This window comes from Pseudorasbora parva, chromosome 1 (genome assembly GCF_024679245.1).
Source record: "Pseudorasbora parva isolate DD20220531a chromosome 1, ASM2467924v1, whole genome shotgun sequence".
NCBI lineage: Eukaryota > Metazoa > Chordata > Actinopteri > Cypriniformes > Gobionidae > Pseudorasbora > Pseudorasbora parva.
In genome coordinates, this window is record NC_090172.1 from 10,536,495 (window position 1) to 10,608,583 (window position 72,089).

Consider the following 72,089-nt stretch of genomic DNA (forward strand, 5'->3'; position numbering starts at 1 on the left):
AGAGGTGAGGGCTGAGATAAGGCTGGGCCCGTCTCAAAACCCCTCTATAAGATCCATCTGTGAACCCCACGACTGAAGCCGCCGCTCTGCCTCGGCAGCAGCGGGACCCGAGCAGCGGGGAACACGAGCCGAAGCACCCTCCTCGAAGAGTGCCCGGGGGGAGCGCAGCGTTCTTAACGGAAGCCGCTCACAATGCTCGCAAGCAGCCCCCTCGAGGGCTGCCTAGCGTGCTGCGCTCCCAAACAGGCCACACACAATGAGTGTGTATCCCCACCATGATGTAACTAGGGCAGGGATGAACACACTTTGTGAAATGCTGTTGACTCGCCATAATCTCCTTTTTTTATTTTATTTTTTTATGTTATAATATATATCAGATATATTTAACAAAGGTGGAAAATTCTCTCTAATAGACAGACAAAAAACACCAAATAGACAAATAGGCAATGGCAGAGAGGTTAGCAATAGCCAGTTAGATTTGAAAGCATGAGATCTCCAAAGGCAAGCCACGCCACCTTCAAAACACATGAATGCACACAGCAGAGTTTGCAAATTATCAGAAGACATGCCATTAGATTACCTCATGTCTCAAAGCACATACAATTACAATAATAACAAACATAAACATCTTACAGAACTCTTACCTGACTGACTGTTTTGGCTCAGGAGGAACTGTAAAAGGCGGCTGCTGTTTATGTTTGGTGCTCTGTTTTTGGCACTCTGTCTACAACTCTGGATATCCTTATGGAATGTACTGATGATGTGATGTTGCATATGTAACAAATACATATGTTGCCAGGCAGGTATGGCATTTTATCGAATGCAATGATTGGATGAAAATTGTTTGCGTCCTGAGACTTCCATAGAAGATGTATATATTTTAATATTTAGACCACTTCAATTATTGATGTGAAGAGAGTCAACCAGTATTTAAAAAACTGTTTATAAAACATATTGCCTACCCTACCTTAAACTTCAAACATATTAGGTTTTATGTTGTTTTTTTAGCTCCATATCAAACCCTTATAAAACATTGACTTTAATCTGGTCCCTTGCCCACCTTACTGTGCTTTATATCTTATGCATTAGACCAAATAACATCATCAGCAACCCACAGAGATATTTAAAAGTTTTTAAAGTTAATATAGAGTAAACACCCTACATGTTTCTCATATACTCATTTTTTAAAGGTGGTGATTGGCTGAATGTCTGGGGACTTGCAGCTGTTGTCCTACATGAGAAAGTAAATTTGATAGACCTCGAGACAATGGAATTGCGTGGCGCTCATAAAGCACTCTAAAAATAAACAGAAAGAGATGGAGCATGAGGCTGGGGATCAGTGTCGATGACGCCTCAAAATAACACACTGGCGAGCTCACTGGAATCCTGGAGTATCAGCTCACCACTGCTCCTTTGATGTTGTTTCATCATCATCATCATCATAACAGCTTCTGAACTCCATCCTAATAAATCTCACGGTGAATTCAGTTCATATTGCCTTATTTCTGCTGCCATTATTTGCTTTTAATGGAGTTGAAAGGAGAACATGCATTTTCAAACAACATAGATCTCGAAAAGTTTGGGGACAGTAATAGTAACAGTCCGGTATATATATATATATATATATATATACATATATATATATATATATATATATATATATATATACATATATACATATATATATATATATATATATATACATATATATATATATACATATATATATTTATATATATATATATATATATATATATATATACATATACATATATATATATATATACATATATATATATATATATATATATACATATATATATATATATACATATATATATATATATATATATATATATATATATATATATATATATATACACTCACCTAAAGGATTATTATGAACACCACACTAATACTGTGTTTGACTCTCTTTCGCCTTCAGACCTGCATTAATTGTACGTGGCATTGATTCAACAAGGAGCTGAAAGTATTCCATGTATGTTGGTCCATATTGATAGGATAGCATCTTGCAGTTGATGGAGATTTGTGGGATGCACATCCAGGGCATGAAGCTCTCGTTCCACCACATCCCAAAGATTGTGTGGGCCATTTTAGTACAGTGAACTCATTGTCATGTTCAATAAACCAATTTGAAATTATTTGAGCTTTGTGACATGGTGCATTATCCTGCTGGAAGTAGCCATTAAATGATGGGTACATGGTGGTCATAAAGGGATGGACATGGTCAGAAACAATGCTCAGGTAGGCCGTGGTATTTTAATTTTATTTTAAGGGGCCTAAGGTGTCCAAAGAAAACATCTCCCACACCATTACACCATCACCAGCAGCCTGCACAGTGGTAACAAGGCATGATGGATCCATGTTCTCATTCTGTTTACCCCACATTCTGACTCTACCATCTGAATGTCTCAAAAGAAATCAAGACTCATCACACAAGGCAACCCTTTTTCAGTCTTCAACTGTCCAATTTTGGTGAGCTTGTGCAAATTGTAGCCTCTTTTTCCTACTTACATGTAGTAGAGATGAGTGGTACCCGGCGGTGTCTTCTGCTGTTGTAGCCTATCCGCCTTAGGGTTGTGCGTGTTGTGGCTTTACAATTGCTTTGCTGCATACCTTGGTTGTAACGAGTGGTTATTTCAGTCAAAGTTGCTCTTCTATCAGCTTGAATCAGTCCGCCCATTCTCCTTTGACCTCTAGCATCAAAAAGGCATTTTCACCCACAGGACTGCTGTTACGGGTTGTGTAGATGCCAAGACGAAGAGTACAAGACTTCCAAAACTCAAGAGATCTTTATTTTCAAAAACGGGATTTCTCAAGAACATCAAACACATACTGAGACATAGACTGTCAGGGTGGTAACGTTGAGTCCGGACAAGGAAGGACTGAACATGAGGGAACTTTATAGACAGGGCTAACAAAGGGGACAGGTGGAACAGATGATTATACACAGCTGACATTACTTAACAGATGCGGGAGCTGAACTGAGGCGGGAAACTGAAACAAAGGAACATGTGACTAACACAAAACCAGGAAACACAGGGGAAAAACCACAACAGACAGACTAAACATGTGACAACTGCTGCATACTGGATGTTTTTCCCTTTTCACACCATTTTTTGTAAACCCTAGCAATGGTTGTGCGTGAAAATCCCAGTAACTGAGCAGATGAAATACTCAGACCGGCCCGTCTGGCACCAACAACCATGCCACGCTCAAAATTGCTCAAATCACCTTTCTTTCCCATTCTGACATTCAGTTTGGAGTTCAGGAGATTGTCTTGACAAGGGCCACATCCCTAAATTCATTAGAGTAACTGTCATGTGATTGGTTGATTTGATAATTGCATTAATGAGAAATTGAACAGGTGTTCCTAATAATCCTATAAACCGTTACACATAGAACAAGAATTTTCAGTGTCTTTCGGTACTGGCAAACAGAGTTCTAGCCCATTAACCATATTTAACCACCAATAATAATAAGCTCTGTGTTTTGTTACTTTCTATACGAAACAAAATGTGACAGGCTCCTCAGTTGAAGCGGCAGCATTAGTGAATGTGATCATCTCATCTTCTTTAATACTAGTTACAGAAAAAATGTGAAGGAACATTTGAAGGCATGTTGACAGATACAGTACAACTTACTGAAATGTATCATATCTTGTGTAATTGCTCAGTCAGTGTTTTAACTACAAAAAGACGTCAATAAAACAGCTTCGAAACAATCTCACTTAGCATTACATACCTCAGGCAAGTCATTCGGTGTCCACAGCTTAGCACGTTAGATAAATGAACTCTTTCACTAAATATGTCTAAGTATGTAGCTACACCAATCAGGCATTACATTATGATCACCATCATGTCGACCACCTACTGTACATGTAATATTGTGTTGGTCCCTATGTTGCTGCCAAAACAGCCCTGACCTGTCGAGGCCTCTAGACGCCTGAAGGTGTGCTGTATCTGGCACCAATATGTTAGAAGCAGATCCTTTAAGTCCTATAACTTGCGAGACGGGGCCTCCATAGATCAGACTGGTTTGTTCATCACATCCCACAGATGCTGGACTGGATTTAGATTGAGGAATTTGGAGACCAAATCAAAACCATCAAACTCATTATTGTTCTCCTCAAAATTTCCTGAATCATTTTTGCTTTGTGACAGGGCACATTATCCTGCTGAAAGAGGCCTCAGCCACCAGGGAATACCATTTCCATGAAAGGGTGTACATGGTCTGCAACAATGCTTAGGTAGGTGGTACATGTCAAAGTAACATCCACATGGATGGCAGGACCCAAGTTTTCTCAGCAGAACATTGCCCACAGTGTCAAACTGCCTCCACTGGCTTGCCTTCTTCCCATAGTGCACATTATGCTGCCATGTGTTCCCCAGGTAAGTGACACACAGGCACCCAACAATCTATGTAAAAGAAAACGTGATTCATAAGACCAGGCCACCTTCTTCCATTGCTCCGTGTTCCAGTCCTTATGATCACGTGCCCACTGTTAGGTAGGTCATAGGTCACGTGCTTATGTTTGGTCCCCTGACTTGTCTGCAGCTACACAGCCCCGTACACAACAAACTTTGATGCATTGTGTATTCTGGAACTTTTAAGAACCAGCGTTAACTTCTTCATCAATCTGAGCTATAGAAGCTCGTCTAATTGATTGGACCACACAGGCCAGCCTTCGCTCCCCACGTGCATCAACGAGCCTTGGCAGCCCATGACCCGGTCGCCAGTTCACCACTGTTCCATCCTTGGACCACTTTTGATAGATACTGACCACTGCAGACCGGGAACACTCCACAAGAGCTGCAGTTTTAGAGATGCTCTGACCCAGTCATCTAGCCATCATAATTTGGCCCTTGTCAAACTCGCTCAAATCCTTAAGTTTCCCCAGTTGTCCTGCTTCTAAAGCCTGGGATACACTGTATTATTTTTGTCTGTCTCAGACAAAAGATTGCCAATGTGAAAGAATCTAGATGGGCTTTACAAGTCAACTTTGAGGAAAAAATGTTTTAACAAGTGCCGTGATGAAGAGATAATCAGTGTTATTCACGTCACCTATTAGTGGTCATAATGTAATGCCTATATAAATGCCTATATATAAAGTGTATATATATATATATATATATATATATATATATATATATATATATATATATATATATATATATTTATATATAGCAGTCAGTACATACCTCGGTTTTGAAGTCACAGTTCGCTACAGCAGGAGGGAGAAAACAAAACAGAATTGCTTTTTTTTTTTTCTTTTTAAAAAAATAAAAAAATATTACTGAGCAAATTGTCTTTAAACAAATTCAATTATAATTCAAATTTTCTTAAGGAAAAAAAACCTTACTTACACATTAATATAATATTACATTTTACAATTAACAACCAAACTATTACATTCAGTTGCTATTTATATTTAGATATAACAATCAACACTCACAATTTTTTTTAAATTGCATATAGGACAGTTTTTGGAATAGGCTGAGTTCTAAATCTAATTATAAAATAATATTTCTACTCCAGTTCATTGTTAAAATATATTATTTTACACAGTGGCCATCATAACTTGTTTTCATGACAGATTTATTTAAACCCATTAAACATATACATTAAATAATCAAGACAGATTAAGTCAAATATAACGACTATTATATATATATATATATATATATATATATATATATATATATATATATATATATATATATATATATATATATATATATATATATAATGTTCAGTGATATATTTTAGGATAGCAGGTAGAAGACCCTCAAAAACTGCAGACATGGCCATTTTCACCAACGGCTGTGTGATATGAAAGATAAGGATGGATTGCCAGAGTAAGTACCTGTTTCACACAAAAAGACAGAGGTGAAGTGAAGCTCTTGAGCTTCCAGCTTCATTGTGTGGAAAAGGGCAAACTGCAAAAGACCTCCTGCCTGCATGATTGTGACGGCAAAATGAAAGAAGTCTCTCTTTTCTCCGAGGCTAAACTGAAGCATTAATGAAAAAGATAAATAAATAAATCCACAATTGGATCCTCTTCTTTTAAAATTTAATGTCCACTCCTGCCACATCTCTCAAAGAAAAGAGGAGGTTATTCACCTTCCCTATACTCACAGTCTGAATAATAATGATACTGTATTACGTTTCAGCTGGACAGATGTGCCATCAAGTTCTCTCTGCCCCTTTATAGGCACGCTTTCGCTCAGATGCACATGCGAAACCTGTCAAAAAGAGTTTATGGGAATTAAGAAACAAGCTCCACGGGATTATCATCAGTCATTTTCCAGGGTCGTGCAGAGTTGGCGAAAACACGAGCATCCGCCAAAAATAACTGACTCTGCAAGTGAGTCATCCCAAACAATGTGCTCTACAGCTTACAGTGAAGATACGCAGACAACAGCATCACCCGGCAGGGTTCGTATGATGTCTGCGTCAATGCGAGCAATTGCCTTAACGCTTGCTTGGAATCTTTTGAGCGACTGCTTCTAAATGTATTCAGTTTGAATGTACAAGAAAAAGGAGGAAAAGAATAAATTAGACACAATTCCCTTTATTGGCATGGTGAGGCTGATGAAAACTACACATAAAAAAGAAAATTCACAACAAAGATTGTACAATACGTACAACTACAAAGGCATTGGTTAGGACTCAGCAGAAGGCAACATGGATAGGAGACAAATAGAAGATAACACAGCCAAACACAGTCCCCTTGACCCGAAATACACACACACACTCTATCAAATCCACACACAAAAATCACACACAGCCTCATTTAGATATATCTGCTTCTTCATGGAAACACGAAAAAATCGTCCAAAGCAGTGGCAAATCCTTCAGTAGTAGTTTTTACTATGGTAAAAAGTCTGCCACTCCAAAAGATACACCCCAGGTGCTGTAACATATTGCTAGAGTAATTTACAAAGCAGATTTGCAACATACACGTTGCATTGATTAAAGCCACAGATATCGAACGCGACATGACTCCATACCCAAGCTCTGTGCAGAAAATAATGTGCGAAACATTTCCGAAACCAAGCATTTTCATTGACAGTAATGGTTTTAATCTTTTAATATGGGCTACTACAAAACCTGCAGCTAATTGACGTAAAAGGGTTACCGTAAGCGTCCGTGACAAGTGCATGTTGTATTTGGGTGATTTGAATTATTAACAGTTCCTCTGAGGTGCCTTCAAACCACAGCAAAGATAAAAAATAGCTCTTTCTTTGGAAAGAGACTCGATCTCATGGATGCAATTTTTGGCTTTTTAACCCTATAAGAAATTGCTTGTATTGAATTCTTGAATTCTCTCTCTCTCTCTCTCTCTCACACACACACACAAACACACACACGCGTGCGCACACGCACACACACACACACACACGATTTCTCTTTCCATCGATGGTCTTGCAAGCTGTGTTGAGGCACAGGAATGAATCCCCATATTTGAACAGAGTCTGGGTAATTTGTCATGTCTAAAACCATACAACAACATGAGCTTAAAATACAGCTTTGAAAAATAATTTATTGCTTTTTTATTTTATTTTTTAAATTCACATTTTCATATTCCATTATTACTTTTCATTATTTTGAGTTATTGTGAGTAATGACAAGATTAGTATCATCATATATATATTATATATTTTTTTTTCTTCTTTTTTTACATCAAATACATCTTTTTTTCTTTATTTTTTAAAAAATTCAGGAAAGAAAATTGTAAACTTTAGTTTGGCATTCACATAATCAAAAGTGTGGAGCAAAGACACAGATTTCCTGTGGTACAACAAAATACCTGCAAAATTATTTTATTGCTTCATGTAATAATAAAAGAGATGGAAAAGGTGGATGAAAGTGTTTTAGAGATAGAAAAACAAATAAATCACTTGAGTTTTGGAGCAGCAAAGTTCATCATGAGCCTAGAATATGATCATACAATATATTTTTGTTCCATCTCTGAAGGCATATAAAAACGACATTTCTTTAGAACTTATAAATTTACATCCTTTCCAGTGATTGTTGAATAACAAATAATATAAATAGCAAAATTTGTAAGGCTCATCACGTGAGATGGCTGCCATAAATATTTTGATTAGAATACTGAGATAAATACATAAATAAGCATGAGTAATTCTGTGTTAGAAGAGTAATCATCTCTGTGAAAGTGTATTATCAAACAGTAATACAATAACAATGATTCGTGTGCACAGAGAAATGAAATAAAAGCTCTTGATTCCTTCAGACATAAGGGATAAAAAAATATCTTGGGGTTTATCTTATTTTTGTTTTTCTTAATCTTTTTTTTTTTACACAGTAGTGAACATAAACTCTTGAAAATCTATCTTACACTGCATGTATGTACGGAAAACACTGAGTTATTAACTTCGAAATTGGATAAAACTGCTCATGGAGTTTTTTTCAATGAAAAAGAAAAACAAGAAAAACCAAAAGAAAAACAGAGACAAAAATTTGTTGCATGCTCCCCCAAAAAGAGCAATAAATCTCATACATATTTTTTTTTTACAATCAAATCACGTCATCTAAACTCCAGGATATACATCATCGTAATGACTACAGATCGACATTCTCCATTAAGAAAATTTCATTTTAAAAAGGCTGCATTTTACAGTGCATAGCTGTAACAAACAAAGAACGCCGATATGCACATCAAATAAAAATATTCCTTTTGTAAATAGGCGACTACATTTCCCCCCCTCAATAAATGTAGACAATGTTACCTTGAACATCCAAGAGATTTCCCCAAACCCTTCTCGATAATGTAACACCACATCCAAACACCAGATTTAAAAAAGGAACAGAAAAAGCCCACAAAAATAAACTCCAAACAATAAAAACAGACCGAACGAGCTGCACTTTTCCCCTCTCAAAGTGCCGAGGGTGATGCGGCGCGTGTGGAGCGAACTCTGATGAAGATTCGTGTCTCTTACAGAGCCTCGCGCGGCACACGGGTCTGTGTTGTCCGCTAAAGTAGTGCGTGCTACTTTACTGGTCATTCCCACGGGTAATGTCACTCCTCAGCTTTGCAGCAGCTAGGTTCATGTAAACTTTGCTTGCAGATATACATATATATATATATATATATATATATATATATATATATATATATATATATATATATATATATATATATATATATATATATATATATATATATATATATATATATATATATATATCTCATCATATATGTAGAACTTTATCATCCACATATACTCTTTCCACTTACATAAAGTGTAAAACGTCTGTAGTCTTGTATTCAAAGAACAGAAACAACAGTGAGGTATTGCAAATCCCTCTCTTTGCAGCCAGCCGGTGCAGTGGCGCTCATTACCTTCTCAGGCTATACTGGGCCTCTCGCAACAAGCTGTCGAAGTCCATGGAGTCGTACTTGCTTTTAGTGGAGGCTGGATCAAAGTCGTCAGAATGGGAATCTGGAAGGAGAGAAAACAGCACATTTGAACTTCTGTGGAAATCAGGGACGCTGGCCTCGTTTTAAAAGGTGCTAGTCATTTTGCAAGAGCTCCTTTGTATAGAAGCCTAATTCCGCCAAGTACATAAACTTTCTCAAATCATAATTATGACATACACATTTCGACTTATTTTAAAATGACTTGTGTGATCATTTTGACATAATTACGAATTTTATCCGCCTGTCTTAATTTACTTTTTATCTTCTAATTATGACTATGGCCTAATCTTCACTTTTATTTCATAATTATGACATTTCGTGCCAATTTAGAATTTTTATATCAACAATTATGACTGTCGTAATTATGAATTTTTATCTTACAATGTTGACTGTCATCATTTTGACCTTTTATGTCAATTGGAAAAAGTAATTGCACAATTTTAACTTTTGTCATAATTTCATCTTATCTCAAAAGTATGACTAATTATAATTATGACAGTATCATATATTGTGACTTTTATTTCATAATTAGGACATTTCGTGTCAATTTAGAATTTTTATAACAATTTTGACTGTGAATTTCGACTGTCATAATTATAAATTTGTATCTTATGTTGAATGTCATAACTGACTTTCAATTGTTAATGTCCTCACATAGTTTTGACTTTTTGTCATAATTTTTGAGTCATAAGTATGACTCAATTATGATCGTCCATTTCGACTGTCATAATAATGAATTTTTATCTTATAATGTTGACTGTCATCATTTTGACTTATGTCAATTGTAAAATGCATTTCCATCTCATAGTTTTCACTGTCAGAATTTCAAAATTGTATTTCATAATTGATTAGTATGTCATAATTCTGACTTAGTATTTCATAATTATTACCGATCAAATTATGTTTTTTGTTTTGTTTTGTTTTTTACACATTATTATGTGGCAGAATGGGACATCCATAGTGCTTCGCGATTGTTAGGTAATACCAAAAATACAAAGCCAGACAAATAATTTCTTAATGTTCCTTTTTTCAGTTCTATGATCAGTTTTGTATTAAAATGGATTTTTGATATTTGAAAAATTTGATGATATGAGTGAACAATATGTATTGAAAAAAAAAAAAATATGACTAACATGAAAGTTCAAAACCATTTGAAACCAACATGAACACAAAGAGTGCTTAAACTTGGCACATGTGGTTTAAACTTTAAAACGTGTATATTTTACACTAAAATGCAGGGGTTGTCCATCTGAAACGCAGCAAATCAGTCTTCCAAGCCTCCGTCTCGACTTCTCCTGTAATATACTTGTCCATTGTCTTGAACAGCCTAGTTTAATTATTAAACAGTCAGGAGCAACTTCCCGAAGATGAGATCCGGACGGCCATTAGACATACACTTTGATTTGCAGCCGGGATAACAAATACGACTGTCTTATCTCTAGTGGCAGACAGCTTCACAAATGGTGCCCTCATACGAACAGCGGCAAAGTCGAAACACGTGAGAAATGGGAATGACCGTGGCATGCAGGAGATGCCAGTCGTGATCTAATACTATGGCTAAGGGGAGAACGGCGTCGTGCAGCGCACCTTGAAAGATGAAAAATGCCCCTGCGCTCTACTTCGAACTAATGGACGGTGTCTCGGAAAACAAGGAGGAAAGAGGAAGAGGAAGGCAGAAGATTGAGAGTAAGGTTCTCAGGCTATTGTGGCGTGGCATTATTCTAGTCACTTGGCTCTTTTTTCCCCCATTCCCTCTTCATCTGAACCTGTCGCTGCGCTTCAGCCTGCATTCGCCGTAAGACCCTGTGCCTAGCGAAAGGCCTCAAGAAAATGAAGGTCAACTCATCCATCTGCCCTGAGGCGGGCTCAGATTCCCAAATACAATGACTCTGCTATATGGCCCTTAACCAAAGCTTCCACGCTCACCTTTGGAGAGCGTATTATGTCCACAATCTGAATACCTTTGGTCTTACCCTGAGCCTTTGAAATACATGGTAATGTCCTCATTATTCGAGGGAAAGTGCTCTTGTTCCTTTCCATTGACCTGCAGCACCATCAACGCCACTGAGACGGATCTTCCCAACATCCCGACCATTACACGTCCCTGACCTCACATTTTGCAGGAAGTAAATGTGGAGTGGAGCATTGACTAAATATTGAAGTGCATGCCGTTCTCCAGCCTCCCATTTTTCTTGTTATAACAGGAAGCAATGATCTCACGTTGCCTGGCTGCACAGAGCAGAATTCCCCCTTCACCAACATGTGAAGGCATTGCCCTTAGGATTCAATTCCTTTGCCTCCTACTGTATCTCATCCCATCCCCCAAAAGACACTTTCCCCTTTGGGTGGAGATGATAGCCTATTACAGCCACAGTCATATCATAGGCATCACAGGTACAAAAAAGCCCCATAACATTTTACAAAGGAATTTGTCACTCACAGATCCATAAATCTGATCTAGATTGTCACCTTGGTAATCCTGGACAGAGGGCATGCATATGAAAAGAAGGCACGCTGTCTAAAAGCCTTTGGGTATTGTTTGAGGAAGAGAGTGACGGATGAGAGAGACAGACAGAAATGCATGGGGATTGGACAGAGACAACCAGTGCTATTTTAGTATAATTTATAGACTATTACTAATATTCTGACTTTGCTTTTTTTTAGATTTTAATTTAACTTCTGTTTCATTAATTTTCCATGTGCTTTTTATCCTTTATTTAGTCAAGTCCAATTGAGATAATACAATTATTTATTCTAGCAACCTTTTGTTGCTTTTATTAGCTTAAATATTCAGATTTAGCATTATTATTATTGTTAATAAATAATATCATTATTTTTGACATCAGTTTTGGTTTTAGTCATTTTGTACTTCAAATCAAACAAAAAAAGTTAGTTGCCAAGGTAACATTTCTAAGTTTGAAGTTTCATTTTAGATTGAAAATTTTCATCTAATATATTGAATTTTATTTCAGTTAAAGGCACAATATGTGGATATTAAAATATCCAAAAACCACTAGAACAATGTTATATACACTATGTTGCCAGAAGTATTGGGACACCGATACACAAATAATTTAATTCAGGTTTTCCAATCACTTCCATGACCTCAGGTGTATAAAACGAAGCACTAGACATTCAGACGCTTCTACAAACATTTGTGAAAGGATGGGTCGCTCTCATGAGCTCAAAGAATTTAAGCGTGGTACCGTGATAGATTGCCAACTGTGCAATAAGTCCATTTGTGAAATTTCTTTACTACTAAATATTCCAGGGTACACTGTTAGTGGTATTATAACAAAGTGGAAGCATTTGGGAAAAACAGGAACTCAGCCTCTAAGTCGTAGGCTACAGAGCGGGGTCAGCGCATGCTGAGGCGCACGGTGTGCAGATGTCACCAACTTTCTAGTCAATAGTTACAGACCTCCGAACATTAGGAATGGGATGTCATTAAAGTTAATGTGCATGTAAAGGCAGACTTCCCAAAACTTTTGCCAATATAGTGTATTTGGTTGACTTGTGTACTAACATTTTCTCAAAAGATTCCAATAATGTTTAAATCCATAATTTTTAATCAGTGTAATGGTCCGTTTCATTGCGTCGCCTGTCAATGACGTCCTATCTGCCTTACTCTCGATTTCTGTTTTTACTTCCATATAAACAATGGAAACACTAAAGATGTTTTAATATTGTGTTTTATTAGACAGGTGAGCAACTCATCTGTCTAATAACACCTTAAACGTAAAAATATGAATAAATAATGAAGCGTCTGTGGTCAACTGCGGCATATATGAATAATTAAATCAGCAATGTCAAATATCCCAGGCTTTCAGCCTTGCCTGATTCATGCCAGAGTAACGATAATTTAACTTTTAATACATTGGCCTATCCATGAATATGATTTCTGCCTAAGTCCCATCGGATTGCTTTCAATCGGCTGTGGAGGCAAAGACGACGACTCCCATGATTCCATGCCATCATAAAGCTACACCTTTTGTTACTGTTTTCAATAAGCACCCTCTAGCGATGAAACTTACACCCACCTAAAGGATTAATAGGAACACCATACTAATACTGTGTTTGACCCCCTTTCGCCTTCAGAATTGCCTTAATTCTAAATGGCATTGATTCAACAAGGTGCTGAAAGCATTCTTTAGAAATGTTGGCCCATATTGATATGATAGCATCTTGCAGTTGATGGAGATTTGTTAGATGCACATCCAGGGCACGAAGCTCCCGTTCCACCATATCCCAAAGATGCTCTATTGGGTTGAGATCTGCTGACTGTGTGGGCAATTTTAGTACAGTGAACTCATTGTAATGTTCAAGAAACCAATTTCAAATGATTCAAGCTTTGTGACATGGTGCATTATCCTGCTGGAAGTAGCCATCAGAGGATGGGTACATGGTGGTCATAAAGGGATAGACATCAGAAACAATGATCAGGTAGGCCATGTCATTTAAACAATGCCCAATTGGCACTAAGGGGCCTAAAGTGTGCCAAGAAAACATCCCCCACACCATTACACCACCACCACCAGCCTGCACAGTGGTAACAAGGCATGATGGATCCATGTTCTCATTCTGTTTACCCCACATTCTGACTCTACCATCTGAATGTCTCAAAAGAAATCGAGACTCATCAAACCAGACAACATTTTCCAGTCTTCAACTGTCCAATTTTGATGAGGTCATGCAAATTGTAGCCTCTTTTTCCTATTTGTAGTGGGGATGAGTGGTACCCAGTGGGGTCTTCTGCTGTTGTAGCCCATCTGCCTCAAGGTTGTGTTGTGGCTTCATAAATGCTTTGCTGCATACCTCGGTTGTAACAAGTGGTTATTTCAGTCAAAGTTGCTCTTCTATCAGCTTGAATAAGTCAGCCCATTCTCCTCTGACCTCTAGAATCAACAAGGCATTTTTGCCCACAGGACTGCCACATACTGGATTTTTTTTTCCTTTTCACACCATTCTTTTAAACTCTTTGTGCGTGAAAATCCCAGTAACTGAGCAGATTGTGAAATACTCAGACCGGTCCATCTGGCACCAACAACCATGCCACACTCAAAATTGCTTAAATCACCTTTCTTTTCCATTCTGCCATTCAGTTTGGAGTTCAGGAGATGACCAGGACCACAACCCTAAATGCATTGAAGCAACTGCTATGTATTTGGTTGATTAGATAATTGCATTCATGAGAAATTGAACAGGTGTTCCTAATAATCCTTTAGGTGAGTGTACATATTGTTTTGACTTTAACGCTACTATTTATTTCAATTAACAGAAATTTAAATTTCACTTAACTGTGAAGACAACACAGACAAAGACATGATAAAAATAGTGTACGCAAAATTGCACGAATTGAATTCCCATGTTGGTCCAAGCTGGTCTAACTGGTGCATCTAACGAAAAAATGTCAGTCAAATAGCATGGCATAGAATATGATAAAACACAATACAGCAGATGGAGATGAAGCTGTTAATGAATCAGCCACTCGCTGACAGAGCTCTTCCTCTCATTTAATCAATTTTTTTTTTGCGGGCTTACTCCTCTGTAGGTTGAAGGAAGCCTACTTTGGAAAAGGAGGCTGACTTTACTTGTTCTCCATACTTTTTAAGCATTTCACATAAACCATCCAGGGCACTAATACATGTACATGTAAAGCATGTACACTCTTTAAAGCAGAAATGAATAGAGAATTCCTATTATGCATAGAGAGACTAAAGGCAAAAATATACATTTCTAAATCTTGGTGGATTCTCCACATTCTAAGCCATTAAGTGCAAACCTGTGGTCACAAATATAATATAATATAATATAATATAATATAATATAATATAATATAATATAATATAATATAATATAATATAATATAATATAATATAATATAATATAATATAATATAATAATACAATACAATACAATACAATATAATATAATATAATATGTAATAAAATTCTTCTTGATTGTTTCTTTTCATTCTGTATTAAGGGGGCGATTAGTTGTGTCTCCAGTCAGCTGCACACAGATGCAGCCAGGCTGTGTACTTACCTAAGTCTGTGTAATTCGATTTACTGTACTGCTTTTGTCCACCAAGGCAGAGCTCAAAGTGAGGCTCGTTCGACCTGCGCAAGGTATGTCCATTCTCAAGGGCAGCGAGCGCATCACAAGTGTAGCGGTAGGTGATGAAGCCAAAGTTGTCTCTGGGTGGAAAATAGAAAATGATGCGTCAGTCGACGAGAGCGCAGCAAATACATACTCGTCTTTCATTCCCCATTCAAAATGCAAAATTGGAATCAGTAAATATGCGGCTTCTCGCTTTTTGTTGCAGTATAATCCTATTTGTATTCAAACACGCCTGTGCTGCCTGTGACAGATGTTGCGTGCGCAATGAGAGGCAGTTAAGTCTGCTCTCCTAATCGCCGTCCAATGGCCACGAGTACATCATTAACTAGATTTAGAAGATTCCTTTTATGCTGAAGGAAAATATTGACTCTTTTTAACCATTCGAGACACATACAATCCGGAAAAACACACAGACACAGGCCCACGGTCTTACCCGTCATGTCTCAAGTTGACTGCGCACTCCTCAATCTCGCCGAAGACTTCAAAGCGGCGTTTGAGCTCCGTGCGTGTGCTGTCGGCACGGAGACGTCCCACATACACCACTCGCCTCTCCTCCTGGTCATAAAGGGAACGAGAGAGAAGAGATTAGTCTAACATAGTGCTTCTGCTTTTCTTTTTTCCTCTTCCCCCTCTCCTTGACTTTTCTCAACCTCACCCCATGACTGTAATTAACATCCACCACTGTGGGAAAGCCAAGAACCGTCTGGAGAAAATAGCTGGAGGACTCTCCTTTATCTTTTTCACTCCTGTGTGTGTGTGTGTGTATTTGTGTGAACAATCTGAAACTGAAAGAGTTAGTCTCTACCTTAATGTGTAGATCAGCTGAGTGGTCTAGCATATCACTGTGGACTATCCATATATGTATGTGTATAAAATATAACTATTGGATTCTGTTGATTTTAAAGTACATTTTTAGTAACTGCAATTATTGGTTGCTTTATAAGCGTGTTTTGGATGAAAAAGTGGAGTCCAAATTTTTTATACAGTATGTGCAGAATTTGTTATACTTGCATGTTGATTACTTTCATTAATCTTTTACCGTCTACTGTGTTTACAAGCAGAGCTTGGCGATACAGCTAAAAAAAATATATCTCAATATCTTTCAGTCTTTTTGAAATCTATTCAATATGTATCTTGATATTTATGTTTTTTGTTGTAACATTGTTTGAAGAGTAGCTTTCATTTCAGCCATCTTTGCAGAGCAGATTCAAAATGCTTATATAAATACCCATCTATATATAAAGAAAGCCACCTGGGGAACAGTGTAAGTTCTCCTTCATGCTTTAATAACTTTTTTTTTAATATCAAGCACGTCCCTGCATTTTATTGATTTAATATCATGCATCATTGTCTTGATTATCAAGACTGCATTTTACCAAAGTCACATTATATAATTTGATTGATTTGGGGTTTTAAGGACGAGCGAAAGCGTACCACTGTATGGGAATACGGCACATTATTCTTTTATCTGGATTATTGTGTTTTCATAATGAAGTCAAAACTAAAATTCGATTAATCACACGGCCCATTGTCATATTCACGATGTTAAATATTTTATACCGCCGACAACATGAATATAAAGTGAATATTTGATATACTGCCCAGCCCTACTCACAGATGAATGATGCGATATACTAAGCTACAGCATTGTGATAAACAAAACATTTAATCAGTTCTTTTTATCCAAATAAGATAAATGTAGGGTGTTTACAGTTGCCAAGTAACTTGTCGCATTAAAATATAAAATCAAGTGATGTACAGTCAAGTTTATCATCAATTTTAGCTAGAGGCTAATATCACTTTGTTCCATTATTCATTGAAGCAAAAGAACACATAGATTGAGAAAACGTAAAGACCCCACCAGGCTGAATATATAAAAAGGTGGTATTTAATTTAGTTTGCTAATCTTGAGACAAAGCACAAGCCTCAGGCCTTATTACGTGGCATTACTTATTCATATGTTCATGTACCTGCCATTATGTGTGACAAAATATACTTATGATCCTCAACAATAACCTGAGGTTACTTGTAAGTCATACATAAAATTATGATTCATATCTATTGCCCCACAACAGAGTCATAATTCACCTGTGTACATGATGTCACCGTGTCACCAAGACATCGACAGCTACAACAAAAACCTACAAATTAGCTAGAACACCTGGGAGGGGTGTTTCTTTTTTGCATTTCCTCTGAAGCTCCCCTCACGCTTTCGTCATGTACAATAGGAGACAAAAGTGTTTGCTGAATTGGTGGTTTTGTTGCTGACAGCTGATAAATGCGGTGAGGTTTTAAAGATGACACCCTGAGACTAGCGCTTCATATGAAGCTCTCACATCCTTTGCCCCCCCAAAACCTCTTCTGACAGCTCAGCCGCCGCCGCTAGTAATTGTCTCGCTACCGCGGAACACGAAGAAAAAAGAGAAAAAAAGGAAAAAAAAAGAAAGGGGAAAAAAAACGTACGCCAGGGCCGAGTCATGCGTGCATTATTTGACGTGTGCATTTATCAGTGAACTGAGTTGGAAAGCCGTCTCATTTCACAGTCTGGTCAGGCACAGCGAGAGAGAACAAAACTGATATTTCATCTCAGAGAACTGCATTTCAAATGTGTAAGTGTTAGAAATTAAACTGCTCATTTTGAGCCCACATATTAACATACCTTTGATTTGGGCAATCTTATTTTCTCTCGATTGTCTGGTCGAAAGCATTTAGCCCATGGTGTGATTAATAGAATCCGGCACCATTCGGAAACGCCACAGAAATGTTAAAAATACACAACTGGGAGATAAAGAGGAAACGCGTGTAGCCTGAATGATTCAGAGTGCCATCTTTGCATGAGTTCACTTTTTGAGAGAGAGAGAGAGAGAGAGAGAGAGAGAGAGAGAGAGAGAGAGAGAGAGAGAGAGAGAGAGAGAGAGAGAGAGAGAGAGAGAGAGAGAGAGAGAGAGAGAGAGAGAGAGAGAGAGCGCTGGGTTGGCTGTGTGCTTCGAGCTTTCTGTAGGCATACACAGTGATGGAGACAGAGAAAGCCTGAGAGAAGGATAACGTCTGTGCTAATGTACGATTCCTGCCAGCAGGAGAGAGACCACAACTGAAAAACACCTCCAAGCATAGTAGGGTTTTCGTCAACTATGGGCATGTCTGGCCCTGTGGGCTTTTAGAAAGTCAACACTCTTTTAACGCACACTCAATATTTTGTATTGTCCACTTAGGATGTCCAAAATTTTATTTTTTAAATATTATTATTTCACGCCTTATCATGTTTCAATCTAAAAGGTCTTATCAATGTTTTTAAATTCCTATGTGTATGATGAATTTTGATTAAGAGTCTGGGTCAAAACATCTATGAAAAGGAAGCAAAGTAAATTATGAGATTTCCAAGTTTCCAAGAGAGTTTTATATGCTCTTTATTTAACATTTTAAATATGTAGGTCTTAATAAAAAAAACAACCCCAGGGACATAAATATATCCATAGTTGAAAAAGCATACAATAATGTAATTAAATACTAAAGTGGGTATATTTACTATTGCTTTTTGCCGTTGTCTCTCCCTCTGCTCGGCCCTCTCATATTCCCTTTTCTCATAGTCGCGTCGAAACTCTTCTTGCTTCAGACGCTCATGCTGGTATTCCTCGTAGCTGTCATACCTGCCGTTGAAAAAAAGACAAAAAATTCCATAAAATAAAATAAAAACTCTCCAAACACAGAACAACAAGAAACAAGGCCCCACTTTATATCAAGTGGCCTTAACTACTATGTACTTACATCAACAAATACATACAATGTACTTATTGTGTAAATATTGTATTGCAAAACACTTGCTCATATTGAGGTGGGATACCCAAATATGGGATATGGGTAAGTAGAAGGGTAGGGTTAGGTGTATGGAAAGTGTAATTATAAATGTAACTACAGAAATTAATCACACATGTAATTAAATCCAGGTAATTTTTTTAAATGTAAGTACAATGTAAAATCATGTATGTACACAATAAGTACATTGTAATGACTAATTTAAATAAGTTAGTACATAGTAGTTAAGGACATTCAATATAAAGTGGATCCACATTTTTCAAAAAAAAAAGTCCCTCTCTGTCAAGTGTCTCCTTGTTTAGAAAATATTTCAAAAATGTCACAAACACCAATTCTGCAAATAAAAGAGAACTTAAAATGTCTTGTCATATCTTTCAAGGACCAAAAGCGATCCAATTTTTTTTTGTTAGGTCTACTGTTTAGATTTTTTCAAAGGAACTGTTGAAGAAACCTAAATGAAATATAACTGAGAACTCAATTAAGTCTTCTGAGCTGTGAAAGAGCAACCCCTAAGCATTTTTTTTTTTCTCTGAGTACATAGATGTATTGTTTGCTGTTTTGCTCAAGTGGCCTTGGGAATCAGCTAGCTCAGAGCAGACTGCTTTCTATTCTTCTTAGCTTGGAAGACAAACAAACACATTAATAAGACGTCTCATTACATCGCGAAAGGTTACAGCTCCCAATGGCGGGACTCTTAAGGGAATATGGCAGAAATTTGGCAGCTGTGTCTGTCAGCACAACTTCACATGCCATTACTTTTTGCTTAGTTTGAACTTTACGTCCAAAAAGTGCAACTTTTTTCTACAGCCATTTGCAACAAAGGCAACATGGTGTAAAAGCGCAATATGAGCGGACTAAAGCATCATCAGGGAAAAGGTGTAGCTGGGAAGTAGTGGGTCCCTAATGTAAGCTGCTCTTGCCAACGAAAGCTTTATTGTAAAAGTTTGAAAAGTTAAGGCCTTGAAATGATGTATCATGATAACTCCTCACATCAATTAGACAGAGTCAGCAAGTCACTTGCTTCCTTTGCATAAAGACAGACTCTGAAAGTATTGCAGACACAGTATATTATCCTGTAGCACTTATTTAAGTCTGTCTCATATACAGGTCCTTAATATCAGCATATATTAAAAAAATTCTAGTGTCGCATCATACGTTTGTACACAGTATATTAAAGAGTAAAAAAAATAGAAAATCATTTGTCATGCACAAGCACTTACCTGGGTCTCCGACCAAAAATAGAATGAGTCTGGGACTGAGGGCTTTTATAAATCCTGGGAATAAAAGTGCTATCGTCCATATTGCGAGGAGACCTGTGTATAAGGAGAAGAAGAAAAAAAAATAACTTATAAAAAAATAAACTTTTAGTATTTTAGTCTTCAACTGAACACTTTCTTTACTTAAAGAAGGATCATCAGCAAGTTAAATATATAACTTTAAATAACAGACATGCGCAATAAAAAGGGAATAAAAAGGAAAATAAAGAAGGAACTCTGAAAAACAATGCCGATGGGACAAAGTTTAGATATATAGCCTGTTAGACGTTTAGAGAGCATGTAAAGACATTTTAAAAAGGGGGAAAAAAACGTTATCAGTACAATCACTTTATCATGTGTTACTAAACATATAAGGCGGCACTGTAAAAATTGTCTTGCTGTCATGATACCTGGATGTAACCCACTTTAAAGTGTCCAGGACATCACTTAGTGGGCATTTCTTTCATCTCACGGCGATGGAGCGGGCAACGCTCTCAAGAAAAACAACAGCTGCTACTAAAAACAGCAGAGCCTCATCAAAGAGTGCTGGAGAGAAATGAATCTAAAATTCAAGCTAAAGGGATGAAGGCCCATTGAGGAAACAATGTGATACTTCCATAAGTCTCCCAAGTTCCTCAAATGACACATGCTTGTTTGCCCAATAAATGACTCTGCTGGACTCTATTTGTCATCCATACTGCTTCCGAATGATAAGTGATAAAAACAGTAAAAAAATAAAAAAATAAAAATTATATATAAATGAAGCTTCAAAACTCCTTTGAATGCGTTTCTGCAATTTATGAAAAGTCAGTGTATAATGGTGAGCGAATGTCTGTACTCAGGTTTGGAATGGCTCGTTTGGTGTAACAGAAAGGATGTTGCAAGTGTGTAGATGAGCAATTTACCATCTAAGAGACTGTTTATCTTCCAAGCTCATTTTATCCTGTGTCTCTCAAGCCAGTGCTTATTGTTTACTGTATATAATTTTTTTTTTCTGGTTGTGCAAAATCAGCCGGAATGACTTCAGTGTCCATGCTGTGAGACCCAGACTGGCACTTTATCGCAATGACAGCCACAGAAAGATGTTTACCTTTTTTACAGCCCCTCCTGCTGACACATGGATTTTTGTCCAAAAAGATTTCTAGGTAAACGTGTTTCTGAGACAGGCGGTAGGCTCACACCAGAACTTACCAAGAGGGAGAACGGCTGTCTGGAGACCCAGAGCGGGAGTATGGAGACCTGGAGAGGGATCTGCATCTGTGGTGAGGTGAGGAACGGGAACGAGAGATGGAGCGTGGCCAGCGGAGGTGCTGTGGGGAGAGCTGAGTGGAAGGAGGTGAGAGAGAGCTCCAGGAGAATGAACTGCTGGAAGGGGAGCTGGAGGGCGTCCCTTCGAGGAGCAGCTCAAGTGGAGAACCTTCCCCCAAGTAGAGCAGGCGCTCCCGGCCTACTTCCAGGTCCTCAAAGTCAGGCAGGCCCGGCATGAAGTCACAGAGAAGACCGGGGTACTCGTCGCCAGAGTCACTGTCCTCTAGTGGCCGGTTGCCCCTGTGCTCTCCCACTACCCCGCTATAGAAGGCTTGCTGGGGCTTTCCAAAGTGCTTGTTGAGCTCTTCCCGGATCTCCTGGTCCCTAAGTAGTTTCCTGCCAGCAGAACTGCAATCCACTGACATTTTGGAGCCCGAAGTGGACTTGTGGTCCTGTCCGTAAGTATCTGTGTCCGGACAAGCCTCCTGAGCAGTGGGGAAAAGGCCCTGAAGCTGCCTGGCCAGAGAGGAAGACAAAGGGGAGGCGGAAGACAATGATGATGTAGAAGTAGAGGAGGTTGGCATGTTCGAGTCTTTACATTCCACATGCCGGCCCTCCGTTGGCCCAGTTGCTGCTGTAGCTGTGGTGGTGCTGTCTCGTTTTGTGCTTGTAGACTGACAATAGTCATGATCGCCAAAGACGCGGGGCATGGGCCGCTTGCCCCGACGCTCCTCCAAGCCCCCTAGGGGCATTGTAGAGGATGCCTTGCTCAGCTGGGCATAGAGCTCAGTCTGCTCTGGGCCCTTCCGAATAGAGCCGCTGGTTGGCTGAGGGTAAGAGCCCCCATTGCTCAGCCTGGGCCTTTTGCTTGTCAGGGCTGAGGGAGAGCATGAAGAAAGCTTGTTTTTGAGTGATAGTTTGAAAGGGTTCTCTTGACTGGCTTTGTGAGGAGGCGTGGTAGGTGGTGTCAGACCTGGAGGGAAGAAGAGACAAAAGATTTACCAAATGAGATCCCTCACGTTCCTTAACAGTGCTTGGTCTGTCTCTAAGTGACTGAACGAGCATACACTTGAGCCTGATTAAAATATCCCCTTTCATTTAGACCTAATCCTCATCTGCATTTTATTACAACCCTGACAGATTAATGTGACCTCAGATTGCACTGTGATACAGACAGTGCTACTGTGCTACTCAATTAAACTTCCTCTAGACCGTAAACAATCCTAATTCATTAGGAAGTATAGAGTCAGATCTTATAATAACACTGGTGCTTTCGACAGATGCATGAATGCCACACTCCTGGGACTCTGATGAAAGCACAGTGATGCAGGCGCTGTGTTATCATTCTCTTCATCTTTGCCACCTTTTCTCCTCATGAACCCCAGCCATCTTGACAGATTTATGTGCCAACAGATGGCATTTATATGGGAAGTCTTGAGATGTGTTGCTTTATGGCATGGATAATGCACTTGCACAAACAACCGGAGGTAGTTCCTCTTTATTTTTCTCTACTTCTCCCTCTCTCTTTCTATTTCAACATCTCTCCTTATGTCTGTTTTCCTGCTTCATACACCTATTATGACCTTTCTATACATTACTTATTTTGATGCATCAAACTACAGCCATTTACAACCATATCCTGAAAGAGTTATTAAAAAAGTATATAAAAAAATCTCCTTTTCTTTCTTCATCTGTCAATGTCAATCACTAAATTAAATGGATACAGTACTGCAGCCGTCACGAGCCTGATTCGGCATACAAAACAACAGTGGCCTTGACTAAATTTATCATTATGCCAATGCAATGAGCTATGAAAAGAAAGCATGCACTGCCAAAGTAACTTCTGCTGCACCAATCAAACACCATCTGGGCAAAACAATGCACGAAGGGTCATAAACCAAGGACCATTATCGCCTTTACATTACATTACATAAATTACATTACATAGCATTACATAAATATGTGCTGTTCAGTTCAAGGCAGCCATGATGAATGCACACAGATACAAACACTAATCATATACCGGTGGGTTCTCTCAACTGTTTCTGGCAGGGTGTGAATTACGCAGGGACCTCTGAACGAATTATTACTTAAAGCTTACAGAACTGATCCCCGTGGTAATCTTAAAATGCCACACAAGGAGCGTAACACAGACTGACCTGGGTGTCATATGATACCATAATTAAAGGAACCCCTGCTTAAGTTAATCTATTAGAGGAATGGGGATTAGGGAATGGTATTAAATCTGGCACTTTCATAGCGCTGGCTATTCCGCAGGTGTCAAGGTGTTTTGCTCTGCTGTGAAACACCTGGCCATTTTTTAATTCAACCGCTCCATAAATATGGCTTATGACACAAACCTGTCATGATGACACAAACCCTGGAATGGAAATGCATTTTATGACTTCAGCGTCTCATCCAGCTTTACACTGACTTGAAATCAGATAATATGGTATGATCATCAGTAAACACACATGAGAATGAAGGTCTTAGGGTAGTCTTTAAGATAGCAGACACTAGGAGAATGTAAACGTATCCTCATCAGAGAACTTCAAAGCACTTTCCCTCAACATAGCTGTTTTTAAATAAGTACTGAATCCCAAATCCTGAGTTTTTTACTAAACAGTGTTGGAGTTTTCCTCAGGTTAGTAGGCAGAAGCTTGTGCATTAGATACAGAGATAAATTAACCCTTTAGCTTTGCATAAGGGTGTAAAGGTGACCTCAAATGACTCTTTAATCTTAAAGCTAACACATTTTAATACATGGAAAGAAGAACACAATGGCTTCCAGAAGTGACAAAATTCCTCAAAATGTGTATTTTCTCTAAACATTTATGACATAATCCACATTTGAGCAAATACACCAAACATAGTTACATTGTACCCTCCGGCTAGGTCAAATCTGTACACTGAGAGCCATTACCTTGTAGTGAATACCAAATTGCCCATTCACCATGACACATTTTGAGAGGAAAAGGGCAGCCATTTTGTTTTTATTGACCTGGAATGATTAATCTCTGCATGGGGGATACAGAAATAATTACCTGCATGATTTATGCTGAGAGAAAGAAAGTGAGAAAGGGGAGAACTGCTGAAGAGTTGTGTTTCAGCCCCAGCTGACATAAACCTCGTCTGGGTATAATTACTTTTGGTCAACACCAATGTGTAAAAAAAAAAAGTATGTATATATATATTTTTTTTTACACATTGGTGTTGACCAAAAGTCAAATTTATATATATATATATATATATATATATATATATATATATATATATATATATATATATATATATATATATATTTGTATAAACAAAAAATTAAATGTTTCAGACACCAGATGTAATTTTTTTTACTAGTGGGTGCAGGACGCTATGGTTCATTTATGTAAGTAAGGATAGCAAAATAAAGTAAACTGTGACATATTAGGCCCAATAATTTTTCATACATTATACTACCAGTACATTGATACAAATTTAGGACCAAAATTATTCAGACACTTTGACCTGACCATCTTTTGCCTAAATGTTTTTTATTTAATTGCTACTACAACGTTTTACGGAACAGACTGAACAAAACGAAGCATAGCTTGGCAATTGGTTGACCTAAATTGCTATAATTTTAATTTAACAGCTGACAGCTGATTGGTTGATTGTAATCCATTCTATACCTTTCTATCAAAGTTATCTGACATTATCAAAATGAATTTGTTCTGACACTATTTAACTCTGAGTTCTTGTCATATTTTACTACTATTTTCTAAATTATAGCGAATAAACTGTGAATAAAAATGTTGAAGGTTTCTGAATACATTTTGGTTTGACTGTGCATATTTAAATTGCATAAGAAATGATTTGGCTCAATTATAAATGGCAGAATTAACAGAGGAAATTACCTTAATGTCCCTAATCAAATTGCCAGACTCTCTGAAAAAAAGATTCTGATAACATCGGCAAAACCAAATTGCATGCCAAATCCAATTAAAACAAAAATAATGCCACAACAATTTATTCCTGATGTACTGAAGCAGTGAGCTGCCCAGTCAAAAAGTATTAGAGTCTAAATGAAAAAGAGAGAATACCAACTCTTCAAAAGGGAAGAGTGAAACTTTCCAATAAACCACACAATGAATAGAAAAATAATCAATGGAGGACTGTGTAAAATTCTGACCATGTTCCATCAGTTCACCTTGAACTCTTTGCTTTAATTAAACTATCAAAGGAAGCTTGTTGGAGAGTTTGCTCTCTGCCAAATACATTTATATCTTTACAAGTGAATAATAAAACATAAATAAAATAAAATAAAATAAAATAAAATAAAATAAAATAAAATAAAATAAAATAAAATAAAATAAAATAAAATAAAATAAAATAAAATAAAATAAAATAAAATAAAATAAAATACCAAATGGAGGGAAGAGGGAACATTTGAAAAAACATAGGATTTTTGTCTTTGGTACAACTTTCATTTTATTTTCTTGGTTATGACGTGTGTTTGTTTACCTGGGGTTCCACAGATCTCCACACTCAATGTGCGTTCAATGGTTTTGTTCTCAAACGGAGATCCCTTGTGGTCACTGCAACACAAAGGGGAAAAATGTATGAGAGCAGGAATGGAGTGTTGAAAGTGTTTGTGTGAGCTTACAAATGGAAATGAAATTAACAAAATGCCTCATCTTTGTTTTGTTTTGTTTTTGTTTTGTTTTTGTTTTTTTTTAAGTTCAGATTGTGTCTGCTCTACAAAAGTTGTGTAAAAACTCTCTCACTTACTTTGGAGACTCTGGGGTCAAAGGAAGTGGCAAGATGGTTGGTTTGGCTGCAGAACACAAAGGAGCATGGATAATTAATTTACTAGTTCACACTGTGCCCAAAATATTTCAGGTCCACATCTACAACTAAATATCTTAGACTCAATCAGTGACAGCAGTGATGTTGCAAATCCAACCCTGCACTTAAAGGCTAGATGACTCACGAGCCAAACATTTTTAGAAAAACCAATAGTTGGATTAACTTGACCCCATCGTTTTTTTTGTCTTTTATCTGACTGCATACTTTGTGAGGCAGGATGGAGTGATGGCATGTGTTCAGTTTCCCAGCCCATCATACAAGGTCCACCACATTCCAACAGTCAGAATGAGTAGAAAACATAAAACAGACTATGACATGAAAAAGAATGGCACAAATGTTTTATACTGCTAAAATTATGTCTAACAAGAGGATGTTTTGCATGCAATTGAAACCAAAGCAGAGGAAGAAAGAAGAGTCAAGGAAGCGTGTGCAGTTGCCTGAGGCTGCGACCGTCTCCAACTGCAGCTAGGGAGTATCTCTCAGTTAGACAGCTATATTACGGCAGCCTGACAAAGAAGCTTTTCAGCACATAACTGAGTTTGAAATTGGGCATGTGATAGTTCAAAGTATTACAGGCATACCACGTCTTTCATTTGTAATTAATCTACAGACAAAGGTTTGTGCCAATTCAGAGGTTTATCTTTTGGAGGGAATGGTGTGGCGGGCTGCTTCTGTTTTTGCTCCCAAGTAAAATGTTAGGTTTGTGTTAGCGCTGTGGTTAGTGTGTGGTCAAACTGGGAAGCAGTTAAAGGAGAAGAGGCAAAGGAGAGAGGGCAGGGATGCAGCAATGATTACCTAACATTGGTGGGACTTGGTCGTCAAGGTGCCTGCAGAGTGCCTGTTTTTGTGAGTCGGAGGGCGTGTGCTCTGGAACTAAAGAGTCTGGGAACAAGGGGCTTGGCAGGCCCTGTGAGAATGACATGGGGCTGCCTATGACATATTCAAAAACATCCTCCCCGGCTTGGCCCACCAGATCATGCAAGCTTTCTCCTGTTATCTGTTCTGTCATGTTTAACCAGCTCTCTAGGTCTAATTTAAGCTCTGTTGAACACTCAAGATCACTCTGGTCGGCCACACTAAATGTTTGTTTGTGTAAGCTAGGTGTCTTTCTAGCGTGCTCACGACTAGCTTGTTCTAAGTGTCCATGGCTCTTTTGAACTCTAGGAGCCAAGTCAGGTAAGTCTCGCCTTTTATTTTGGGGTACACTGGGCAACTGCAGGTGAGCCCGATAACGGGCTGGCCTGGGCCTGGAGGTGAGCATTTGACTGAGCATGGGATGCTCTAGCTCTTGCCTCCTTTTCCTAATGGTCACAGTGATGTGCCTATTAGCATGGCCAGCCTCAGCCAAGCCGCCTGCCTCAAGGCAATGACCACAGCTGCCTGCATGACCCGTCTCTCTAGGCGGGAGAGAGTAAGAGTGCATGTACCTAATAAAGCGGGCAGCGGCCAGGCTGCCTGGGTCAACAGCTGGCTGCAGGCCTGGCAGCCTCCCCTCTTCGCCGGAGCAAGCATGGCCACAGCCGCCTCCACGGGACAGCACAACGGGGGCGGATTGCTCCCCTTGAGTACACCGCCGCCACTTTCCCGCCCCCTCACCAGCCACACTACACGTGCTGGCTGCCTGGCTCTCACCTCGCTGGGCCTGCAATGCCAGCTGCTGTTGCTGCTGTTGCTGCTGCTGTTGCTGCTGTTGTTGTTGCTGCTGTGATGATGGGGAGGCAGAGGATGTCTTCTTTTTGGAGGCGGTGGAAGAGGAGCAGGACGACAGGGATGAGAAAGAGGAGGTGGACGAGGACGACGGAGAGGAAGAAGATGAGCAGGAAGAGGTGCAAGCCCCTCCTCTGTCCTTGCCGCAACCTGTCCAGGTGCTCTTGGCTTCCCTGGCTTTGGTCTGGAAGGCCTCGTCACTAGAGGTGAGGTACTTGAGCAGCTCAGTGCAAGGGCGTCTCATGGACCGGTTGGGACAGGCCCCTCGTGGTTTGCTGTTCCAGGGATTTTCTGTCTACAGAACAGGAATCAGAGAGAGAGAGAGAGAGAGAGAGAGAGAGAGAGAGAGAGAGAGAGAGAGAGAGAGAGAGAGAGAGAGAGAGAGAGAGAGAGAGAGAGAGAGAGAGAGAGAGAGAGAGAGAGAGAGAGAGAGAGAGAGAGAGAGAGAGAGAGAGAGGGCACAGAATATGAGTATGGCATGTAACAGGGGACACTGGTAACATAGGAAGATTAGAACAGGGGGTTAGCACAGAGGTGGTTTAGTCTCCCAAAAGGCAACGTGAGTGTGCTTTGCCCATCATCTTAATTACGAGGTCTTGGGACGGCTCCAGAAAGATCTGCACGCAGGCAGCAGGAGGAGACAGCGGTGTCCTCTGGGATACTGCCATGTGCAGAGCTCCAGAAACAGAGGAGTCAAAGTCATTATGGAAAATTAACTCCTCAAAGAGAGTTGCGCATGTGCGTGAGCGTGTTTGTGTGAAGGGGAGAGAATTATGCATGATGTTCACCTCAAATAACTAGTCATTTTTCTTTTAGTTTACAACATGACTGGGCCTGTGGTGATAAATCATTGTTTTTGTGGCAATCAGACCAACAATGCTAATTCTATCAAGACATCTCAACATTTTCTTTTTCCATGGAAATGAGATGGTGCCATTCAGAAGTCCTAAACGTCATTCAGAGTAACAACATTTTAGATGAGACAGCCACAACATCTCCATCACAGACACAACTTAATCAAGCTTTAGCTCCCTGGAGGGAGCAGACTATTTGTATAATTTATCAGAAAGTAAAAATTACATGAAACTAGCAGATGAGCTCACACACCAGGCCTTTGATGCAAGAAGTGCAGCGAGCAGCTACCTTGGCAACAGCAGGTGTTGGTCTGATCCGTTGGTTGCTGGCTGCATGGTTCTGTGCCTTGCCACCTGGGTATTGATTATAGCTGAGCTGGGAGTTAGCAGGCGCCAGGAGGAGCTTCTTCAGCTACAAACAGAGCGGTGAAACAGATCATAAGGGTCATAATGCAAAATGCAAAGAACTCCAAACAGTTTTACATTACATTTCTGCATTTGGTGCCTTATGCATTATGATGCTTTTATCAAAAGTGACTTAAATTGCATCCAAGGTATACAGTTTATTGTTTCATGCATTTTATGAGAATCAAACCCATGACTATGGTGTTGCTATACTCAGCTGTTTGTGAATATTGTCTTTTGCAAGCTATTTACATTTTTCATAAGATTCTATCTGCAAGTATCTTGTAAACGTATTTGATGACAGCATATAATGTTCATAGCTTAAAGAGATTTTTTTTAGCACTACATGACTGTATGTGTGGGCTACAATTTTTTAAGGATATAATTTAGTAGGACATGAGTCAGATATATCAGACTCATATTGTGGCTGTGCGTCAAGCGGAGAAGGTGCAATGTTTTTGTCTGTGATACTCAGAATATAACTTTAAGTAATGTAAGTTTATGAATTCTGATGTGATGAACATTAATGTGCAAATTCACAACAAAACAAATGCAATGGGGATTTCATCTTTAGCTGTTTACTGCTGGTTCATTAGAGGAAATGCAGATTAAAATAGGCTACTTGATTAAATTCAATTATTTCAGCATATTCTTCATTACTTCAGCTTGACAGTGTTGTGCATGTTCCTTTTTGCAGTAATGAACAATGCAATTAACACCTCAGGAACACTGATCTACTTTGATCTGCCTTTTTAACAGTGCTGTGGTTATGTTCTGTGCAAACATCAATAGGAGGCTTCCAGAGATGCTGTCTGGCGAGTCTGTACCCATTTTTGGTGACAGGCCTGCAGCATCTCCTTATCTGGTGCTAGTGAAGACCAGACAGAAGGAGTCAGGGAAAGTGAAACACTTTGGGACCGAGAAAGAGCGAGGGAAGGAAACAGAATGAGAGGGCCATGCTTTATAGCAAAACAGGATTGGGCACACAGGAAGCACGGGAGCAGTGTCTCTTACCAGGGAAGGCTCCTCTGGCTCTGGGGTGCGTGGCGAGCCATCAGGGGTGGAAGGACAGCTCTGATCACTGGCATTGGTCACGTCCCCATCTGCCAGGGCCTCGAACGAAGGCAAACCGTCTTCGTCCACTGGGATACTGTCCAGGGTTTCTGTGAGCACTGCCAGCAAGTTGGCCTCATTTTCCTCATCTATCTTCTTAAGAGGTTGAAAAGAAAAGGGGAAAGAGAAAATAGGACATTTTAGTCTGGAGAAGGAGATTTTGTTTTCAGGCTGGGTGGAGCAATGCCCTATAATCGCTAATAGAGGATGGAGATTTTTTACTATTTTTTGTGCTTTTTTAAACTACAAAATCTCTTTCAACTACAAATTGCCTAAGCCACATGAGTCAGCACTGTCAGTCATACATTAAACATGCAGCTTACTGGACCAAAATAATATCTCCCCTAAGAAACCCATTAACTGAGCTTACACACAGCAACTACCCAGGGAAGTAGCAAGAAAGAAGTAAGAAACAATATGAGGGAAGTTAAGTTCCTCCAATCCCTAACTCAGATGTCTCAAATGGCTCATCAACAAAATTCAAGCTGGCAATCCATAGATAAGAAGCCTTATTGTGAACTGAAATAGATGCAATATTTTTTGAGCATATGAAGTGTGATTACAGAATCAAATGCTGAACGCTAAACGCTGCTTCCAGTCTTTGATGTTCCCTTCTCTGTCTCTTCTGCAGATGGTAATGCAGACGGGGCAGTATCTGTAGAGCAGTGGCTGTGGAAAGTCACAGGCACTGGAAGTTCCAGCACCAAAACCCACGGGACTTAGCAATTGCAAAAGATAAACACCAAAATTGCTGGGGGACGTGGCGAATGCAGGCCAACAAGAACAAATCCTTTTATGCACACCACAGGATTAGCATCGCTTCCTGATAGCGTTCGGGCACAATCGTGGTGGCTGCAGGGGGACTGTCCTCTTTAGATAGAAGTGTTGCATTGCTTAGCCTCCAGTCCCATGTGCAACGATCACCCCGTTTGATCCCTTTCCTATTAATAGTTTCCCACGATTACACACCAGCATCTCCCTATGCTCACGGGAGCAGCTTTTGAGACATCAAAACAAGGCCATTTTACTTATCTCACTCCATTTAAGAGATTTCAGCACTGATAGTGCTAACGTTTGATTAGTGCACTGACAGGGAAGAAAATACTAAGCCCGGCTTCACTCACAAGTTCATAATGCCCTCCTTGGGACATGTTTCCTAATTCTATATTGGATTGGATAACAGCACATATTTCCGAGAGATAACAAAACATTCACTGGGACACCTGAGTTCTGACGTTAAGCAGCTAGAAAGAAATTCACAGCCTGTGACTTGCCATTTAATGGTCGGCTAATAATGTCCTTTCTTTGAGCTACACTTTTGCTGTCTCCCGCAATTTGTCTTCCGCAACTTCATAAAAAACAAGGTAGCCACTAAAACAGAGGGCAATAACAATAAGCATTTGCTATCCTGCAATTATAATCCTGGTTATTCAGGATGAATTCCCATAGATTTTCATCATTTGATTTACAGAGAAAACATTTTATTCATTTGAGGGTTTTCTCAATAACAGCACGCAAATAAGGACTGGTGGTTAGTAAAACTACTTGTTAAGTGTGAACTCTAGGTCAGACTTTATCTAGAACGGCAGAGGGTGCTCCAGGGTTTATACAGCAATCAAAAGTTCTGCCAAAACCTGCACTCCTCTCACAACATTAGTTATCTTTCAGTATTATATGGAACAGGCTCAAAATCTTTGTCCTCCATTCAGACACATAATTCAAAGTGTAACCAATACTTGCAAAGTACATCTAGTCCAGTGCAAGAGTGGTCGGATTTGCCTGGCAACCTCTGGAGCCGTGTCTGCAGCCATCGATTGCCTCTGGCAGTTCCAAAGAGAAATGGCCTTGAGTAAGAAGGGAAGAAAAATAGAATGGACCTTTCCCATTTCGCTTAATGGACCCCACCGAATTAAACAGATCTTAACAATCGTGGGCTAATTGTGGGATCACAATATATTAACCTGCTCTAATTCTAAAGGGTGCCATTCATGGCTGTTTTACCACAAATGCTTCAATTAGCCATAAAACACACTGACAAGCGCTCGGTAGTCACACTCCATCTAGCTCCCCTCCTTTCCCCAGTACTTCAGAGGCATGCCAGCATTCACCATTCATTCATTATCAGGTGCACTCTTTTGTTATCAGACAGGCTGTCTTTGAAGTGTCCTTGCTTTAACTCTTTTATTGAGATCCACCTAAGCCATTGTATTTATGATATATATAACTTATGCCACTGATAAGAGGTAGCTATGGTCCTTTTCGTTAACCCTCTAATTTACCCCAGTGATTAACTTCACTGCACTGAAGAAAACAAATCTATCCAATATCATCTGAGGATCTGAGCGCATATCCCAGGTAACGAAATAATAAAAAAGACAGTAAAATATTAAGTTCGTATTTTCTGTGTTTCTACGGCCTTGCATCTCCGCCATGACAGAGAAGGAAAACTCTGCAGGTAATAAAACCTAGAAAGTCAATTACTCAGAGTGGATTTTACAACTGAAGCCTTGCAACATCACAAGGAAGACATTAAACAACCAAGAATATATCTAGGAAAAGTTTAAAGTGAAGATTGATGGCTTTTTCTTTCTCTTTTTATTCTTAGAGAAAATTGTTTTTGCTCCATTCAATACTTGTCTATAATTTGACTATTTCTGGCCGAAACAAAGAAGGTTTGTATGCCATTCAGAACTGGATTAAGAATTCCTTTTACGTTTTAGTTCAAATTCTGAATTATAGAGGTGGTAAGCAGGATGGAGAACTGAAGAATTGGAAATAATAAATAAAGTTTAACTTTATAACTTTAAGGCACATTTACTAAAGACAAACATTCAATGCAGGTTGTACAAAGCCTCGTCTGAAAGTTTCAATTTTATAGGCCTTATGGAAAAAGAGAATGATTATTAGTTGGACTTCTCATAGAGTATAGGCAATGATATTATCAATTTACCTCTGATGTAACATGCTGCACTGTGTAAGCTGGGACTAGTCATAGCATTTTGGGTAGGAAATGATAAATGATAAATGGACTGCATTTATATAGGGCTTTCAACAAGACCCATGGCCACCAAAGCTCTTTACATATTGCCTCACATTCGCCCATTCATTCACTGATTTATACACCGATGGCAGTGTCAGCCATGTAAGACACCATCCGGCTGGTCGGGAGCGGCTGGGGTTAGGTTTCTTACCCATGGACACCTCGACACTTGCTCAGGTGGAACCAGGGATGGAACCACCAACCTTCCGCTATGTAGCCAACCTACGTCAACCACTGAGTCTTCTCAAACATCATGTTAGAAGAGAGAGAGAGAATCATGGTACAGAGCAATAAATAGGACACTGATTTAATGCTTGGTCACCAAAAACATTATTGTCAGAATCTAGAACTTTAATAAAAAAGACCATCATACCCACACAACAAATTGACATTATCAAAAACATTCCAACGTAAACCTCGCTCAATAAGCCTAAGCAGATTGTGTCACAGTATACATAAATGGCACAGCAGTCATATGTCATACTCAAAAATAGGATTCTGCCAGTGGAATCACTAGAACTATTTCAAACCTCATTTCCCCCACAAATGATCCTGCAAGCTGGGCACCGAGGCATGCCTGCTCCAGAGGCAATGATCACAGAGAGACGAGCATGGCAAAGATTAACTTTTCATAACCCTCACCAACATTACCACCCCCCTGACTCTGTCTGACTCTGAACACCACGACCAGAAGCTTGAACAGGTACCAATCAAACTCATCAGCAGGAGCCACTACTTATATAGCAATCAGAATAATGCATACTAGTGAAGAGTAATTGGATATAATATTGCAAATTTATATGTGCACTGTAAAAAAAAAAAAAAAAAGTGTTGTTTTTTGTTGGTTTAACTTAAAAAAAGTAAGTAACCTGGTTGCCTTAAAATGTTGTGTTTACTGAACTTAAAAATTTGAGTTGATACAATGAAGGAAATTTGTTTAATAAATAGAAACTCAAAATATTTTTGTATCTGAACCACACAAAATGTTTTATAGATTAGGAAAATAGCACTATTTGGCATGTTTCACTGCGTCATCGGAAATAAAACACACAATTACCCAATATGCTTACAAAATCTTTTAATAATATTTTAATAAAGGTTGTTGAATCTCAAAAAATGTTAATTGTATTAACTCAAAATTTTAATTTCAATGAACTCAAAATTTTAAGGCAACCAGGTAACTTTTTTTCTAAATATTTTTTTACAGTGTGGTTGCAAGTCCACATAACCTGATATTCGGAAGCACAAACAAGCAGTTTCTACTGAGAGATAATAGAAAGAAACAAAGTGAAAGAAATGAAAGGGACTACAGCAAACTGACAATCTAAATGGATGCACTGAACATAAAGAGAGAAAGGCGAGTTTGCATGCTGTTTCTTAGCTGTGGTGCAACAGATGGTCCACAGCTCTGTATCTAATACAATTAGAATAAACTTAGTTTTTGGTTCTCAGACATATTGATGCACTACTTATTTTAGAAACATGCCCAATAATGCTGACACTAGGGTGCTTGGATTCCTAAAGAGCTAGAGTCTAAATATTTCAATGCAGTGACGAAGAGAAAAAAACACATATTTCTACTCCTTTTTGAAACGTGCATGTGAACTGAGGTGGCTAATCTGCAGAGGTAGGCGATCTTGTGAGAATAAAAATATACAGTATGGTGATCATGCTATGATGAGCTAGACAGCCTAAGACAATGCAAGCAAGGAGGAAGGGGAGGGTGAAAGGAAAGTGAGTCCTGTTTCATTCCAATGAGATCAGATAAACAGCTACGCATGTGGAAATGTGGAATTATGAAGCTGGCATTTAGGCATGTAAAGTCACCCTCTTCTCTTGTTAAAAGTGCTTTGTTACCCTCCGAATCCCCCTCTGACCTTTCGGCTGTTGGCAGGCTTATGAGCAACAAACCGCAGGGCGGCCCGTCATTTGTCACCCTGATATCAGCAGCAGGGCACATCATCACAGCCACTGCACCATGCACGACAACAAAGGAGAAAGACAAGACTATAATTCTTTTTTTATAATACAGCATCCGTGTTAACTGCACAAGGGTCAAATGCCTGAATATGTCTGAATGTATGCAGAGAGCAAAAAAGTGCTTACAGATTGCATTCCTGCATGCGTGCGTGTTTTATCATAAACACCTGCACTCATTCGAGTATCCATGAGGAATGAGTGAGGTTACAGACTCCAATATCAAAAAATGTATGGTAATTGAAACCATCCAATGTGTGTGGAAATGCAGTCAATTTGATTCGGCTGCAAAAGGTCATGCTATTCAATTTACACTCAATGCGGAGTACAGTAGCCAGCAAAACACCTGAAAGCAAATGATCTTATCAGAACCCACTGCAATGCTCTCACCCTACTGGATAGAAGCTATTTGCTGATTACTAAATAAATGCATTATCTTTTACCTTGACTTCCATCTCCTGTAGGTGAGCGAAGATCTACCAGACCTTGACTTTGAGAGACGATTATTCCCTTACTTTTCTTTTTTTCTGTTTGTATGCATGATACAATAGACATTTAGTAAATATGGAGGACCAGAAGTAATAGAGGACCAGAAGTGCAGAGTGATGTCATCAAAATCATTGATCCATATTGGTGGAAGTGAGAGACTGTAAGTTTTGAATGCTTATTTATTTTAAATGCAAATTTGTCATTGTTTTGGAGACTAGCTTATTGCTATTGCTTATCTTTTTGCACACTAGCTTATACTCTGAATATACTCTGAGAATATATATCTCTGAATACTGAATAATTTGCAAAAAGATTTAAGATTGGAGAAATTGGTGTCTATCGGTGAATTTAAAGGCATCATAAAGAAAGTGGTAATGAAGGCAGTGATTGTTTTTGTTGAGAGAATCCTATGTATTACTATTTCTTTTTATTATTGTACTAAATTGTTGTATTTTAATATGTTAGACGTTATGGCTGCTACCTTGGCCAGGTCTCTCTTGTAAAAGAGATTTTAATCTCAATGAGACTTTAATAAAGGTAAATAAAAAATAAATAAAAAATACTACTAGTAATAATAAAACATTTCATTTATAAAGCATAAAGCATAAAATCATAATAAAGCAGTTAGAGCAATTAAGAGTTAAGTTCAAATCAACACAAAAATGGAAACACAAAGCAATTTAAACATTGAAAGACTTTCTTAACGGATACGGTTTTAGTCCCTTTTTTAAAGCATCAGTTGTTTGTGGAGCTCTCAGATGTTCAGGGAGGGCATTCCACAAGCGTGGAGCATCGGCACAGAAGGCTCTGTCCCCAATGGTGTGGGTTTTAATCCTAGAGGGATGGAGCCGATGAGTGTTTGTGGAGCGAAAAGAACGTACTGAGATCTGTGGAGTAATGAGTTCTTAAAGGTAGGTGGGAGCATTGCCATGAATGCACGGATGTGTGAGGATGGAAACTTTATACCCGAGCTGAGCGGAAATAGGAAGCCAATGTAGAGACTGAAGAATTGGTGTGATGTGCTCATATTTACACACTCTTATCAGGATCCTAATGGCACTGTATGTGCTAGAGTTTCTGGATGTCCTTGCTAGGAATCCCAAAGAGAAGAGGAATACTTGTCTATATTGCTACATTCATACAAAAAAAAAAAACAACAACAAAAAACCCTTCATTTTTAGATAATTTGCTTCATGTATTCCTCATTTGTAAGATGCTTTGGATTAAAGTCTCTGCTAAATTAATAAATGCAAATGTTAATATCTACACTGTGTTCTAATTTGTTTATTGGATGCTAAGCTTAATTGGAAATCAGTCAGTAAAGCTATAAGGTGTGCTGATACTGACCCAAAATATTACATCTGGTCAAGTTTAATCAGGCATCGCAGCTGCCAAAGGGGCAACTTAGGGTGACCACCCGTCCCGCGTGTGCGCACAGCGTTTGAAGCCAAATTCATGCGTCCCGCAAATTGAGACCGTGTCACGCATAATTAATGCTTGCTCAACAAAAAGTTGGTTGCTCTATATCCTCGTGCCTCAGGCAGCTAAACCAACATTACTTGACAGTTCAGCACGCTACTGTTGCCACACCCACCCCTCAGTTGAACTGCTGTTGTCAACTTTTTGTTGTTGTCATGACAGCGCACGCACGTGCATATCAGAACCACTTGGAACTTTTTAGATGTTCACTTCCCTATTCGAAAAATGGAGTCATAGGCACCGCCATCATCAATTAAAAAGAGATGGAGTGGGTACAAGAAAGACTGGGAAAATGAATATTTGTGACTGAAAGGTGTTGAGGTGGATACCGAGAGCTTATTTTTCTTACCCCATTGGCATATTATTTTGCTTAATTTTGGGTAATTTTTTACCAAAACAAGACAATAATTTTTACATGCCTAATAAATGTCTATTAATGTAATAATTTTTAGATATTTAGACTTGAAACAAGACAAAAGCTAAGTAAGAAAGCATTTTTTTTTTTTTTTTTTGCAGTGCAGACTTTACTAACATTGAAGTTCACCATCCTTCCTCCCCCTCTCGTTCCGTGAACCTCCGGAGTTAACTTTACTTTTAGTTTAACTTTAACTTAACAAATTATTTTTATTTTTTTTTACTGTTCTTGTGGTGTTGAGCAACTACAATTTCTGTTAATCCTATAATTTTATATTGTAATTTATTTAAAGTGAATAAATTGTAATGAAAAATAAGTAAAGTAAAATAGCTAAAGTAAATCTTAAGTGGAAGTGCATCTGTCAATTCATTGAATGTTCAAAATATTATGTTAAAAATACACATTGGTTGGCCTATTCATGAGCATACATCAGCAATTAGCCTACACACGTTTAGGGGAATAGGGCATTATTAATATACCATGTAAAGTGCTATGTGCTAGAAATGGGTAAACCACTATCTGCCCGTCTGCCCTTGGGGTGGAGCACCGCCATGCCAGGCAGTGTCCCACATTGTCCCTTTAGAAGCATACCCTTTGTCCCCGCTTGGCCTTATTAGCAGGTGGTCACCCTAGGCACCATATTACCTATGACTACATTGCCATTATTATATAATCATCTGCTGGTCTTCAAAGATAATTAAAAATTACTTCAAAACGCATCTATACCAAGAGATCCGTGATAAGGACTTATGGTAACATTGTCTAAAGTTTTCAAATTTTTGGGAGGCACTGTGTATGTATGTATTTTAAAAGATCTTTTCCTGGGCAACAAATTAAAACTCCAACCAATATAAATTTTTATTTTGCGTGCACTTTAAAATAATACTATTTTTTTGTACAGCACTGAAATACATATTTTACCCATCACAAAGTGACAAGGATGCATCACTCACAGCTGCTCAAAATGCATTTTCACACTTAATAGCATTGATGAATATGTGAATAAAAGGATGAACTAAAGCTGGATGGAGGAATGAGACTGGAGTCTCATGGCAAATGGAAAATGAATCCTCAATTTAAAAAAATGAGGGATACTGTATGTTATGTATACAGTGGCTCATTTTGCCATGCAAACAAAGCTATTATAAAGTTTCCATGCAAGTCTGTAATACACCCAATCAGCTTATTCCTCATTGCAGAAATGTAGCATTTGTTTGTTAATTTACCCACTCCATAAAATGTGTGCAGTGTGACGTCACTAAGCTATGTCCAAAACACTCTGTACCCTGCAGCGCATAAGCCCTAAAAGAACCAACATTCCTGGAATTCAGAGATTCAAACTCCCCCTCCCTGCGATGCTGAAGTATTAAATAATCCAGGAAACGCCTGTACCGGGACTCACTTTCTCTCCCGGCCTAGAGTTGAGCCAGACGCCTGGGGCTTATTGGCTTAGCATTTCCGGCCAGGTTAGAAAGAGACGGGCCCTGAAAGGCTCTTAGAAGAGATTACCGACCCAGACTAAAAATAACCTACAATGGCTATCCCGCACTTACGACTGGTGACATGTTACAAAATGTGAATATTACTGTACAGGGCAACTGCGCGTGCGTGTGTGTGTGTGTTTGGATGCTTTTACACTTCAATGCACACAACACTGTGAAGCTAATGTTCGTAGCACGTACATACAAAGCCGATCAGTTGGGGTGTAACAATACACTCATTTCAGTTTGATAGATGAAACTAATCTCATGATGTGTTACTCTCACGATAATTTAAACAAAACCAAAATAAAGTTAAATATGTATGATAAACAGTTAACAAAAGTTCTGTTCATTACATTTGTAATTGGTATTTAATATCAGTAATAGACTTGAATAGGTTTGGACTTAGTGTACAGGGCAATGGTGACACCAGAATATATATATATATATATATATATATATATATATATATATATATATATATATATATATATATATATATATATATATATATATATATATATATATATATATATATATATATATATATATATATATATATATATATATGCCTTGCTAATTAATTAATTTAACAACTTTAAAGGTGATTTTTTCAATAATTATATATTTTTTTACTCTTAGACTCCAGATTTTGAACCTGATTACGGGTTTTGTGGACTGGATTGAAATTATATTTTGGTGAACTATAAACAATACATATTGTTGCATTTTTGTATTGTGATATTGTGACATGACATTGTCACAATTATCCCCATAATATATGCCACCATTAAATCCTGCGGTAGTACTGGTTGTCCTGCCGATACATGATATTTATCATGACCGTGATGAATTTTGGCACCAGATCAGTGCAACTTCCACCACAAGCTGTCTAAGCCAGACTCATAAAACAGGAGTTAAGAGGCTGAACACCATGTCCAAGGAAAACCCCATGTATAACTTGTCCCCAGACATGGAAAAAACGGTCTCATGTGTGACACCACCTGTGGTGCTTCAGTTCTGGGTAGCGGCCATCAGCTGACACTCAACTGGCAGAACATAGTGTGTCCCAGAGCAAAGGAAGCAAAATCTTGTAAGAACCATTTCAACAATACAAACTTGTTGTACACACACAGGAGTATTGCAGCTGTAGCACGGTAATTCTTTGATGCAGCACATGCCATGGTACCTCATATGCCAAGGTATGCGCATGGAATTCCAAAGAACTTTAAAGAATATCATAGTATCAGTTCACTCAGAGGTAGTCTGAAACGCATTCAAACACACTGCATTTGTAGTGTAATCCGTCCTCATATGCTCCAGAAAAAAACTCCTACTCGCCTGTCAATCAAGCATTGCGCTAAAACAAGGTTCATTTCATACTCGACTAAAATAACTGAGCAAGTCTTTGTAAAGATATATTTGGAGAAAAAGAGTGTGTTTTCTGTGCCTTTTTGCACTTTAACAACATGCAGCAATTTACGGATGTAGTGATGTCGCAGTTATTCATTCAAACTCTATCCCTTCAAAGAAATTCTCTCCTCACAAAGTTACAGGAAACACATTTCAGCTAGTTATTGCACCAAAATTCTAGGACCAAAAAAAATATTTAATACAGCAAAGAAAATGTACATTTCGGAGTTATACTGTTGGAAATCCTTAGATTGTTTTAAAGATTATCTGAGTTAATTCTGACTTCAGACTTCAATAGGTTTGTGTGTGGTTGACAATAGTTGACTCATGATCTATGAACAGTTTTACTGAGGTACATGGAAAATGTACAATATGATTGACAGAAAACTCCCCAGTGGAGAAGCACAAATTAAACATTTCCATCAATGGTTTCAATAGAATTTAGTAATTCTCAGACCAATACTTTTTTGTTTATACATTTATTATTATTGGATATATATATATATATATATATATATATATATATATATATATATATATATATATATATATATATATATATATATATATATATATATATATATATATGTATATATATACACTCACCTAAATGATTATTAGGAACAACTGTATATATATATATATATATATATATATATATATATATATATATATATATATATATATATATATATATATATATATATATATATATATATATATATATATATAATTAATTAATCTGAGAAAAAATAACGCATTAAAAAATAACGCAGATTAATACATTCTGTATTGAACTTTGACCCTGAGCTGTTCACGCCACCATTCAACTGTACAATGAAGGAAGGAGATGAGAACACGCTGTCTGAGTCATTGATTGGAACATTTACTATATAAAAACGGCTTGATGTAAGTGTTGATAAAAGTACCAAATGCAAAGCATCCAGGAGGTAACGTTAATCCGGAGGTACGACCTAACGTCCCGTGATAATAACTGTCAACAGTCAACATCATCTTAAAACCGCACTGTAAGAAAAAATTGCCTGGGACAAACGCTGTCAAGATGAGATGTAGCCGGGCTATGTCTGTGTCATTATGCCAATATTATCTGCATGTGTTGTTACGAAATAAAAAGTTGAACACCTCAGAAAAATGAACTTTCCTCTCTTGTCAACAAGCCTGGTGTTAGCGCGGCATGCGCCGTATAGGCCTAAATATTACCGTATATTACTAATATTACTATTACGTCATATATATTTGATGTATTACTGTATATTACTGTCTATGCGTATATTACGGTCTATGATCACGTCACAGAAGGACATACACAGTAAACGGATCAGGCCGTTTACATGGTGGAATATTTTGTTTGATTGGTTCATGGAAAGGTTTATCCCATCTCACCCTTTTCAAACCGATTACAATTTCGGTTTGGGCATTTTTATTCCGATTGAGGTGTTTATATGAAGCATTTTCATTCAGATTGGACTTTTAAACCGATTACAGTGCTCCATGTAAACGCACCTACTGAAACGCAAACTTAGCAAATCTGTATGTGACCAACTGAGCAATTCCCTTAAAATGGGGAATTTACGCTAAATGGATCACAATGTCCTGCAGACCAGTTTCCTTGTATGTACAGTGAAAAAACTGTAAATACATCCATGCATACATACATAAAACTTTAGCTATATACATACATTTTCTTCCTGAAGCACTTTTGAATTTATTTCCTTAGCATGCAGATCATATTGTTGATTGTTATGGCCAATATTTGAACAGTGAAAATAATAATGAAATTTTTTTTTTTTTTTACTTTAATGTCACTAATGCAAATAATTAATTTATTCATTTGAATTTAAATGTACTTTCACAGCTAAAATTATGTATGCAATCAATTAGATTACATTTTTAATTGATTGACATCCCTAATATATATATATATATATATATATATATATATATATATATATTATTTATTTATTTATTTTATTTTATTTATTTTTCTGTCATTCAATACAAATAACAGGCGCAAAATGTAATATATAATAAATAAATAAAAAACTATTTCTCTTTCACACACAGACTTCTTTTTCCCTTGGTAACAGATTCCCTTATTCTCTCTTCTTCACAGGTGTGTGTGGGGTGTTAAATTGAGTCTGTGATGAGCATCAGGTGGCTAAGAAGGAAAATAAGCTGACGCTACAGGTCCCTGAAGAAAGGTGCTGTAGCATCAGGTCCTGTGCAACCACCACTTTAGAGAGCTAGAGATGGGAAAGCAAGCACGAAAGAATAAAATGTGTGTGGATGGACAGAGAAAGATGACAGTAGCATGGAAATTAATACAGGACAGGAAACCAGAACCTGAGAAAGAAGCAGAATGCAAGAATACGCAAGCAAGCAGAGCAACAAGCTTTATGTTAACTTGTGCTTCTCCAAACATGCCCTGCGGGGACTATTTTCCAACTGCAAGTGATGTTACCCCCCTCTTCTTTCCCTCCTCCTTGTGCTCCCTAGCTTCCCTCCTCCCCCCTCCTCCCTTCACTGCAAAGTGAATACATTGGTTTATACCCACTGGAATTCGGACTCTCTCTACGGTTGTTTGACAAGCTTCTCTGCAAAATTCTGTGGCATTTCACAACCATTGCAACTAAGTGGTCACCCTGGTACAACTACAAAAGTGCTTTTTTTAATTCACTGCATATGAGAAACACGGGAAGTCAAATGCTCCAAAATTGTGATGAAACAGCCCTGACCAATTATCTGCATTGCCCTATGGTGGCACAAGAGCCACTGTTCTAATAGACATTAGGCTTGTTTGACTTGAAGCAGCATTGCACAGACCGATCGGAGTATGACATCAAAGTACCGCAAGAGCGACTGGAGACTGGACAGCTCCGTATGCCATACACCAATCGGTCCGTGTAGCTCTGCTTCAAGTCTAGCTAGCATAGTATCATTCCAGGAAAATATTACCTATACTAGGGATGTCTAATCCGGCACCCTGCAGAGCTCAACTCCAACCCTAATTAAACACACCTTAACCAGCTAATCAAGGTCTTCAGTGTCACTATAAACCTCCAGGCAAGTGTGTTGGAGGAAGCTGGCCCTCTGGGAGCAAAATGGAGCCATGGCGTATACCTAAATATAACTGCAACTCATGCTAAATGGGAGATTTAACCTGTGAAATTCACTAAACCAGGTTCCAAATACTGATGGTCCTGGATTACCCCCAACAGTGCACCTTTTTAATGTCTCTCTTATACCCGGCACACATCATACAATTTTGGCCCGTCCCAAACGAATGTTGACCAATCGTTGCGATTTCTGTGGTCATGGCTAAACGGTTGTCCTACGTCTTACAGTGAGAAAGGTTCAAAGATGTGTCTTGTGACCAAAGATAGCCTGCGATCATTTTCGTAAATTAACATAATCCTCCCACAGTGTGTTTGCTGCTACCATCTACGTCCACTGACTAACCAATAAAAATACAACCTTATATGGCATATTGATAAATGAGACATTTTGCTTAAACTTAAAACTATTACCTCAAGCTCCATTTGCAAAATTGGCATGCCAAGTTGGCCTCTTTTCTCTAGCCACAACCACATCCACATTCTCCTGTCCCTTCCTCCTCTCTTTTTCAGCACACATGAAAACCACAGTTGCCAAAGTCCGATTCGTCTTGCTCTATTTGTTTACCACTAGCGCATACTGATGATGTTTCAATACTAACTTGTATCATAGCCTACGATTCAATAAGTGTCATCATCGTACAGTCTACATGCGTGTCGTACCCGAGTGTATTAGATCCATGTCCTATAGTGTGATTTGTAATGTCATAACACACATATTTGAGGCCTTGGAGTCTTTATTACTGAGCTGATGAGTTAAATCAGGTGTGTTTAATTAGGAAGACATCTAAAATGTGCAATTCTGCAGGTACTTCAGAACCAAGATTGGGAACCACTGCAGTAAACAATTCACCCTGAAACAACAGAATATCGAATAGGTTATATTTAGTCATCCACTGACTAAACATCATAAACAACTGACAAAGCCAGTGTTGTTTTGTGTTAACTGTAACTATTAAAAATATTTTTTGGTAAATGAAATTAAGCTGAAAGAGTAAAATATACAAATACTAGATGAAAAACTTGATGCAAACTGGTATTTGTTGTAATTATTTAAAATGTAAAATAATAACGGTTCAAAGCACAAATAATATTGTTATGCGTGTTATTCTTATTTATAGCAGCTAATGAATCAGCTAATACAACCTAAAAAAACTTTTTAAAAAGTATGTTACCTTGGCAATTAATTGATAATAAATTAAAGTACTAATACTCAAACTGAAATAAAAAGAAAGCATGATAAATGATAAACATGGCAAACACACATAACAAAATAACTAAGATAAAATTAAAATACAGAAAAAGGGAAATGTAATAAAGCTAATTCAAAATTTAATGAAATACTGTAATAGTAGAGTATATAAATAAGTCAAAAATAATATTGGACACAAAGAAGCTTCAGTGGGGCTTTTGATAAGGCCGACACCAAACATGCAAACTGTCTTCGTTTCAATAGGCACTGTCGGAAGATGTGTGGCGCGTATGAATGCGCGTGCATGTAAGTGTTCACTTGAGGAAATCACATTATACAGCACAAAATGATAATATGCTTGGCCCAGCTGAACTTGTGCAGCTAAACTGATGGTGTGTTTTCAAATGTCAGCATAAATTTGCAAATTAAAAATGCGAAGCCATCAGCAGTCACCGTTAACACCATGTGCGTGTGTGTCTTGGCGTGGATGTGCTTGTGAGCATTTTTTTCTGTCTTCTGAGAGATGTAGGCCTATAGTGCATTTGGCCGATTTTATCAATCACGGTTTCTTGCTGTTGCTCTAGGTTTCTGTTTGATAGATTTACAAATTACTATACAAGCAAGAAGTAAACAGGACTTGTTTACATGGATGTGTTTATATGTAAGTGAATGTGTGAACATGGGTGTGCGTTTGATTTATTTCAGCAATTAATCTGCGGATTCGCTTTCACAGACATCCAACCCCCGCCCGAACACACGCATTTTGGCTCACCGCTTATTGCTAGGTCAAAGTCTGGTCAAAATTTTGACCGGTCATCAGTAACTGCACACACCTTACAAAGCACAGCCAGTGCTTTCACCCCTCGACCAAGTTGTAATTCCAAACACTCGTTGGCAGCATAGTTTCGTGTTTGGATATAAACATCACACGACCCGACTACACAGCCCTTATTGGATGACCTAATACAGTACAGTCTTAAATAGTGAGTTATTTTGACTAGGTGTCAAGAGGCCTTAAAATAAAAATCCTCTGCAATCACTTGGAGTCAGGGAGTGTTCCATTCCACACATTGTCCATGCAGTGGAGAGAACAGTGAGAACCCTTGCCAGGATTCAGAGCTAAAGGCCATTAAAAAGACAACATGTTACTCTCCAGTCACCTGTTTTTCAAGTCAGATCAGGACCAAGGCGACATTATAAGACCCTCTAACATGTTTTAGTCACAAGACTGTTGGAGTAAAGGGCAGGATTACATTGAACTATTGGAAACGTCATGCCTTAATGCAAATTCTTATATTTTGTTTGATTTTGCTTTTAAATGCTTCACATTTATCACCATGCATGATAATTAAATGTTCCATTTGGTGGATCAAAGAGGCTCAATACAAATGTAGCATCCCTAGACTTTCAACCCAAGCCTAAAAGAGCAAATTTATTTGACTCAAAACATGGTTTTACATGTCTGAGTGCTTCTAACCTCCCCGCGGCCCTGCTCCCGAGAGAAGGGGCTGCCGGTGACAGGCTGACCGCGCTGTCAGGCCCTCTCCCTGGGGCAAAGCGAGCTGCCTGTCGGCCCCCACCTCCAGAGATCCATTTTAGCCCCTGAGATGGGCTTGATAACTAGGGCTGAACTGCCACTGAAAGGCATAAGCCGTCACGTCACAAAAAATCTCTAGGCTGCGTTTCCCTGCCCGCTGCTATCGCTCACTCTCATCTGCCTGCCGGCTTGCCCCACACGGCCCTGCAATAATGGAACATCATGTACAAAATGTCAGGAAAGCGCAAGACATGAAATAATGAATCATTATACTGAGAAAAGCTTATGTGTCCCATGTAAGAGTGTAAATGCACATGCCATGTGTCTATTGTGCATATACGAATATACTTAAGCGTATTTGTCCTGCTTTTGTGTATATGCAGCTGTAATTGTCTGTTTTAGCATTAAGCCAACTGCATCATATGCAAATTTCTCTAAATTATCCCCATAATCAAAACTTTGCTGAAAAACCTGTTTACACAATAAACTACATAGATTGATTGTGTGTAATCATTTTCCGCTTACAATAGTTTATGCATTTTTTACCAAGTAAAAGGCCTTTTAGTATAATTATAAAACGTCCCCCTTCAGGTCGGGTTACACATGTCAAGAAATCTAATATTTCAAGATGAACGTTTACTGGATTGAAGCAAACGTTTACTTGTTCATCTCTCAATCATCATTGTATTGCACTGCATTATTTATATGCCCCCACAATAAAAACTACAGATCTCTGATCATAAAACAAAGCATTTTTAATATCATCTTATGGAGACATAGAGTTTTATGTACGTCTGAATTTCATCTTACTTTTCGGCTATACAAATATCAGCATATTTTTGCTCAGTTTGGGCCTCTGAATATTTTTTATTATTTTTTTCTGCTTGAGTATGAGCTCCATGTTCTATATCATCCTATAGAAGTCCTAAATGCCTGACATAACAAATATTCGCCTCAACAAAATACTGACTTGTTGCCTCACTGCCTTATCAGGCAGTGAGTTTGTGGCAGCGTTTGCACACAAAGGTACCTCACGAAACTGATTTCAGCCTGATTTCTGAGGCAGCGTAAGGGTTTAATGATCTACAGCAAAATAGAGCAAACTTTGGTGATAAACAAGCAAATATGTATTTACTACAAAAGTAGTTTAGTTAGAAATAACATCAGTTAAAACATTGGTCAGAAACATACATTTACACACAAACGTACCACCATCAGCAACATTCAGACGCCATCTTTATTTTTAGCTCAACTGTCAGAGAATGGAAAGCAGGATTGTGGGATATCAAAGGCAGCGAAAGATACATCTATGCTGCCTTCACAAATTGATCAGATGATGGTCTCTTAGGAGACAGGAAGGGAAGCTAACATTGGATGCAAACATGCCTTGATGCCTTCTTGGAATGCATCATTCGAAGGCAGCATTTTTAAGCTTTTGGACGCAGCTTGCTCCTGGAGAGCTACCATTCTGCAGAGTTCAGTTCCAGCCCCAATCAAATACACCTGAACCAAGGAGTTACTTGAAAATTACAGGCAGGTGTGTTGGAGCAGGGTTGGAACTGAAGTCTGCAGGAAAGAAGGGCTCTGTCTAAAATCGCCCCTATACTATTAAATAGGGCATTATTAATGTGACAGCCATTTGTAGTGGTGCCCGAAACCATAGTGGACGTTATCGAGTGCAGTTATTCAATCCCACAATGAACCGAGTGCACAACCAATGTACGCAAGAGAATACCCATAATGCACTGTGCCAGTTGCGCCACATAAATTCCCACGTCTCTCCAGAAGATGGCGCCTGCAGCTTTATCATCCATCCATTTATCAAATTGTTGGTCCAATGTGGCTACACCGTAATATCATATGAATTCCTATTTAATTGATTATTAAATTATTTAATTAAGGTTTATGCATGCTAGTTTCCATGAAATAGCACAAGATACATATTTTAATTACTACTGGAGCTGCCAGTTTGGCGTTTCAAATGATTAGTAAATGGCAAGCACTAACTATGTAAAAGCGACAGCTCTTCAGACGAAATTAGCGTCCAGATTCACTCCCTTTTTTTATTCACTCCTTCGCATGGATTGTATTAGTGGAGTAATGTAGGCAACAGTGAATGAGATTATAGGGGGTAATTTCAAACAAAGCCAAGTTCTACAGTTGCAGGGTTGGAGACCCCTGCTTAAATCTTACTTTAATGTGAACATAACCTTTTTTTAGATTATTAAAATTGATTTGTGTTCTCTCACACCCTAAACAGCACAGGCACATTGAGTGAGTCTCTACTCTCTATATCCGTGTGTGGCCTGCTTGTTGTCTGACATCAGAGGACTCGCCAGGCCACCCATTAACTATACTGCAGTCAGACAGGTTAAGAAAACATTGCCAGGGGTTTGAATGAGTGCAGGGGGAGGAAGAAAAAGTTCTGCCAACTAGCTTTACACAAGAGCTGGCCATTCATTAACCTGTCTTCACTCTGCTCCTGGGCACTGTACTGACCCACATAGGCTAGTATTGGAAATGCATACAATGCTCACATTCATCACTATTGACACCTCATGTCCCATCTCACTGCACTAGGATCAGCTGCTTTAGCACCTTGTGCTTATTCCGTCACACCTAACAATTTAAATCAGACAAAGGGGTCTAAAAACACAGAGCCGTCTATACAAATTTCAAATATGCTTCTATCACAGGAGCAGTAATGCATGTAAATTATTAACATGTAAATTAACATGCATCTACACACATTATTATTTGTATCCGGTTCCTTGGCACGTGTCGTTTTGGTCCTCAGAAAATCATTCTCTCACCACATGGCCCAGGATAGGAATGTGGAAGGATTCCCTATCACACCATGACACAAAACCCCAAAACGCACAACAGACCCTGCACTATATTTGCCAGCACTCAGAGCAATGTGGCATTATCATTTGTCTTCTCTATCTTCACAGATAAGACAATGAACTAGCCAGGGCCAGTCCTGCTTTGTTTTAGCCGCCTCATTTCTTTTCCTCTGGACTTTGCTTTCTTTGTCAGTGACGGAGAAGCGCAAGTGCAACAGGTTTAAAGTTTTACCTCTTCCCTTCTGACAACATGACAACCCTGGGCAAGAACAAGCCGGTTAAAAGTGGACCATCTAGATTAAGGTAATTATTCAGATATGAGACCAGTTGCATAATTAAAATAAACTACAACGGTGCTGGTGAATGGGTCATATTTTGTCTGATTTGTCCACTTTGAAAACATTCACCGCTAGAGTGCAACAGTCAGATTCATAAGTAAAAATGCCATTCATTTTCTTCATGGGCATAGGGGAAATGCTTTTGAAGTTATAAACCTTTAAAGACAGACCTGTAAGCTATGGGGTACGTGGTACAGAATATGCTTTTGTCAACTTTCGCAACTTATTTTTTGAATGATTGTGTTCAACACTGGAATTCCTGGTGAAAAACTGCATTACCCATGATTCTGCAAAGAAAACTTCAGCAATCAGAAAATGGCAACAAGCAAATCAAATTAAAGTAATACTTTAGCGCCCACCCACTCCCATGAAGCACAGCAAAAGAGTCCGTTTCCCTATGCTCTTAAGCTGCTTAAATATTAGTATGCATAATATGCATCATTTGCAATTTCATTCAAACCCCTGGCAAGGCCATGATTTTCTCTATAGACACAGGGGATATATATTTTTTTAAAAGACCTGTGAGCTACAAGGTAAAAGGTATATGCTTTGGTGAAGCTGTCAACTTTCTTTTTTAAACGATCATGTTTAACAGTAGAATTCAGAAAAATGCAACACCAAAATGATACTTAAGTGCCCACCCAATCCCACGACAAATCAGCCATGCTCTCACACTGCTTACACATTTGCATGCATTAGTAATATGCATAATTTGCAGCTTCTCCAGTTGCAATTTTTCTAATTTCTCCATCGTTTTAATTAATGCCATACCCATCTTTTTTGATCCAATGTTCCATTTCAGATCAGAGTTAGTGATGATCATATGGTTGGTTTGGTTAAAGGTTTATTACTCCTACACTCTCAGAAAAAAAAGGTACAGTGCTGTCACTGGGGCGGTACCCTAAGGTACAAAAGTGAAAAGGCACATCTTTGTGCCTTACTCACCACCAAATGGTACATATTAGTACCTTAAAAGGTACATATCAATACTTTAAGAGTGCACATTAGTACCTTAAAGGTACATAGTAGAACCTTAAAGGTACATATTAGTATCTTTTCGGTTTTGTACCTTAGGGTACCGCCCCAGTGACAGAAATGTACCTTTTTTTCTGACAGTGTAAACAAAAACTTTGTTAAAACACCTTTGGGAAAAATACTTCCAGAACCAAGGTCGCTGAAAAAGTGGACAAACACTTTCGCATTTACTCTATTATTACTGACCATTACTCAGGAACATCAGGAGGAATGCACATATAAACAGCCATAAATTTCAGTACTTCGGGCTCAAGATTGTAGTAAAAAGTACAAACACTGACTGAAAGTGCTGGACAAAGGTTGGGTGCTTATCATGATACCTCACCGCAGTTATCAGACAGCATTTCCAATGAGTAAAGCTCTCTTATTAACTAATAAACAGCACTAATTGATAAGCCAATCTTCTGAAGTATTCCACAGTCGCAGTTACAATCACACGCCATAAACTGAATGAAGCTAGAATCATATCTAATTTTACAAGAGACAAGCATGCATGATCAGATAAGGAAACATCGCAGTACAATGACCCTCTTTACCTCAAACAGGTTTGATGCTTCATTGCCATACTGACTGGAAATGATTTCTGATTGGTCGCTGTACCACTTGAGTCCTCCCAGAAAGGTATCTGCATCGAGGTCGCTGACATCCAGCTCAGAGAGGTCAAGCTCAGGCAGGTCAGGGCAAAGGGGCTGGTCTTCACCAACCAAGGCAGCACACTGGAAGAGAAAAGAGATTGTTGAGAACATGTTTCCCATGATGTTAAACATATTCATTCAGTGTTTATGTACAAATGAGCACTTCGTTTGCAAAAAAACACATAAATTTCATGGGTTCGAGCTAGGGGTGGGCGATATGATATTTAAAATATATCGAGATATTTTTTCAGCTCGATATGGATTTGGACATATCGTATATATCGATATATTGTTTATATTAAATTCTGATTCCGCCACTTTGCTTGTTTGCCTTCTCTGTGTTGTGCTCGCGGAGCCTCGCGCGCCTCCCGCCTCTTGCTTTTGTTCCCCCTCCCCTCGCGTGTCGTCTCATTGAACGCGGCTTCCACAACCAGGTGAGGATTAGTTATCATGTTGACAAGCGCGCACGTTGTTCAGGACTCAGTTTAGAGAACATGTTTTCCTTCTAACACAACTGCTTGCTAAAATTCATAAAGAAATATTAATGTTCATCATAGTTCAAATCGCACGTTTCACCCACAGTCAGGTGATTGACACTACTGGTGCGAGACGCGGTCGCAATCATGTCAGTTTATGATCTGTGTCTAACTGATCGCATAGTTATCGGTTAAAATGTCAAAATGATCGCATATCATTTGAAAACATTTAAAAAGTATTGCAATATCATTACTATTATTATTTTGTCAGCTTTATCACGGGATTATGATGAATAGGTCTATTCATGTTTTAACCAAGAGGGAAAAACGCGACATCCCGGGTGTCCTGAGACACGCGGTGCTCTTCTGTAAGTTGTACTGTATCATATTATCATATAGCCTACCTTCTGACATTCATATTTCGTTCTGTAACTGGAAAAGAAGTGAAATTCAGCTCATGTGTAGCCTACATGATCTGCATGATGAGTTTGAATTTTGTCAAACTCATGACAAACATCACTGTTTGAATTTTGATACAAATATAACAGGAAGTGGTGTTATGACAAAATCAGTTTATTTATATCACAGTCATGCCCCCATCTTTCGGCAAAATGCTTACTGTTTACTTTAACTGTAAAAAAGGTTACTATTTTTTATTATTATTTATGTAATCAGGGAGTTTTTTATTTTTTTTTAAATGTCGCAAAAGCACTTGACTACCTCTTTGCACTTCAATTTAAAAAAAAAAGTTTTTTGTGGTATTTGGCATATTTGTTTTTGCTGTAGTTTTTAGGGGGTTATTTTTCCTGTAAAGATATCGAGATATATATCGTATATCGAGATATAGCAAAATATATCGAGATATATTTTTTGCTCCATATCGCCCAGCCCTAGTTCGAGCTATAATTGCAGGGGCAGTTACACTGATAGTTAGCCTAGAAATCTAGACGCACCCTGGTGGCAAATGTAATTTGCAGCCAGGGTGTCTAGCAAATCTCAGTTGGCTTGCGAGCTGGAAAAACCAAACTCTGGTCAGGCCAATCACATCGTGAATAGAGTCCATGAGCAGATTTAACATAATGACGGCAGAGTTATGACGGTTCCGCGTGCTAAAACAAAGAAGCTGGCGAACAGCGGTCTTTCGAACCGGCTTTGGGCATGACTCTGGAAGACTTGGAGTTAAGCTTTTCTTTGAGAAAAGAACAAAGAACAGCGCTGAAATCATTATTTAAAAAGGAAGACGTGGTCTGAGTTTTGCCGACTAGATATGGCACAAGTAATGATTGTTCTGGTTGGTTGTAGCAATTTCCTACTGCATGCAGAGGGAATTTAAAAGACAACAGTTTATCCCGCCCCTCAGATTGAGCCCTGCCAAAGATGTGTTCCCAGACCCAAAATCTTGATGAGGGTCTGGCGTGCCAGGCTAAGGGATAGTATCAATTGTTCAATTGGAATTTGACATGTTTTAATGTTGGTTATCATTTTGTATTTAATCTCTAACTTTGCAGCAGCTTTGTGAGCTCAAATCACAAACTATAAACTGCATCAAATTGTTGATGGTAGGATTATCAGATATTAAATTATTCAGTATGGTGAGGCTTTCACAGCACCCTTCATATAAACATGTACCTGGAAAAAGCTTGCAAACCTATTTCTTTTACATTGCTTTCATATAGAAAAATAAAAAAATAAAAAACATATTTTTATAGATTTTGATTCTGTAATCCAATAATAAGGCAAACTTTGCTTTGTCGTGTTTTAACACATCATGCATAATAATGCATGGTTTTCTTTTTTTACCTTATCTCTAAATCTGCCATGATGTAAAAAGCAATGGCATTTGAGGCAGATTAGTATTCAAGATTTGACAGTGCTTTAAAATTTATATGTAGTTACTCCCATTTTTTCCTTAAGCAGAATCATTTAAGTACTAAAAATAAACTGTTTAAACATTTACATTATTTTCAAAAAAACAACAATTAGAGCATCCAAAAAAAGTGAACTACTGACTGTACACACTGACTTAATTCTATACATTTAGCAGTCTTTACAGGAAAAAACTGCGCCACAGCATGCGTCATAAAATCTCAAACCTCTGCAACTGTCTATTTGCAGTGTGATAAGAGTTCCACCAATAACTCTTCCTTTATTTGATTCATAGGGAGTGTAACTTACCTACACAACTGTGACCTGTGACTAATGAAAAAGCTATTCCTTTCACTGCAACATTGAATAACTACTCATTTGGGTTTCATTATCACGAATTAGAGGCTTAGGCATATTAAGAACAGAATTATATAAACCTAAATCTAACCAAATGTCACAATTAGACGCGTTTACTGCATTTAGGAAACCACAACAACATAACCAACCAGAAAACAAATAATTCTGTGATTGGTTGAGAGAGGGGAGGGGCGGACCGTCGTAGGGAAGAGCGCCACAGCCACGCCCTCTCATTGGTCAGAATACTGTATTGAGTATGTTGTGAGTAAAACAGAAGGCTGGGAGGCAGACCAGCGGCAGCGGAGAGACTGTGCGCACAGGTGTGTGGAGTTTTGTCGGCGGAGGGTGCAGTAGAGCGATGCTTTTATAGCGAACGGCGAAATGTTCATTTTGTACGACTGTCGAAATGATTCCACCGGCGCGCGTTAACTACTGATACTGCGTGCCAAATCACATTACTCGGCTGTTTTCTCGGTAATGCTGACATAAATGTAACATCACAATAAGCAATCTGAAATAAGTAATCTGAAAATCAGGCTATCTGATTGAGTTTACATCTATTTATGACACAAATCCCACAGATTTCGCCGGGCAAACCGGATGCATACATTTGTAGGCTAATGATAAAACGAAAAGAAAAAAGAATAATTATAACACATGCATCAGATGCTGGTTGGAAGCCTTCTCCCCGTTTTTCCTCTCAAAAATACGGACACGCTCGCGCTTAATCACGAGCACATGCACAGAGAGAGAGAGAGAGAGAGAGAGAGAGAGAGAGAGAGAGAGAGAGAGAGAGAGAGAGAGAGAGAGAGAGAGAGATCTACTTGTGTTGGAACTGATATGATTAGAATTGGAAACGAGAAGCAATTTGCTGATTGTGTTTAGATGGATTTATGCTCCGACTGAGACACTTAACTAACCCTTTAAAACGAATATAACAATAGCGCGCACGTGCATATACCCTGCAACGTAGACAGGTGCACAGTCAGCGCAGCAATGTATTTCTATGTAAAAGTTTCACCCAAGAATAGAGCATTGCTTTACGAATAAATCAATAATAGATAGATAGATAGATAGATAGATAGATAGATAGATAGATAGATAGATAGATAGATAGATAGATAGATAGATAGATAGATAGATAGATAGATAGATAGATAGATACGATAGCGACGCACTTTCATTTCGTCGAGCAAAACATCGTTAACGTTTAAACAAACCTAAAATGTCCCGAGCTGCTTGCTTTAATGATTCGTTACACTTGTCATGCACAGCTATACAATCGTTATTAATGTTTAATTGCACTGGAGAAACTTAACCTAACGAGGTCCAGCAGCTTTTATGTTTGCCGAACCCCGATTTCCCTGCATTCTCCAATAATAAATCCAGCACGCGCTCCGCATGCATGCAAGCCTTCTTCGAGACTGTATGTGTTTTCTAATAGGAAAGTTTCAATGTACAATACCTGGCGCGAGTACATATTAGTAATTCCAGTACATCGACAGTGGCACTAGGCTCTCACCGAAGCGGATACCTGTCTCATCATCACCTGCGTTACAGCGAGCGCGCGCACTCCATCCACGGGCATGTCAACAATTTCCCACGACAAGACATCCTAAACAGACTGTCACTGTTCAACTCCAACACAGCGTGAGAAAAGCTGCACGCTATCACCAGATTAATCACAGCACACACACATTTCTGCCAACATTAGACTTTCTGACAACCCGGTGTAGTCCCGTGCATTCCGCGCGTCCGTGTCTTCCGAGCATCGACTTCTCATTACGGGAACTACGACCGAAGCCAGTCTTGTTTACTGCGCTCCGTTTCCGTCTCCTCAAAGAAAAAGAAAAAGGGGGGGAAAAGGTGTTCCAGCCCTGGGAAAAGAAGTTGCACATCAGTTCTCACCTCTAGTTCTCTCCACACCGAGTCCTGATTACACCTGTCCCACGCCATCCAGCCCTGAATGACGGTACGAAAAAATAAAAAATAAATCACGGAGAAAAGAGAAAATCCACTCGTTCCCTCGCGCCCCTCACTGACAATGAACCGAGGGCACCTGTCTTACAACTGCTTTCCATCACATGACAAAGCTATTAAAAGTAGGCAGGGGAGTGACTCCCCTTCGCTGTTACTCGCCAATGACGTGCTGTAAGGAGGGCGGGGTCTGGCACGCGCATAGTAAATCTTCCCCAACTATAAAACCACTCGCCCCTCTCAACATGCCACTAACAGCAGGGTTGGGGACCAAGAGTTCTGTTTTATAAATATGACCGGGACTGAATGATTGCATTAAACGTGCTTCTTCCTCTGCTGCAGACACGAGCCCGCATTTAAATAATCTGACTATTCAGCGGCGCCACAGCACCGCTACTGAACGCACCGCTCGGAACATACAGGACCAATGTAGTTCGAATCCCGAGCGAATGACTCTTATGAGCCGGTTCTTTTTAGTGAATCAAATAGCCTACAGCGCGACCAGCACCGAGTGCATGACACCGGTTTGTTCTTGTGTTTCTTTTGGAGCGTGCAGGACGTTGAAAACAAATACAGAAATAAACTATGTCTGTTTAGACGACATTGGTCAGTGCAAGTCAAAGGGATAATTTACTAGTCAGGCGGGACTTTTTACCCATCAGTGCATCCATCAGATATGCTATTATTATTATTTATTTTTTTTTTCTCTTGTGAACCTCATTCGCCATATCATAATTATATTGGTGCGCTTAAGAAAAGCTTTTAATCCTAATTACTTTCGTTCACCGAAGTAAACACTTGCTCTAGGCCTCTTTATTAAGCAAATCTGCGGCGGTATCGTTCATCTCCGAGCAATGCGTACTGCGAACGGAAAATAATGTAAATACAGACCGGATAAAGGGGTTGGTTATATGAGAGCACGGTCGATAAGTTGTGAGGGCTATATGGTGCTTCACAGAATACTTTGTATCTATATAGCCCGTGGCATTTTTTTTTTTTTTACTCGAATGCTCTCAGTCATGAGTGTGTGAGGGGGTTGCTGTGTGATCAAATACTGTTTCATGGTAGCCTATAGCTGGACTGCGCGCCTACTGACTGACGACTGACTCCATTTCGAGCTCATTGGATGTCGTGTCACATTCAGAACCCCCACCTCTCTCCCTTGACGCGATTTATACTTTCTATCCATAGTAAGGCAAAGGCATCGCAAACTAAGCATCGGCTCTGGGGAGTCATAACGTCTGAAAGATAATGTAATGCGCTCACAACGGATTTTCTTCCTCACTCAAGCGCCGGGAAGAAGCAGGTGACAAGGTGTACAGTGTCAACAGTTCATGTATACGCAACACAGATACAGAAAACCAAAACACGAGGTTTGTAGACAGTCAAAACAAAACGCAGTTCGACCACTGATGACGCCTTTGGAGAGCCCAGTATTTATCAGTTGCATCATCAGTTTGCATGGCCAAAACATGAAGAAAAATAATTTGTAGGCTATTGTGTTTGTGGGATATGAACAATAGTGGTTTGCAAGAGTTTGCATGTATTTAAGAATATTTTAATAATAAACAGACCCCCCCCCCTGTATTTTTTTGATTTATATCTAGCATATAGGCCTATATGTATTTGAGAAAGGTGATCCCATGTCAGTGTAATGAAGGCATGTGCTATATCCACAGGCGACCACTCTTATCTCAGATGGTTCTTACATGGTAGCATAAACACAATACTAATGCAACACACAGATGACACACTGATGCCATATTGTAATCAAGGCTGGAGCTGGAGGGATGAAAATAGTTGCTCGTTGTATTGTAGTAAAGGCACGTGACTCCCACTCTCCCTCTCTCTGTCCCTTTTTTTTCTCTCTCTCTCTCTCTCTCTCTCTCTCTCTCTCTCTCTCTCTCTCTCACTCTCTCTCTCTCTCTCTCTCTCTCTCTCTCTCTTACTCGCACAGACACGCTGCAAGCCTTATCTGATTGTTCTCTTTATGGCAATTAAGAAATAGCAAGCTAAAAATATGACTCTGTTGTGATTTCCTTTTAAATGGATTTTGATTTGTTTTCATTTTCTTCCTCGTGCTGGCAGCTGAACGTTTCCAAGAGGAGATATTCTTTTCCAGTCAGAACTAGTGTACAACCTGTCACGAGTCTGTGGTTCATGCTGGCATGAAATGAGCAGCAGGTTTCGAATGTAAATGATTTGTCAAACTGTCAATGAACAAAATATGTCAAACAACTTTTTGTGATTGAAATGGATGAAATGAATGGATCTTTTAATTCATTCAAATAAATAATATAAAACTACATCCATTATTCTTTGTAACGGAACAAAGTGAGATGGACACAAAAAAAACATGCATTTTACACACTGTAAAACAAATAAAAAATAAAAATCTAGTGTCATTTTAATTTTTTCAGTTGGCCACATTGAATTTCTGTGAATTTGGCCAACTGAAAAATTTAGTTGTGATCAGTCACAAGAACATTTTCAGTTGGAAACATGCATTTTTTTTTTTTTTTTTTTTTTTTTACAGTGGCCGAAAACATGGGAGTAATCCCCTACTTTTTCTAGAGAAAAGTAATTAAATTACAGTAACTAATAACTGTGTAACTAGTTACACCCAACACTTGTCAGGAACCAATATACATTTGTGAAAAAGAAGTGTGCTTAAATGTATTAAATCTGCACTTTATAGTGCATTACGAATGCTAAAAACAGTATATTTAAAAACTCGAAGTGTCTATTTACACCAGCAAATAGCATGCCTTGTTGGAAAGTCGCTCGCCTATTAATGGGTGCATTTACATGCACGTTCTTAAGCCGATTATGTCTAATAAGCCGACAATGAACATGGTCATGTAAATGCGGTAACCCGTTTTCTTTTACCGGAGTAAGGTCATAAACGGCGTAAGCATACACTGGTCGGGGCAGCTAGTTTTTTGCCTCTTATCCCGATTCAGCGCTGCATGTAAACACATTAACCTGCTTTCTGTCGGCTTATTGAAGTGCGCATGAGTGATAGGTGAAAAAAACGCAAATTTAGAGCAGATTTAAACGCATCCAGACAGAGCGAGCTAGCGTTTTGCATGAAATAAGGACATATCACAAACACAGACTCTTTTAAGACCCAGAAAATTGTAAAGATGTGTTCTCATCTCATGCAGCAGAAGTAGAAGAGGTTCGGTCAAAACGTTGAATCTGTAACTGCATGAGAGAATAATATGAGTCGTAAATCTCCCGTTGACACGGTGCACACTTTGTTTAACATCTCAACTGACGTAACATTTAGAATACTCCGAGTCAGATACGGACATTATTATTTTTGACGTCACTACAAGGAAATAACCAGGTTTATTAATAAAGTGTAAACACGGTTTACATATATTGTCAGTTTACTGGTTTGCATGTAAACAGAGAAAACTGGTTATTTCAATAAGCTGATATTTTTGAGTTATCAGCTTACTGGTGTGCATGTAAACGCACCCAATGACTGGTTGTGCCAAACAAGGTATTAAAAAGAACATCAGTGGCGTAGTCAGTAAAGTGTAAAGGCCATACTCCTCAAGACCAGATAAAAATGTTATCGCTTCCAGGGCTGCAAAAAAATAAATAACGTCATTTGTTCTCGCAGTCCTGATTTGGGAGTTCTCGCAGCTTGTTCTTCACACATCATCTGAACAAAACGTTTTTCTTGTGGGTGTCCGAGAACTATTGTGCGATTGGTCAGAAATGTAAAAGTAGGCGGGGTTAGTGCAGAGAAACGGAAAATGACTGCCCAGAAGTTCAGTACTTTCTAGTATGGAATGTCCTGGCCAGACCGAACTTTGTTCTTGTTTTTGTCACCTTGAGAAAACAAATTAATGTATTTGTTCTTGCAGAGTATATACCCAGTTTAAAGATCTAGGTTTTGATGCAATCATCCCAGGTTTCCCCTGCTTCCTGCTTCTTGTACAACAACACTAAGGTGCAGATAGTATCTGTTAAATAAAGCATGTAATTACCATTTACAAATATTGCAAATAACTGCTACGTTTACATAGTGTAAATATAATATCACTATTTTTACTTAGTATGCTATTTCACTTAGTAAATAGCATCAGCTATTTGCACTTAGTGTATATATTGTCTATCGCTAAGAATCTATGACTATTTTCCCTTAGTGTATATAGCAGTTATCACAGTGTACATAGAATCTAATTGCTATTTAAAATAGCCGCTGCCATAACATTTTTTACTTAGTAATATAAATTAAATTAGAGGCCACTTAAGTGTACTTTTTAAAAAATACTTAAGTATACACTTTTAGTGAACTTTTGTTATAATGTCAAATGAATAGTTTTTACTTTAAAGTACATTTTAAATCACTATGGTTTAATAATCCTTTGGTATATCTTGTATTGGAATGTACATTGCCAGCTATGTTGGATACAGCTAAGACACACCAGCACTGTAAAACATTTATTAACATGGACTTGGAGGCAGATTTGGGGCAAAGCCCTGGGAGCTTACCTTGCAGTTTGAAGGCATCTGTGCTTATATTTGCAAAGCTATTTTATGGGATATACTACTCTCCCAGTGTTTCAAATTTCACTTAAAACTGGAGAAGCTAAACAATAGTACCGTTTTCTTCATATATAACATTATTTTTGTTTATTATAAAAATACTGTATACATATCTGACACAGAGAGAAACACAATGTATTGCTGTAATTTCCATATATGGTAAGAATGTACATAGAAGTATCTATCAGACAGCAACAAATGACCACATGAACATTAGTTTTTTCCACTCCAGCTTTTTATAGGTGTACATCTTATCATTAGATCTCTTCTACAGAATAGGAACACCAGATGAAAGCAACCTGAGACATAATATTAGGGCCTCTGAAATACACTTAACTTAAGATGCATCACCTCACCGCACAACGTACCACGGATACAATAAGACCCAAAATAATAGCAGCAAATGGAAGACAGTTCCTCTGAAAGGAAGTCATCTTGAGAGTGGAATCAAAGAAAGCTATTCAGCCTAGTCTATCAGAACAAAAGGCTTTCTATTGACGAATTCAACCATTTCACAGGAGGTTTGGAGTGTGGCCGATTGCTACCTTAGAGGGCCCGGTGTGTATTATTGCAGTAAATGGCATAGCGAGACTGGGGCGTGCTAGCCAGGACTCAGCTATGAAATTGGAAATAACAATGGTGGGACACAACAGCACATCCACACCAAGGACATAACTCAAGAGAGAAGTATGGGCTCAGTGGAAAAGCCCTGTGATATTTTTTGGAGCGAAAGCTTGAAGCCTCCCGTGGACAAAAATACCACGGTCAAGCAAAAGAAAAGAAAAAGAAAAACTGGCTCCGGTTTCTTTCTCAGAGCAGCACACACGGAAGAAGCTCCCCCATCTGAAGCTGTTATTATGGCAAGTTAGAATCACTACGCAGTCATGAAAGATGCATGGAGAAAAACATGAGTCTGGCAAGAAGACGAGCACTAGCAGGGATGTGTTTACAAGCTCCGAATGACATGCGCATGCAAGTGGAAATGTTTTTTTATGACTTTCTCGTCTCGTGATTCGACAGAATGCGAAGGGCGGTTCTGGAATAAGTGGTATTAAATGGATTGAATCCACAACATCAAAACAGTCATACTTGTTAATGCCATTAAAATGGAAACGCATTAGCGGGCGTTCTTATGTAGTCCTGGTATGATTAGAACTCAAACTCTCTTTGTGTGAGAAGATGAGTTTGCCTCTCTTGCTCTCTCAGCAGTGTCGGCATGCTTGGGAAGAATTAGGTCACTATTTGAGTGGTGTGCCTGCAAGAAAACTCCATGTTAAAATCGTATCATGAAATGGTGAAAGATGGGGGAGGGAAGGTGGACAGGTAGAGAATTTTGGAATTGTTGACCAGCCTAATTACTCTTAGACCACGTGAGGAGAGAGGAAAAACATGTGAGATGTTGGCTTGCATACAGGCGAAAGCCCTTACGGCATCAAAAAGAGAAAAAAAAATTGTGTATCATCATCTTATTTTTCCCCTTACAGAGGGAATTTCTCCTATATGCCACCCCATCCCCCAAATTGCCATAGTGTACCTGGGCTGAGAGTGAAGACATGCAGATTTAGTGCTTCTTAATACACATATATAACTCATGAAGATAGAAAATGACATGAATTCATAGATGGTCATATAACAAAAGAGAGAGATTGATGGGAAAATGTTAACCAGTCATTAACTGTTAAAGTTAAGGAGGATTTGAATGATGTCAATTCTCAAACCGTTCCATGTATGTCCACCAGAAGTCTTGTCTGGCTATCACAAGACCAAGCTCAGTCTTTTAAGATTGAACATTGGTCTGGGGAGTCTGCTCTGTATTACTGCACAAGAGGCGTGATCAACGGGCATAGTTCAAATGACTCTGCAATTGAATAGTCCTTCAACCAATCTGACCACAAGAGGCGTGATCAACAGGCATCTGTCCATTGCTTCTCTATACGTCATTGTGTTAAACCCGCCAATAGCGCACCAGGTGGATAAGTCTGTGATTGGTTCCAGAAGACATTAGTCCAGTCTACCAGAAGACAGTCCTGGGCTGGAAAAACTAGTTCTGTACTGAGTTGTTCACTATAAAATGAAAATGACCCCATGATTTACAATCTGTGAATCGTTCTTTCAAATCGTTTTTTGATTTAATATTGAAAATAGAAGAAAGCTTTTTCGTTTTATGAATAAATTGACATTTACATTTATGCATTTAGCAGATGCTTTTATCCAAAGCGACTTACAACTCAGAAGAACAGGAAGCGATCCGTCAAGAAGAGGCAAAGAAACACAAAAAGTGCCCCAAATACCAAGATTTGTATACCGCTGAGAGTAGCAAAAACCAGAAAAGGGAAGAAGAAATGAGAAATAGAGGAGGAAAGAGGGTTGTTGTTTTTTTTTTCTCCATGCATCTTTTTTTATGTAAGATTAAGTGCTCATGGAAGAGATTAGTTTTTACCTGTCTTTTGAATGAAGCGAGTGATTCTGTCGTGCGTATGGAGGACGGAAGATCGTTCCACCGACCAGGAACAATGAAAGAAAAAGTTCTAGAGAGGGATTTCATGCCTCTCTGTGATGGTACCACAAACCTTCGCTCATTAGCTGAGCGAAGGCCCCATTGCGGGTTGCGTCGAGCCATTCGTTAGTCTGGTTGTTTGATTAATAAAAAATGAAATGTAGCTGCAATAAGCAATGCAGGACTTTTATTCTGATATGTGGAACTGAGGAAGAACTGATGACGGAATAGTTTCATCTTCGGCTGACCAATCAGCAGAAAGGGGTGTATAATTCCAGCCCACTCGCAGAAATCGAAATATTCAAACTGTTTATTCATTTATTTATTTTTACCTCTGAACGAAAAACTAAAAATCAACCGTCCGGGCCGTCTTCTGTATTCAACTTACGCAGAAAGGAAAATGCCTTTCGCGGTTCAAAACGCTTCCACTATGTTCTAGTGATACGTCGCGACAGTTACGTTTTCTTTTGTGTGTAAATTAAATATGGAAGGCAGTCTGGCGAAAGCTAGATATTTTACTTTATAAAGGTTTAAATATCGATATTTTTCCTGCCAAACTGCCAAACACGTGACATTGGTGATCCGAATCATGAATCAATATGCTGATTCATAACCGTTCTAATTTGTTTCCGAATGTTTGTGGATCGAAAACAAACACAGAAGAGAAGATAATGCTGAATGAAGACGTAGTTTTTAAACATTTTTGGACCAAAATGTATTTTCGATGCTTCAAGAGTGTAACGGATTCACAGAGGCAGGATTCAAAAGCAAGTAATTAGTTTATTTGACGGATAGTGTCACAGAAGTCAAAACTCAGAACACTGAAGAAGTCCGGATAAGACTTTGGCGACACGGGCAGGCTGTGAGCAGCTGTGACTCGGGAGGTCGGTACAGGTAATCCGGGAAGGGATCCAGCGTTTCACGGAAGGGGGAAACGACAACCAACACGGAGACACAAGGGGAAACATCCAACAACGCTCTGACAAAGACAAGAGAGAAACAGAGAGACTAAATAGGGTGAAGGTGATGAGTTGCAGCTGGTGCAGGTGATCAGCCACAGGTGCGTGATGAGCCAATCCCAGGCTCCGCCCTCACCTACATTCAACACGCACCCAAGAGTGAGACAGGGAATCCATGAACCGTGACAGTACCCCTCCCCCTAGGAGCGTCCCCTGATGCGCCCAGCTGACCTTACCTGTTGATTGTAATCATCAATAAGGGAGTGATCCAGAATGTCCCTAGCAGGAACCCAACTTCTCTCCTCCGGACCGTAACCTTCCCAGTCCACCAAGTACTGGAAACCGCGTCCCCTCCGTCTAGAATCCAGAATGCGATTAACCGAATAAGTTGGTTCCCCATCTACGAGTCGCGGCGGTGGGGGAACCGGGACTGGCGGATTAAGGTGGGAGTGAAAAACAGGTTTGATTTTGGATACATGGAAGGCGGGATGAATCCTCCTGTACGCCGGAGGGAGTTTGAGGCGGACTGTCACCGGACTAATGATCTTGGTGACAGTGAACGGGCCGATAAATTTGGGAGCAAGTTTATTAGATACGGAGCGGAGAGGAATGTTCTTGGTAGAAAGCCACACTTTTTGACCGACGACGTAAACGGGAGGCTTAGACCAGTGGCGATCGGCTTTAGCCTTGGTGCGCGCTCCCACCTGGAGCAGAGTCTCACGGGCTCTGGTCCATGTGCGATGACACCTCTGGATAAAGGCGTGAACAGAGGGGACCGCGACCTCGGAATCCAGACTAGGAAAAATAGGTGGCTGGTAACCTACACTACACTCAAATGGCGAAAGGCCCGTAGATGACACTGGTAACGAGTTATGAGCGTACTCAACCATAGAGAGTTGCTGGCTCCAGGATGAAGGATTCTTGGATACCAAACATCGCAACACTCTCTCCAGATCCTGATTGGCTCTCTCGGTCTGACCGTTGCTTTGGGGGTGATAACCCGAAGACAGACTAACCGTGGCTCCTAGTAATTTACAAAACTCCTGCCAAAATTTGGACACAAATTGGGAACCTCTGTCGGAGACCACGTCCATCGGGAGGCCATGTAACCGAAAGACGTGATCTACTACAGATACCGCTGTCTCCTTGGCTGAGGGTAATTTGGGCAAGGGAATGAAATGTGCTGCCTTCGAGAATCGGTCCACGACGGTCAAAACGACCGTCTTGCCCTGGGAGGGCGGGAGGGCGGTAACAAAATCTAGAGCGATGTGGGACCAGGGTCTCGAAGGAACAGACAGCGGCTGAAGTAACCCCTGGGGAGGTTGGTTAGATGTCTTACCAACCGCACAGACCGAGCAAGCCAAAACAAAACTGCGAACGTCGCGAGCCATAAGTGGCCACCAAAATCGTTGCTTTATTAAACTGCAAGTGCGGTTTACCCCTGGATGACAGGCAATGTTGGAGCAGTGACCCCATTTGAGGACCTCGGATCTTAACCCCTCCGGAACGAACAAACAACTCGGTGGGCCGCCGGGCGGGGGCGTTACCCCTTCTAAGGCCACTTTGACCTTCGATTCGATCTCCCATGTGAGTGTAGAGATAACTATCTTCTCTGGCAAAATACACTCGGGAGTAACCGGGCGTTCGGAAGCATCAAAAATACGAGATAAAGAGTCGGGTTTGATGTTTTTAGACCCGGGGCGGTACGAGAGAACAAAGTCAAAACGTCCGAAAAAAAGTGCCCACCGAGCCTGCCTGGAGTTGAGTCTTTTAGCAGATCTAATATATTCAAGGTTCTTATGATCCGTCCATACAATAAAAGGTACCCCCGACCCTTCAAGCCAATGACGCCACTCCTCCAACGCTAACTTGACGGCCAACAACTCTCTGTTACCAATGTCATAATTGCGTTCGGCAGGAGAAAGACGATGGGAGAAAAACGCGCACGGGTGCATCTTGTCATCTGAGGGAGAGCGCTGTGAAAGAACCGCTCCTACCCCCACCTCTGACGCGTCGACCTCTACCACGAACTGACGTGTGGGATCAGGGGCGACTAAGATGGGAGCCGAAACAAAGCGGCTTTTCAGTTTGGCGAATACAGCCTCGGCTGTATCGGACCACCTGAACGTCATTCGGGGAGAGGTCAAGGCAGTCAGAGGTGCGGCTAGTTGGCTGAAATTGCGAATAAAACGCCGATAGAAATTGGCGAACCCCAGAAACCTCTGTAGGGCCTTACGGGAATCTGGACTTGGCCAATCCATCACAGCCTTAACCTTGTCGGGATCCATGCGCATTCCCTCCGATGACACGATGTACCCTAAAAAAGGAACAGACTGTGCATGAAAAGCGCATTTCTCCACATTGACAAAAAGCCCATTCTCTAGCAACCTCTGAAGCACTCGTCTGACGTGTCGAACATGTTCCTGGAGAGACGAAGAAAAAATCAAAATGTCATCCAGGTAGACATATATGAATTGGTCGACCATGTCTCTCAACACATCATTGACGAGTGCCTGGAAAACCGCTGGGGAGTTGGAAAGGCCGAAAGGCATGACCAAGTATTCAAAATGCCCCCTGGGGGTATTAAATGCGGTTTTCCATTCATCCCCCTCCCTGATGCGAACCAAATGATAAGCGTTACGTAAGTCCAACTTCGTGAAGACGGATGCTCCCTGTAACCTCTCGAAAGCTGAAGACATCAACGGCAAAGGATAGGTATTCTTTACCGTGATGTTATTCAGCCCTCGGTAATCAATGCAAGGTCGCAGAGAACCATCCTTCTTCCCCACGAAGAAGAACCCCGCCCCCGCTGGAGAAGAGGAAGGGCGGATGAATTTGGAGGCTAGAGAATCAGAAATATATTTCTCCATGGCCTCCCTCTCTGGAATAGAAAGAGAGTATAGTTTGCCCTTAGGCGGAGACTTACCTGGGAGTAAATCTATAGCACAGTCATAGGGACGATGCGGAGGGAGAGAAGCAGCTCGGGACTTACTGAACACTTCCTTCAGGTCGAGGTACTCCGGAGGCACGTTAGACAGATTCACCGTCTCACTCTGAAAAACAGAACGAGAAACAGACGAACAAGCAGACACCAAACAAGACTCATAACATCTATCACTCCACGCAGACACAGAGTTTTGTCCCCAGTCAACCCTTGGATTGTGTAACTCCAGCCAAGGGTGACCGAGGACAACGGGAGCCAAAGGGGAGTCCAGGATGAAAAATGAAATGCGTTCTGTGTGGTTGCCGGAAGTGATCAGTGTAAGTGGTTCAGTGGTGAATGAAATGTCAGGGAGAACTTGTCCGTTGAGTGCGTTGACAGAAATGGTGTTCTTGAGTGCAATGGTGGGTATGTTAAGTTTGTGAGCAAGGGCAGAGTCAATGAAGTTACCTTCCGCTCCCGAGTCGAGGAGGGCGAGGCTGGAAAAATCCTGAGCTGCCCACAGCAATCTCACCGGGAGGAGAGTGGAGGATGAGGTCTTTTCCACGGAGATCCCGCCCGACAGTAGCCTTCCTTTTACCGCCGGGCGTGGTCTTTTACCGGGCAGGAGTCTAGCAGGTGTCCGTTCCCGCCGCAGTACAGGCAAAGACCACGGGATCTCCGTCTTGCCTTCTCCTCCCGGGAGAGCCGAGCTCGACCCACCTGCATGGGCTCCGGGTCGAAGGTGTAGCTGACCGCATCCGTTGCGCTGGCCTGAGGGCATTCGACACTCCCATGCTGAGGCTCCATCCTGGACCTCAGCCGACTCAGACGAGCGTCCACCCTCAAAGCAAGGTCAATGAGACCGTCAATCTTCTCCGGAAGGTCGATGGCGAATATCTCCTTCTGGATGCGGTCAGCCAGCCCATGCAGGAACATGTCCCACTGTGCCTCCTCGTTCCACTTGCACTCGGCGGCCAGGGTGCGGAACTCGATGGAATAATCCGAGACCGAGCGGTTACCTTGGCGGAGCTCTGCGAGTTGACGTGCCGCTTCTCTTCCGGTCACCGCTCGGTCAAACACCCTTCTCATCTCTGCCGCCAGCGTCTGGAACGAGGAGCAGCAAGGATGTTGGTTCTCCCACACCGCCGTTCCCCAAAGTGCGGCTCGTCCGGAGAGCAGGGTGAGGACGAATGCCACCTTGGATCTTCCCGTGTTGAAAGTCTGCGGTTGAAGAGCGAAAAACAAGGAACACTTGGTAAGGAAGGCTCTGCAATAATTGCTCTCACCGGCATAACTCTCGGGGGTAGGCAGACGTGGTTCCGGTTGCCGTGATGCAGATGGTGTGTGGGGAATCGGCGGTGGGTCGGGCACAGTGGGACCGACGAGTTGTTGCATCTGTTGGGTCAGCTCGGCCACCCGTGCCACCAAGGTGTGTACTGCCTGTCCTGTGGCAGTTAAGTTCGCCTCCTGCTGGTCCAGTCTCTCGTTGCTGCTGGTCAGTAGGGCGTTGATACTCGCTGAATCCATGGTTGGTCAGAGCGTTCTGTAACGGATTCACAGAGGCAGGATTCAAAAGCAAGTAATTAGTTTATTTGATGGATAGTGTCACAGAAGTCAAAACTCAGAACACTGAAGAAGTCCGGATAAGACTTTAGCGACACGGGCAGGCTGTGAGCAGCTGTGACTCGGGAGGTCGGTACAGGTAATCCGGGAAGGGATCCAGCGTTTCACGGAAGGGGGAAACGACAACCAACACGGAGACACAAGGGGAAACATCCAACAACGCTCTGACAAAGACAAGAGAGAAACAGAGAGACTAAATAGGGTGAAGGTGATGAGTTGCAGCTGGTGCAGGTGATCAGCCACAGGTGCGTGATGAGCCAATCCCAGGCTCCGCCCTCACCTACATTCAACACGCACCCAAGAGTGAGACAGGGAATCCATGAACCGTGACAAAGAGATTCCAATTAACCAACTGATGTCACATATGGACTACTTTGATGATGTTTTTATTCCCTTTCTGGACAGTATAGTGCATGGACTTTCAGTGGAAGAACAGACTCGGACTAAATATAAACTGTGTTTCGAAGATGAACGGAGGTCTTACGGGTGTGGAACGAGTTATTAATGACAATTTACATTTCTGGGTGAACTAACCCTTTAATATATAATTATTTGATTGTGTTCATTTAAAAGAAGAAAGTCATATATACCTAGGATGTATTGAGGGTGAGTAAATCATGAGGTAATTTTAATTTTGAAGTGATCTACTGCTATTACTCCTTTAAGTATGAAATGCAGCCATGAAATTGTATTCTGTGTAAACAAAGTGTAAACTATTCTTGTGTTGTTTTTTTAGTTAGTGTACATTTTGCAAGCTAAACAATGCACAGCATACAGTTAGCATGCTTGCTCAATTTGTATATTTTTTTATACATTATGTTGTTTTTTGGTGGATAGGGTGATCAGGCATTACAAATGACTACCTCTAACTCCCAAATCAATACATGGAGACCAGAATGTACTGGCCATGAAGAAATGTAGTCACGTTTCCTTTATCACACACGTTTTCAATAATAGCCTACAATCATTGACTGAGAAAAAAGAAAAGAAAAAAAAATCCTGTAAGAATATTCGTGCTGAAGCAGATCTTGCACATATTCGTAATACAAATTTTCCTGTGAAGATATACCTATGATTAATTATTTTAAAAAGATTTATTAGATGGGCAAATGTCAAGCTTTTACGTATAATTAAAAAACATTCTAGCAGAATGAATGTATGAATTACATGAGCCTGTGGTTAATGTTAAATCTTTCCCAGAGTGGTTAACCACAAGAACCATTTTCATGGTGAGATGGGGTTTCTTCGACTTCAGTTTCATTCTACACAGCAGTTCCCAAGCCTTGGTTAACAAATATCTTTCTGGCAAGCCACTAATGTTGTGACACATGAAGTCTATGGAGAATGGTTTGGTACATTAAAGTAGTAGAGGAAAGAGTAGCAGTCCAGTTGGCCTCAAAAGCAGTCATGCAGTAAAGTGCCAGCTCCACAATTCCTGTGTAATTAAGGTAGAGATGGTTGAGTGATTCAATGGTAGTGGTTTTCAGTGAATTTTTTGAGCTGACAAAACTAAGGGAGCTTAAATGAATGGATAAACCCAGGAAATGTTCTTATACAGCACTTCTGTGATCCAATAACAGTGATATTTGATACCCACATGTGTAATCTACCTCAAAGTGTCTGGAAGTAACTAGGCTTCTTTACAGTCAGATTGGGTACATACTGATTCTGATCACAAAATGATCATGGCTCTGAAATGCTAATCTATAACAAGCCAGACAGTATGGAACAATGATTTGAGCAGCAATGCCTTATTTTTAATGGAGTGTCTATCTACACTAAGGGCAAATAGTTGTTGGCACAGGCCATTTTCACAAATTTTGCCCTCTGACGTCTGGCTGGACCTAGTCTCGCGTAGCCAGACCTTCAGACTGACAGCAGAAGGTCTGGACTCTATCGCAGCTTTCATTGGTCAAGGACCGCCCATGAGGACTGTAACACAGTTCTTTGATATGGGATAAAGAAGAAGGGAACCAGCGAACGTTCAACAACTTTTAATAAATAAATAAACAAACTGAAAGTAAAGGCGGCAGTCCCTCATGGACGACTGCTGCGCACACACATAATAAAACATGAACAAAACACAACATAAAGTCCAGGAATGGTCCTCTCTTGTCCTTCACTGGTGTAGCTCATCCTTATATGCCTCTGCACTCTAAAAAATGCTGGGTTAAAAAGAACCCAAGTTGGGTTGCAAATGGACAAACCCATAAATTGGGTTGAATGGGTCCATTCACTGGGTTCAAACAGCCCAATTTCTGGGTTTGTCCATTTTCAACCCAACTTAGTTTGTTTTTAACCCGTCTCAATCACGCAAGGGCCTCACTCGCTCCTCCCAAATCTCTCACTCGCCCTCCTCACCACAAGGACATTTGACTGACATGTAACCCAACCAGTCACAGTTCATTTTGTTCTGCGTCATGTTTAGGGGCGTGACAATGTAAAGTCGATGTCACTGCAATAACAGACTGGCATGCATCTATAAATGATCCATTTAAGAACATTGTTAAAGTTTACTGCAACAATGGAGCCACGAACTTCACATACATTTAAAAATCCAGAGTTTAGTTGATCCTGGTAAGCACTCATTGTCAGAGATTTAAACACGACAGCGTTCTTCTTCCACAAAAGAGTTTGGCATCCAGACATTTGTTTCCAGGCGAACCGTTAAAGGTCGCGACACACACCTCTCGCAGACATCCTGTAGAATTCAACCAATCAGATGATGACTTCGAAACTCCTGAAGTGTTTCCAGAAAAGCGTGCCATATGCATCAGACATTCAGATAATGGCCCGTGGGAGTGGTGTCTGAGGCCAAGACTAGGTTGGACCAGACAATATTACGGAAGATGCTGGATTGTTAACAGTAGGAATAATGTAAAGCACGCGGCATAACGTTTTGATGTAAATCTTCCTGATGTTTAAAATCTGCCTTTGGCTTAACTTACTCTACAACATTTTCCCTTCACATATTAGATCGGAAAGACGTTTATTTTCAATAAAA

The 72,089-nt window shown here is 39.7% G+C and overlaps 1 protein-coding gene across 12 annotated transcripts; it reads right to left on the minus strand.

Moving 5' to 3' along the window:
• Positions 1-9,214: 9,214 nt before the first annotated feature.
• Positions 9,215-56,643, minus strand: ppargc1a (peroxisome proliferator-activated receptor gamma, coactivator 1 alpha). Of its 12 annotated transcripts, none has more exons than XM_067420579.1 (13): positions 56,449-56,643; positions 51,743-51,922; positions 30,732-30,926; positions 29,602-29,724; positions 27,547-28,753; positions 26,674-26,719; positions 26,407-26,480; positions 21,850-22,879; positions 20,623-20,715; positions 19,116-19,236; positions 16,023-16,144; positions 15,515-15,666; positions 9,215-9,491 (listed from the first exon to the last, which is right to left on the minus strand). In XM_067420579.1, the coding sequence occupies exons 1-13, from the start codon at positions 56,494-56,496 to the stop codon at positions 9,388-9,390; spliced, it is 3,495 nt and encodes a 1,164-aa protein (XP_067276680.1). In that variant the 5' UTR covers positions 56,497-56,643; the 3' UTR covers positions 9,215-9,387. The 12 variants fall into 12 exon arrangements, with proteins under 12 accessions (XP_067276680.1, XP_067277122.1, XP_067277047.1 ...); XM_067421021.1 differs by having other exon boundaries at positions 16,023-16,149; positions 19,115-19,236; positions 28,384-28,753; positions 30,732-30,923; positions 56,449-56,641; XM_067420946.1 differs by having other exon boundaries at positions 16,023-16,149; positions 19,115-19,236; positions 28,384-28,753; positions 56,449-56,641.
• Between the last annotated feature and the right edge of the window lie 15,446 nt (positions 56,644-72,089).

Bases quoted from the DNA above. Each gene is read 5' to 3' on its own strand.
- ppargc1a (XM_067420579.1), bottom strand. From the start codon at position 56,496: ATGGCGTGGGACAGGTGTAATCAGGACTCGGTGTGGAGAGAACTAGAG. The intron at 29,725-30,731 runs GTAAGAGACACT...CTCTGTTTGTAG, and splicing joins AGCCAGAGGAGCCTTCCCTG to CTGAAGAAGCTCCTCCTGGC. The intron at 9,492-15,514 runs GTAAGTACACAG...CTCTCCTTCCAG, and splicing joins ATCGAATTACACAGACTTAG to ATTCCCATTCTGACGACTTT.